This window comes from Aythya fuligula, chromosome Z (assembly GCF_009819795.1).
Source record: "Aythya fuligula isolate bAytFul2 chromosome Z, bAytFul2.pri, whole genome shotgun sequence".
Classification (NCBI taxonomy): Eukaryota; Metazoa; Chordata; class Aves; order Anseriformes; family Anatidae; genus Aythya; species Aythya fuligula.
The window spans coordinates 17,598,615-17,670,703 of NC_045593.1; the positions used below are offsets into that span (position 1 = coordinate 17,598,615).

Below are 72,089 nucleotides of genomic sequence, written 5' to 3' on the forward strand. Positions count from 1 at the left end.
GGAACTTGGAACAAGGTAATTTTTAAGGTCCCTTCCAACCCTAACCATTATGTGATTCTATGATTCTATGATTGGGATATTCTATGTGCACATGTATCCCCATAAACTCTTGACTGCAACTCAAACTGACAGGAACAATATCAGACTGGTAATGTCAGAGTTATGATGACATTCTTTCATTTTAGTCCATTCATTTACATCAAAATACTGAAATTATTTTAATGCTGTTTGTTTATTTAATGAGCTTTAGTTTATGTTTTTCTGTATCATATGAAGTTATTTCTCTTGAAAGAAAAAGCGTTGAACTGGTCCCGTGGCAGAAAGGGTAAAGTCTATCTTGCTTTACTGTGTACTCTTCAACAGAAAGAAAGCCCCTGTTGTACTTCAGTGAACAATGCATTTTGCCTGATTATTAAATTCTATGGACAACAAAATAACAGGGCACTGGATTTCATCAGAGGGCCTTCATTGTCTTATTAAGTCTCAGGATTCTCTTTAAGGAAAAGCAAGCAAGCTGTATTTTTCTGGCAATGTCTACGGTGGATCCATAAGATTTTTATAAAGATTTTTATAAAGGAACTTTCACCAACATCAAGGTGTAATTAGATATTCTTTCTCCCCTCCCCCCCAAAAAATAATAATAAAAAAGATAAATAAAAAAATCTTTACTTGTCAGATTTAAATCTAGTCAAAGTGCTGGGAATGAGCACTCTGAATGTAAAATCTGTAGTTAAATAGTGATATACTTAGTTATGTATATAGATATATATATTACAGACTACACAATAACAATCTAAAACTTGAGAAAACACAAAAAGAAAGAGAAAAAAAAAAAAAAAGTATCCAAAATATCTCCTGAGAAACAGATTGCACAGAATAATGTCTGAGGCTTGAGTTGTTTGGAAGAAAGAGTTGGCAAAAAACTTTCTTTGCTGCTTGCTTTCTCTGAAATACCTTGCTGTTGGCTCAGTTCCTCTTAGTCAAATAATTTCTTACTTCTCCACTCATTCTCTTTTTCCACTTCTGTTTTAAATGTGATTGAATGGTGGAAGATGGAATTTTCTGTCTACTCTTTGAGGCAAGAAGGGCAAAGGGCTGGCAGGGTAGGAAGAAAAAAAATGTTATTCTTGTTATTTCTAATATACTTAATCTAACACATAAGAGAATAAAATATAGTTTATATTTTGAGCAAGCATTTTGGTAGCAGACCTTTTAAAATTATGCAGCTTGTAGAATAATAATTAAAATACTTATCTTTTTCAGGCAAAATCCATATACCAATTAAAAGAATAAATAGTTCTTCTTGTATTTTAGCTACTAGACATTGATCTGATAGCCAAATATTTGCCTTGTGCTGCCATCCAACATAATAGAAAAAAGAAATTAGATTAAAAGTACTAACAGTGTCTATAAACCTTAGGAAACTGTGTTATTTTAGGACATGATCTTGATGCTTTAGGCAAAAATTTTCTTTCAAATTAACTTCTCAATAATTCAGGTGAAGAAGTTGATTACCCAGTCAATTTTACAATCCAGGAAAAAAATATACAGCAGACATGAAGGTGAAAAGTCACTATCAAATCAGGCTAAACAGGCAATGAAATATTAGTGGGAAAACAAACTTTCCTTACTTCTAACTATGCAAACAGCAGTCAATTCAGCAGCTCTGAAAGGGGAATGCTGATGGTAATGACAAAACAACGGAGTCAATTGTTCAGATCAGTACGTAAAGCTTCAAAGTTTACAGATAACATAATCACAACCATTCATAATCCAGTGTTGACTTCTCCTGACATGTGTTTAAACCTTATCTTATAAAATGTATAAAATGTATAATTTTTAAATAATGTAATCACACCTTCTTCAAAAGCATCTTATCTCTTATTAACTTTTCTTTTTTTTTTTTTTTTTTTTTTTAACAAGACTGAACTAACATGATCAGCAGACTATTGAAAGGCTCAGGCTCAGAAACATACTGTTTGCATTACAAGAGAGTGATCACTATAAGAAAATTGTGTTACCTTAAAGTCCAGACAAATAGTACATACAGGATGTTCAGTGACTTTGCTCCTCTGTTCCTTGCCAAATAAATCCATTCCTTATCATCCAGTTTTACACATACTTTTTATGTGAGTCAGGATACTGTATTTTATTAGGATGCATTGGCACTTTTGTAACAGCTAAAGTCTCTATAGGATCTGAAAGACACCTGCACTCCTTTCTGACTTTTCCAGATGTCACATATGCACAGAATTCAGACATAAATATAGAATATTTAGATTTTAATGAAGTTCACAAAAAATCGGCTTGTTCTATGTAGTCTTGTCTCAGAAGAATAAATTTACATTTATGATGTGTTGATTGCATTGTGTGTAATATACAGGACAAATGAGCTTCATAGATGTAAGTGCTTATGGTCCACGTGTACGCTGGCGGTTGAGGAAGTTTAAAAATGGAGAGACTGATGTCTGGGCTGCCACCATCTTCTATCTTTACATTGGATGACTTGCATTGTTATCCTGATGAAATTTCTGCTTTTGTTCTTTGCCCTGGATATGACTCTTAGATCATTGCATGAATGGTTTGCTTTTAAACTACCTCTGGTCATTTGTGTTCAGAAGTTCAGTCCCTTTTCATCAAAATGAATGGCACAACTGCCATTATATTTGGTGTCACAAGACTGTCTGCAGTGAAAACAAAATGGAAAATAAAATAAAATAATAAATAAATAAAATAAAATAAATAAAATATAAAATAAAATAAAATAAAATAAAATAAAATAAAATAAAATAAATAAAATAAAATAAAATAAAATAAAATAAAATAAAATAAAATAAAATAAAATAAAATAAAATTAGATTAGGGTTATGGTTTAGTGGGGACTGTTAGTGTTAGGTCAGAGGTTGGATTCAATGATCTTGAGGTCTCTTCCAACTTAGAAATTCTGTGATTCTGTGATTCTGTAAAATAAAATAAAATAAAATAAAATAAAATAAAATAAAATAAAATAAATATAAAATAGTATGTCAATCTCACTAAACAGTTGTTCTAATTTCACAAGAGTAATTTGGAAGATGCCCGAGATGAGGATTATGAGATTGAGTGTAAATTCTGTTATTTGTAAGGTACTTCACCATTTTTATCTTTTGGCCAGACAAGCTTCTGCTTATTCACAAAGCAGGTTAGAGCACTTAATAGCTAAGTGGTATGTGCACCTCCCTGTACGCTATCACACTGGTTTTCAGTGTCACTTGTAACAACCTTTTAAAGCATTTTCTGAACAAATTTCAAAGAAAAATATATTGTACTTTGATGATGCTCCTCTTCTTTGTTCATTGTAGTTTGGATTTAATTACATAACAATTAGATGTTGTCATGGAACTTCTTCTTGCAAGCACATAGACATCTGCTAATAGATGACCTTTTAAGCTCCAAAATAGACTAGATATGTATATCAGTTATTAACAAGGTAATACATCTGGTTCTGTGGTTTTAGGTTTATATTGTGGTATAATATGGTGCTGAAATCTATACTAAAAACCTAGAAAAATAGAAAAATGTGTTATTTCCTTTTACACATTACTGCAGCTATATTTTTTCTGACTTCCATGCAGTTTCTTCTTCCTTTGGGCTAAGCCATATAAATCCATAGAACATTTATATATATATATATATACACACACACACATACAATGTAGCTGTGAAATCAGTCTGACCTTGACTTTTGTTTCTAAGAACCTATATAACCCTTTTTACGAAACAAGAGTAGAGGAGGCATGCAAGAAAAATCAGACATGGAATGCAGAAAGGTCTTGAATCTAAGTTAACATGATATTCTGACAAGCCAAAAGATTTGATGAGGTAATGCACTCACTCTGTGGTGCTACATGATTGTACTAGTCCATTTGGAAAGCTTACTTATCAAGATCACTTAATGCAGATATATGGACCAATAGCTGTTTATCACTTCAACAGATATTCTCCTCAATTTCTTCAGATTCAGACATCAGTACTACAAGCGGTACTAAGAGGGGTTTTATAGATGATGTAATCTAAGAATGTGAATCAAAAAAGCTGAGATCACTCATTTATTGATTTGACTTTTCATGCTCAAATTATTTAGTTGATGGATGATGTTAGGTGTACAAAGTAATGAAAATATAGGACTAGACTATCTCCATCTTTCTCTTAATGGTCAATCTAGATGTATGGGATGGATTTGTACTCATCTGGGGGCATATTTGCTTCATTTGTTTCCAACATTTGTAAATATCCTAACCACTTCAGTATCTATGAAATCTGAAAGATAAAGCTGAAGTACAAAGGTATTATTACATTATTAATGGGAACCTTCCATTAGTTTTGTCCGTAAAACCAACCAACCAACCAACCAAAACCCAACACATTCAACAGACATTCAGAATACAGTGGATGAGCAAAATGAACATTCCAGAAAATTATAGTGTCCACCTCTAATATTTTTTTTTTGTTGTTGTTGTTATACATCAGTGTACTTTTTTCATGTCATGTTTGCTCTTATTCTTAATATTTTATTCTGTCTTCTTAGAGAACTTTTGAAAGGAGTGTTGCTTTCCACTGTCTCTATAATGTTTATTCCCTTATAATTTATTTTCAGAATTTTTGGCCATCTGCTTCAATTTCATTTAATTTTTTCCACCAGAAAATTTTGTGATTTTGTTTTCTTAAAAACCTCTACCACTTCATCTTTGTAAATTAGAAATGTATGACACAAGTAATAAAGACATAGCTAGGACTGGAGAAAAATATTCTGCTAAGGAAATATCATAAAGTAATGAAGCTAATAAGAATGTAGGGTTATTTTATGTAGTCTTGTGTATCACTTCTTCCCACATAAAATTCTTATTAAGTAATTAACCTTCTTCCAACTGATTGAAAGAGGATCCAAACAGAACTGTACTGGGTGACGATATAATTATATGTCTCTCCAGAATGAGAGTATATCCCAGAAAATGAATGAAAATATTTTCAGCTAATATCTGAATATCACTTAATTAATTTATTACATCTACAAACAAAGAGTAGTGGTGGTAGTATCCTAGTTGATAGTGGTAGTTAGCATCCTAGTAAGTATCCTTAAGAGATTTGAGTTTATGTTTCTCTTTCTACCTCCTATTTGACCTTTTGCAAGTGACATAGCACCAGATTTTCAAATATAAACAGTTAAACATAAAGATGGTTAGTGTCTATTTGTTTCTTTAAGGTCTGAGATACAGAGCTTAAAGACATACAGAATTTCTACACTGCATGATAAAATTTCATTAAGCTAATTCTAGAATTGGCATTACTGGAGAGTGTCTCTGAAACACCTGATTTAGATGCCCCTGAGCAACTCATGTGTAGAAGCAGTGAAGGCATGCTCATGAAATGCTTCATTCAAGGTAATAACTCTTCTTCAAGGATGTTTGAACATGTTACTAGATGAACATTCACATGATTTTTTTAAATTTTATTTTATTTTATTTATTCTGGATCTGGAAAGATGAAACTTCTTCATTCCTGTGAAACTACTTTTTTGTGTTCGGCTACCTTAGGGTCTCTGCACTGTGGCCCACTGGTTGAAGCAGACATGCTCCAGATGTTTAAAAATGTAGTGATTTTCTTCCTGCTACCCAGACATTCCATTTGTGAAGACAGTTTAATAATACTTTCTAGAAATGCCTGAAATGTGTTCAGACACTATTAATGAGAGACAGGTAAGCAGCTTAACATATTACTACATTTTTGAGATCCTATTAAAAGTATGAAGAATTTAGCCTATATAAATAATTCACACCTGATATTCTTTAACAACACTGAAAAATTTTCTAGAACAAAAGCATCTGTCCGAGTCAAACTTGCAACTTGTCACCTTTACTCCAGATGAGTATTATCTCTGTGTGTGAAGTTTTTCAATAATTTAGAGTGCTGATCAAGTGATCAAGTTATAGATCATTAATCCATGGCAGCAGAGATAGCAGAATTTGGCCCTAAAAAGAAAAAAGAAAAAAAAAAAAAAAAAACAAAAAGGACAGTTAAAAAACTATCAAACAGTACTGCCCTCCCCACACGCCAACGTACATACACAAACACATACACACACGTAGATACACACACAGATCTGGAGCCTGCCAGCTTTTTAGTGCCAGTATTTACCACAGTGACTACCGACCCCTGGAGATACGCAAAGCAAAATGTAAGCATAGTTTGGTGATATGGACATTTAAAAGTGCAAACATTCTAAAAGAAAGTCTGCACTTCAAAGGAGTCTGTCACAGTGAAGTCACCAGCAGAATGACTAACAATGTAATTTTTTATAAATGAGTGCCCAGTAAGCTAATATGCTTTTTAAACACAAGTCTTTTGTGCCAACTGATAAAATACAATCATTATCAATCTGGAAGAATGAATGAACTTTCAACAAGAAACCACCATGCACACTATGTACTCACTTTGTCATTTCTACACATGGTACAAAGGTGAGTTATCTGAAATACATCCCTCCTTCCCTCCTGTAAGGGAGGAATAGGAATCAGTAAATATATAATACAGTTATCACACAGGGTTGTAACATTTATGATGTGTTGATTGCATTGTGTGTAATATACAGGACAAATGAGCTTCATAGATGTAAGTGCTTATGGTCCACGTGTACGCTGGCGGTTGAGGAAGTTTAAAAATGGAGAGACTGATGTCTGGGCTGCCACCATCTTCTATCTTTACATTGGATGACTCGCATTGTTATCCTGATGAAATTTCTGCTTTTGTTCTTTGCCCTGGATATGACTCTTAGATCATTGCATGAATGGTTTGCTTTTAAACTACCTCTGGTCATTTGTGTTCAGAAGTTCAGTCCCTTTTCATCAAAATGAATGGCACAACTGCCATTATATTTGGTGTCACAAGACTGTCTGCAGTGAAAACAAAATGGAAAATAAAATAAAATAATAAATAAATAAAATAAAATAAATAAAATATAAAATAAAATAAAATAAAATAAAATAAAATAAAATAAAATAAAATAAAATAAAATAAAATAAAATAAAATAAAATAAAATAAAATAATAATCCTTCAGAAAAATATCCCAAACATTAAGAAATAGGAAAATTATTATAAAAAATCTCTTTGAGATGGATAAGAAAAGATACTCCGTTAATCTTCTACATTTAGAAATGTAGATGTTGGTCTGCAACATTTAATAGCAATAATTTCCATTATGTAATTGTACTCTTTATAAAACTTATTTTCAATAATTTTACAGTGTATTACTTCTTATTATTTCAACTGTAGTGCTGAAAAGTTCTTTTTGTTGCAAACCAGAACATATGGTATATGATCTGAAGTATACCTAACCCAGTCTTCTGACTCCAGCAGGGACTGGAACACAAATTCTCTAAAGGAAATTAAAGATTTCTGCTACAGAAAACAGGCTATGAATAACTATTTTACAAACAAGATACACAGAAAAAAAAAAAAAAAAAAAAAAAAAGAAAGAAAAAGCTAAAAAAAATAATAATAATATTGTCACACCCTCTTACACACTCAATTCAAAGCCCTGGTATTATATCACATTTATACTCTACTGTGTTAAACACCAAGAGTAGCTTCAAGTTACCTTAGATCATGCACTGAAGTTCATTTACTGGACTGTTCCAAATTATTTTTCACTACATTCAAGGACTGCAGTGAAACACTACACAATGAACAAGGAATATGGATTTAAACTAAAAGAGGGTAGATTTAGTTTAGACATTAGGAAGAAATTATTTTGTATGAGGGTGGTGAGGCACTGGAACTGGTTGCCCACAGAAGTTGTGAATGCCCCATCCCTGGAAGTGTTTAAGGACAGATGGAATGCAGCTCTGAGCAACCTGGTCTAGTGGGATGTGTCTCTGCCCATTGTGGTAGGGTTGGAATTGGATGATTTTGGGGTCTCTTCCAACCCAAACCATTCTGTGATTCTATCAGATGATTTGAAGAGTACAAAAAAATGAGGTTCTATTGTATCTGTAGATTGAGTTCTATAAAAGTATAGTAATCTCAACTTCTTTCCATCAGAGTAAATAGGTTACTTATGCAAATATGACTACACAAGTAAGAATCTGTATATAATGCAACAGATAATTATTTCTGTTTATTTGGAATTGTATCTCCTTTTATAACTAATACAAGAAAAACTGGTGATAAAAATAGGATGTTAATATTATAAATATCTATACAAATTAAACAGTTTCTGTTCTTTTTAGGAACTGTAGATGAAGACAAAATTTAGAATCATGAAGAGATGAAAACCAGAGAGATAAATGATCAGATATGTATGGTAATCAGGTGACATTGTGATAAGCACCTCAGAGATATGATAGATAGCCTTTGCAATACACTGTTTTCCTGATAATCTTTCCACATATATGATCATTTTTTCCTATTCAGAAAAATATTCAGTTGCTAATCTCTTTATACTTGTACTTGTTCTTTGCCCTTTTGGTCCCATTCACAGCCATATGAATCATTCCCCTTCCAGCTCACATAGCATTATATGAACATTGCTGATGGTTCAACTAGCACACAAATCACAAGCAATAAATATGTAAATTGTTCATTTTCATGCAAACACAAAGCCATCAATAGGCTTTTCATGCATAAAGAGAGTTGCTGAAAGTTGGAAAGCTTCTGAGAAATGAAGCATGAATCAGAAAAGTTTATTGTGAGAACTAATAAAAATCAATATAAATCAATAAATACACTACTAATGTAGATGCTAGTTTCCAAAGAAAAGTCAGAAACCTGAGTTGGGAAAAAAAAAAATCTGAATACAATTTATTTTTCATAATTTATTTATAATTTATTTTTTCTCTTGGCTATTGTCTTAATATCTTCTTTTCACTCTCTCATCTACCTTATACGAAGGCAATTGTGCAACCACTATGAATAAATTTGTCCTACATTTACCAAAGTAATTGACTTTGCTGATGATATGGACTATGCCAGTATAGAACCCAGGCATAAAAGTGCATTTGTTTCCAAAGATTGTGTAAAAACAAACAAACAAACAAACAATGGAAAAAAAAAAATCACAGTCAGGAGATTGTGTGGTTCTGTTTTTCCAGATTGAGTATCACTTTGTAATCTGTACCATTTACTGTTGTGTTTTACAGCACAGCAAGTTAATAGCATAGGTCCAGTATATACATTTTAATTGTCTATTTAAGAAATCATCACAATGTGCAGTTGTGTTTTCAGTTTATTTTGTATTAGTATTTTCAGTTTATTTTCTTTCTAACCACTTTTGTTAAAACTGCTTTGTTTCTCAGATCTGTGAATATCTATTCTGAAGCATTAAGTAATTGTCAGATGCTCATTAGCCAGCACTCCCACTCTGTCCTGTCTCCTTTTTTGCCTCCTGTCTTTCCAGTCCCTGACTCACCCAGCATGCTTGATTCAATGTTGTGATAAACAGTTTTCTTGATGCAGTGCCGCCTTTCTTGTTCTGCTCTGCAGAGTACTGAATACTATTTTTACTGTACAGCCATGTCCCTGCTTCAGTGATGTCACCTTTACAGAGTTTACTTATAAATTAATGTGTGACTGTACTGGCAAATCTTAAAATAACTATGTTTTACATCTAGATATATAGTTTTTCTCTACTTTTGCAACACTGTTTAATATAGTGTTTGACAAATGCCAATACTATCTGGCAAGTTAATGTTTAGTCAATATGTCAACACAATGAGATTGTTACAGGAATTAAGAATTGTCTCTGTGGATGTTAATTTAATAATATAAACTCATATCTTTGATACAATTTAGTAGCAGATGTTTCACACATCTTTGAAAAAAATCCTTGCCACAGTAAAATTATGTCAATAAGCTCACAAAAGTTTCTTCCTTATTTTTTTCAGTTAGTGCAAAGCTTGTTCCCTGAAGTATAAGGATTTATATTTAGTGCTGGTAACTGTATCGTCTCTGATAAAATCATTATCAAAGTCCAACTTTTTTTTTTTTTTTTTTTTTTTTTTTTTTTTTTTACTGCTTCTAGAGTCTGGCAGTTTAGAGAATTACTTTATATATCTGTTTGGAAGGTTTACATATGGCAGAAATCTGAATTTTGAATGACATTTCAGAGAATGTCTCCTTTAACAGGTCATGTTCTAATTTCTTCATAATTCTAAATGCTAAAATATTTCTCTGAAGTAAAATTTGATTTTTTTTTGGTCTACACTCAGCAGCTGATGCTCTCAGAAAAATGCCACATAGCATAATATTCATCATAAAGGCAATGAGAGATGTCAGCAATGCATTCTTAATCAATATCTCATAACTGTTCTTCCAACCATAAATGGTAGCCGGTATCATGGTTGACATTATGGCAGAAAGCCAAACTACATTTCTGGATGTCATACTGGCAGCAGCAAATGTAAGTAAGCTTTTGGTGCCCGGATGGTGGTGAGAAGAACTGGGGTCCTATGACTGGTAGCAGATCATGATCCGGAGGATATCAGTTCTGACATGTAGAAGACAGAATACTCAGGAAAGTCTCCATACAGACTATTCAGCATAGATGGTTCTTGGTTAATTAGCCTGTCAAGGGAGTTAGCTCTGGCTATACTTTTCTTTTATTATGGAAATTCATTTATATAAATGTCCTCCAATTTGAGTTTATTGACATAATTTTTAGTTTGATTTGTGACACTGAGCATGTTCATTGGTTCCTCACCCCTCATTGTTCCACCTGGAAGCATAAGCATTTTGGCAACTAGTTGTAACACACAAGTCCACTTTGCATTATGCTGCAGAGAGAAATAACTGTCCTATACTGGAGAATAGGAAAGTTTAAGAGATCTTGGCTTCATTCCCAGCTTGTCTGGTGCATGGACACAGAAAAAGCCACTTATGACTCAGATTTTAAAAAGTGACGAGAACCTGTAACTCCCAATGAAAGGTTGTCATTAATCTCTGTGCAACCATTCCTTTTACAAGAAAAATTCAGAATGTATGCAATCATGCTGGCTTAGAGACTAATCTTGACAGAATTTAGCACCTACTGTAAGAGCAGACTATGTACAAGGCACATGGAAGAGGAACACCATAGACACATTTCTGGGTACATGAGGAAGAAGGAAGTGATTGTGAGTGGTTACTATGAATTTAACAAGCCTGAGTCTTGCCTAAATAAACTGATTACTTTTTCTGATGAAATGACTAGATTTGAGGACAAGGAGAGAGTAGTGGGTACCATTTACCTTGATTTCAGCAAGGCTTGTGACATTTATTTTCCACAATATTTTCTACAAGCTGGGACGCAAGAATCTGGATGGAAGGCCAATTAGACAAGCAAAAACCTGGTTGGTTGGGCTCAGGGAATTGAGGTAAATGGGTTGTACTCTGTCTAAAAAACTGCAACACATGCAGTCTATACCATGATTGGTGTTTATCATCTTTCCAAATGACTAGGAGAAGGTAATGGAGTACTTTCTCCTTAGCCTAGCAGGTGACACCAAATAGAGGGGGTGGGGGGTAGTCAATGTGCTTAAAAGCAGAGCTCCCATCCAGATGGAGCTGGGCAAACTGGATAAATACTTGTTATGCAGTTCAGTCCAAAGAAGCGCTAAGCCCTGCACTTGGGAAGGCAGAACCCCAGACTATTGAGACTGGAGACTGGAGGAAAGTCTCCACAGCTCTTCAGGAGAGTGAGGTGCACAGGAGCCGCCCAGGGCTGGCAGCAGCAAAGACCAGCAACACATGACACTGCCGGAGCAGGAACTGCTGAAATATGCATTTTTTTCTCTGATTAGAAGTAAGTTGTTTGCACTGGAATAACTCATTTCTTTACACTTATTTAAATATATATCTATCTCATTTGTTACTCCTTGTTTGAGATTGGAGGAGAAAACAAACAGACAAGCAAACAAACAAAACACACCTATATTCCTGATTTACACAATAGAGTAAAATAGTCCATTGCTGGACTTATCTGACAGACAATGAATGCCTCTTTCCTTACCTATGGCTTTGAAAAGGAGACCTCCAAAACAGGGATCTGAGACCCAAGTTAGGAGGCTCAATAAGACTGCCTCCTGACAAGTAACGTTGCAGGGAGGAGAGCCTGACAGCTGGAACTGCAGTACATTTGGATTGAAGGGAAACAAAAAGTGATGCAGGTGAGATGACAGATAACAAGAGGGATCTCAGTGGGATCTAAAAGCCTGTAATTGACTTCTCACAGAAGAGAAAAGTAGAAGGTTCCTCTTTCCATTCCCTTCCCAGACTGACCACTACCATTTTGAGCAATTTATTTACTTTTATTTTTAAAAAATATATAAAATTTTCCCTTAGTAATTATGAACATTTTTTTATCCCTTTAATTTTATTTAGCTAGTGTCTGTAGTGTTGACTCAGAGTGACTGTAAACTAATTTGTAAGCTTTAATGTTTACACATATAGATAGGCTATATAGTCCAAGAACCTTGGCTAAATACAATTTGGAAAAAAAAAAAAAAAAAAAAAAAGTGAATATTTGAATGTAGATTTAAAAGTCAGACTAAGTCTAGCTTTGAAAAATATCTGAACATTTATGGGATGAATGAAATTCCTTTTCTTGACAACTTGTAAATGTTGTCAAGTTGTCAAGTTGTTTGCTACTTAATTTTGCCAATTAAATAGCAAAGTACTTAATTGATTCTTTCTTAGCTTATTCTCCAACTCAAGAATCAACTGAAGTCAGGAACAAGCTCTGTGAGGAACCTAGTCTTGAACCATATTGAATTGCCTTTCTTGTTTAGTAACTACATGTATTTACATGTAATTAAAAAAATAGAGACTTTTAATTTTGGGAACAATTTAATTTTAGTTTAGTTATTGGAATATAAAATGTCAAAGCAGTGCACGGAAGATCTTTTTAATATATGGTTGCCTAGTGAAAGATATTCTCTCTGGGGACTTTGTCTGGTTTCGAACAGAGATGTGATTGTTGTCAGAATGCAATTTAGGTGTCTGGACAATGGTGAAAAGACTTTCGAGAAGCAGAAAATTGGCAGTTGGGAAAAGCATGGTAGTAATGTAACATTTTCCACAGTAGCCAGCTTTCACATCCAGAGCAGGAAGTTTAAATTAATTCCTATATTTTCATATTACATAGAGATTGGTTATTGTTTTGAGAGCTACTATGTCAGAAATAGCATAGAACAAGAAGACAGTGAAAATTGAGTGCAAATTTGAAGATATGGCATTTCTAAAGACATGAAGTTACTAAATCAGCTACCACACAAGAAAGTGTAAATCTGTGTACCTTAAGCTTTTACTAACAAAGAAGGCTATATTTGGGTCTGTTTAACTAAAAGTCAGCTAAAGCAATTTTGATTAACAAAGGCTGTGAAGTGTCACGAAGTTAATGGCATCCTGAGAGGCAGGGCATATCAGTTAGATTTAACTCCTCTGTGGAAAGTAGTTCATAAATAAATTTTCAAGCTCTCCTGACAAAACATTTGCTGAGAAATGTAAAATTATAGGTGCATGCTTGACAGTAAAATTTATACAACAAGCAGTAAAAAGAACCTTTATTAACATAAACAACTCAAGTATCCTAATCCCCTTCAGAACTACTAAGCTTCTCAATGTGATGAACTCTGGACAAGAAAGTTATCTTGCATGTAATTTAGCATTAAGAGATACCCCTGTCAACATCTTTTTGAGCAATGCTTTCTCTCGGAGGACATTAGAATTGTTTGTAAAACTTCTCCTGATTAACTTAGTGTTTAGTGTAATGTGGTTAGCACAGAAGTTAAAATTGGAAAAGACAATGGAAATGTGCATGGAAAGGGTTATTTATTTTTTTTTTTCTAGGCTAACACAGATCCTCAATTATTTATCACATTTCATGAAATTCAAGGGACATTAAATGAAGGCAGCTGTACTGGCTCCTGTGTCAGGTTACTATCTGACACCCAAATAACACAGGAAAGCCACTTCTTCATGTCTTTGCCATCATGCATTCTACACTTGGTGAAAGCAGTCAGTAACTGTTGTTTCTTTCCTTCCTAAATGCTCATAGGTAACTTCAAACAGTCCTGGTATTACAGTATTGATACCTTAGTGCCGCAGCTGCAGCAAAACTGTTATCATTATTGTGTTTACCCTTGGTTGGGTTACATTTTTTCCTCCCAAATCAACAAAAATTCCAGCAAGCACACACAACATCTCCTTGGCAAGCTTTCTGTCTTTTATAGGCATCAAACATATTTCATACTTTTTTTTTCCCTTATGGGAGGCTGCTATGTCTAAGAAATAAATTGAGGTAAATAGAGGCAAAGAAGAGTAAAAGATTGCCTGGTTTTAATTAAATGACACTAAGACACTGTTTGAAAACACCAGTGAATACTGAATTGGCACTCTGAGCTGCTAACACTGGGAAGAAATAAACTAATAGGAAAAATGGACCATAAAAAAATTTGGGTTTACCATAGCAGTAAACAATGCATCCTTTTCATTATTTTCTTCTCTCAGACAAAGCACACACATGCAATCCTATGTGCAGGATTGCACACATCCTGTGTACAGAAGACAGATCCATAAAAAGGTGTGATTTTGTATAGACACATTTAGACTACCCTTTAATTAATCAAGTGAATGCTTCATTTTTATTTCAACTCATTCACAATTTCTGACTTTGTTGTGTCATTATATATGACATTTCCACATTTGGAAAAAAATGTCAAGCTATAATGTTCACCTACTGCAGTGTACTGCCTCTGCTAAACAGAAATCATGATTGACTGACAGCTTGGATCTCTGAAGGAATAATTTTCAGCAAATAGGAAATACCTAACTTTCATTAGTTGCTTTAAAATATTTGTAAAAAAAAAAAAAAAAAAAAAGCATTCTTTTTTTTCTCTCTTTTCTTTTTTTTTTTTTCTGTTTTATGAACCACTAATCAATCCTCTCTCTTTTACTTTTACCTTTTATTATTATTATTATTTTAACCCATATATGTCACCCTACAGTCACCAAAGGTATAGTGCTTAAATCATTTACTACAAGTTGGCTCAAGTGAAAAAGACATAAGATTTACTATGTAAAGCAACATATATTAATCATAAATCTATTCTTAGAGATCTATTCATATTACACGTTTTGAGCACATATAGCTGATGGGAAGGTGGGGTATAATAATTTTAAAAAATATAGGAAATAATAGAATTTACTAGAGGTACTGTCCCTAGTTCACTACCATTGCAACTCTTTCTGTTGGACTTTAAATCATGACACTTTTAGTGTTTTTTTTTTTTAAATCATTGTTGTTTGATTAATACCTGGAAAGAAAACCTTGAATTGAATACTGGTGGAAGTAATGATTTATATGGTTGATCAGGATCTGAGCTTAGATTGTTCAGGGTCAGGTAACTTTGTTAAGAAAACTAAATCCCTGTTTAATTTCAATAATAAATTAGTCCTCAGAAATTTGGATGCTTACGTGTGAATGCTGCTCTTCCTTTTATAATAGCGTAGGGCCAGGATTAGAGGCCAAGTTCTTCACTAATGAAAACTCCACAAAAGAGAAGAAATTATGCCAACCACATTTTTATTTATTTATTTTTGTGTGTGTGTGTGTGTCCAGAAACAGTGTCTACAAAACCTTTTGAATTCTCAGAGTCTTTTCAGAAGAGACAGAGAGACAGCTAGGAAATGACTGTATTCACTAAAACTGGAATTGAAAGGTCTTTTCTATCCTTGTAAAATCTTTATGATTTTTGAAAACCAGCCTATATGTCAAAAATTTATAAATTTTTTTTGTTGTTGTTGTTGTTGTCATTGTCTTTCTTAATCATTTTTATCAATACTTGAGAGTCACTAGTTATTCTAAAGTTCCTTTTAACATTTTCAAAAAAAAAAAAAAAAAAAAAAAGGCATTTTTATTTCATAATAGAAAACATTGCTTAGAAAACACTATTCAATATCAAGGAGATTTTGTCTTTCATTTTAACTTCAGAAATCTCTCAAATAATTATTTTGCTGTTTTGATAAGTTGATTTTTTTTTTTTAAATAATAAACTAACTAACTAAATAAAGATGTTTCACTGAAAAATTCCTTGTCAGTTCTGTCACTGACACTGCTGCGAATGACTGAATTCATTTCCCTCCATAGAGCTTCCTGCTGTGATCCTCTGAGGGAAGCATGAGCTGATCCACCAAGTAGACGTGCCTTGGTGAGGTGCTGGGGTACATAGCCGTGGCCTTTTCTCCACACAATGCTTCCCTGGCCTTACTAACACAAATGTTATGTTTCATTCACTCCTGTATGTTTTAAAAAGCAGTAGCAGTAAAAGAGGCAGACCTCTAATTCAAGAAAAAGTGACTACTTTGAAAGCCAAGATCACAGATCTGAGCTGGAGGTTAGAAAGTGCAGAAAGATTGCCCAAGGTAGATTAAGGGTGCCTAAGAGAGCAGGATTTCCTCATTGCTTCTGCAGTGCTGCAAATTTAGGGATCAGTGTCCTGTGCTCTCTTTCAGCCCAGAGGGAGGATCCAGTAAGGAATTGAAGTGCTATGTAAACCCTGAGGTGTGTATCTCTCTGCAGGCATTTGCCATGGACTGCTCCCACTTCATGATGTTTCTGAAAAGGAAGAGAACAGGATAAGCCCCTACTTTTATCCTGAGCTATACAGATTGATTAGGAACACGTAACTGATAACTGTGTTTGTGGGGACTTTTTTTTCCCCACGTATTACTGAGTCCTGCCACTACTAATATCTAGTGACATCTTTTGGCACCTGTTCCAAGGCATTCTTAGCAACATCAGAGAGCAAACATAATATTGGCAAGAAATTACATTTTACAGGCAGCCATGAACCATCACTTACACCATTGCAATTATTTGAGTTTATGTCAGGTGTAGCTAAAAGTACATCCTAACTTTACTAGGAATTCAACTTGAGCATCAATTTATTGTTGTGCCTTTTTTTTTTTTTCTAAAACTTGTATTGTGACTAGATGTACACTCATGTCTGCGTTCCCTGTTTCTACTCAACACCATAGGTGTTCTGCATCATCTAATTAAAAAAAAAAAAAAAAAAAAAGATAAAAAAAATAAATTGAATTGTCTTCTGCAATCTGAGTAGAAAATTCCCCATAAAGTTGCAAACAGAAGAAACTCTTGTATATTTCTATTCAGAAAGAAGCCAAGGCATATCCAATATATTATAAGCTTCCTCTGCAATTTACTATGACATTTAGCCAAATTTTACTTATTTGCATGCCTGATTTCAACCTTCTGCACTTAGGAAAATCTGAATTGTCTATGAATTTTTTTCCATATACTGTCTGATAATCTATTTTACTACCTCTGTAGAGGGACTTCTATACTAGTAAACACTCAACTACAATAAATATAACATTTATCATAATATCAGAGAGTAATTCCAGTGGCTGTAGACATGAAGAAATCTATTCTGTTGAAAGGATAAATTGTCAGTGCAGTATGAAAGAAGTTCAGGAAGAGAATGTATGTCATTGTAAACACTGCTTTCTCTGAGATTATGTATTGTGTGATCTTCAGACATGTGAAAGAACAGGAATAAATGCAACCATTATAATCTACTGAATAACATATCTCTCCTAAAAGTTTTGTATAAATCATCCAGTCCTTAGAAATTCTGATAACAATATTTTTCTTTTCCATTATATACATTTTTAAATTAAGTATAGACAAACATTGTTTAGATAGAAACCTTATGTTATTTCTTTGAATTACCTTAAAGAAAAGTAAACTGTAGAAGAATATAATATGAATCTGAAGTTTTTGGTCAATATGACACTTTCCCATATCTCAGTCTTACTGAAGACTGGGCTTTGATATATGCTAAACTTCTGGATTCTGAACAAAAATAGACGTAATCATTTGAAAAAGCAAATATTTAACAGCAAATAATCAAAATCCTACGGGCTAAATAAAAAGCTATGTGTAATCATTACTGCTATTGTACTAGAGATGCATTACATTACCTAGGACATTATAGTACCTAGGTTGCAGTCCTAAACTGGTGAAGATACTATTTAAGTCTACTTTTAAAGATACTACAAAAAGATAAAAGATACTACAAAACTTTGACAATAAAAATGCAGTCACTGACCAGTAGGATTAGCAATGCAACTTTTGAAGGGGTTCGTAGAAATGGTTAAGAAAAGTTTTGCTAATCTTTGGGTAGTAGAACAAATAACTTTCTACATTTCACAAAGTCTTTATGAAATGGACTTATGAAAATGAAAAGTCTTATGAAATGGAGTTTTGTCTCCCTTAGGCTGGTACTGAAAAATGAAGGGGAGGCTAAATTCATCCTCAGCTCTTTAATCCACTATAATTGATCTAATCACTTGTGAGACATGGGTATATTTGTATTTCAGTTTTCCACTGACAAATCAGGATCATAACAGAGATGCGATCAGTCTCTTTCTTCTCTTGGCTGGACCAGTACCATAGAACCAGAGAATCTCAGAATGGTTGAAGATGGAAGAGACCTCTAGAAGAAACTCAGGCTCCCTGCTCAATCATGACCACCTGGAGCAGATTACCTAGGAGCCTTATGATTATCTCTAAGTAGGCAGACATGTCTGAGCAAGATCCATATCATTGTTTGCAGAGTAGTTGTGACTTGTTCTCTGTTTTGTATTCTAATGCTGATACCATTCATAAATTCTGTTTTTGCAGAAAGAAACATTGGCATGATTAGAATGATCTTGCAGTCATTTTGTGTGCATAGATGGGAAGGTGTGTATTTTGGAGTTAGATGCGGCATGGCCTTCCCATCCACAAAGTGATTATTCAGATTTTGAAGTGAAGTAGGAAGAGCAGATAAAATCTAATCTGATATAATCTGATCTAATTTTAGCTCTGGAGTTCTAGAGTATGGTAGGACCATTTTTTTCCCACGTTTCTGTTCCCACTCAACGTAGACATCAACACAGACTACTTCTGCCTCCAGAAATTCAATGCAGCCATGTCCTCCAAGACAAGACTAGAAATAAAAGGTTCTGAGTTTCAAATTTAACATCTTAATCTGTACTTGTCTCACAAAATACATGTATTATTCAAATCATAAATCTGGTGTGGAAAAGTTTCATTATCTGGTCACTATGGCCAAGGGGAAAAATTAAACTCTTTTCTCTGGTGCATGGTCTGTCTTAATAAAATCATAATCTTAATTTCTACTCAGCACATACACTCAGGGAACACTGTAGTAACTGACATAATTTGTAAAAAAAAAATAAATAATAAAAATAAAAATAATAATAAAAAATCCTTTATCTGATATTTGGAATTTTTTTCTTCATGTTTTAAAATAAAAGTAATAGATTTTAAAAAACAGAGATAAATAAAAATAAATAAAATCTATTTTCTGAATAAATTTACTTGTACCTCATGTTCTCCCATCTCAACCTTTCAAGGGATTTTGTTCATTTAGGTAGAAAAGAAGTGCTGGAGAAGCATATAGGGTATACATTTTTTAGAGCTGAAATTCTCCGTGCTGAAAGGATAGTCTAGACTTAAATTGAGGAATTTGTATCTGTTGCAACAGCATCTTTTTTGCAGTTTTGTTTAAAGTTGATACTACCAATGACCTTTCTTAACCTATTATCTTATGACTGTCCAGAATATTTATCTTTTAAAGATGGAGAATTGTCACAAGTATGTTGAAGAACCTGAGTATTTATAGACTTCTTCAACAGTTTTGTCTCTGCCCTTCCATTCAGGAGGAAGTATCTAATAACTCTTACTGTTCCCTGGACCTTATTGATGACTTTCCAAGGAGAAACTGCAATTTCTGGCTCCCTCTGATGGTAAACATTGGAAAGATAGAATTCTAACTTTGCATTCAGAGACAATATTCTACTTGTATTATTATTTTTTTTTCATATGTCAGTCTTGGTTATAAATGTTATTGCTCCGCTCCTCCCCCCACCCTTCACCCCCCCTTTCTTTTTTTAGAGCGAGAGAATGTTTGTGACACACTTTTTCTCTTTAACTTTGGTATATGACTCTAACTAACAGATCTCTAATACTTTATGTTCTTAAAATTGCAAATTAGCATTCTAAGGCTTTCTCTTTCCAGGTTTCCATAGCAACTCTTGTACAGCTTATTCATTAGAAAGAGTTCTGTTTAATTGATCTCCTAATGTATTGCTTAATAGTAACTGTTAAGCAGTCTTTTGTTTCCAGGTCATATTTAGGGTTCACATATTTGCATAAAAGCATTTCATTAGCTGAAACCAATCATTATTAGTAATTTTCTTTTTTTAGTTTAAAATAACTAAACCCTCATTGAGATTTTCTGAATAGCAAATATTTATATCTTGTTGAATGGGTTTTCTCTGTAAGCCAGGGTGCTTTGTTTCTCTGAGCAGCAAGAAAATTACAGAGCTTGAAAATGTTAATCAGAGAAGACAAAAAGAAAGTGGCTTTTTTTCCAATTGAAATGTAAATGCACAGTGACGATAACCATAGGCCACAGGCAATATTTGATGACAAAGTTGTAATGGATAAATATCCTTTAAAAATCACAGTAATGCACTGCACAACATCCCAATGCGTTGGGATTTTTTCTACTATAAATAATAGTGCTTTTCTTACATCTTAGGGTATGGACAAATAAATAAATAAATAAATAAATAAATAAATAAATAAAATTCTTTCTATTTTCACAATATTGTTCTGTCAAAAACTCTTCTCTTTAAAGATAGTCATCTTGGGTGAATATTTTTCTTCTCAAATATTATTAATTTATTTTATTCTGCAAGAGTTAAAAGTAGATTTATTGCTGACTGGGGTACATTTGTCAAAGAAGTCACACAGTCTTACAATGAAGTTTAGTTCTAAAAATAGGAAAAAAGTGTTACTAAGAGCAATAATTTAAAATCTTGCTAAATAAAAATTACTGTGCAAAAATATAGAGAGAGTTTCAAGCATCTTTTCCTTAACCACCTTAAAAAGAGCTAACCCACCAAACTTTCTGAAGGCTGTGTATGACTCAGTATATGTAGTTAGACCCAGGTTGTACATGCTAAGAGTTTGGATCACAAATTCACGTAATTGAGAAAAAATCTGGGTATTCTAAAATAGATTTTCATTGTCGTTTAGTATTCTTTCATTGTTGTTGTTGTTTTGTTTGTTTGTTTGTTTATTTGTTTTGGAGGTTGATAATGTTTAGGGTTGGTTTTCAAGTTTTGTTTGCAAACATGAGAGCTTTAAACCTGATTCTTTTCTTTTATTTTATTTTTTTAATGAAACCTGATATTCTCAAACACAGAACTTTAAGAAAAATCCCTGAGCACAGAAATATGGAATGATTTCTAATGAATTCCCCAAACTTATCAGGAATTATATAATTCTAAAACCAATTAATATATTTCAGATCTCAAAACTTTGAGTAGCAATTGCTCTTCTGAGTACTCCAGTACAGTTTTCATAACTTGAACAAAACCCTCAATATTGGAAGAGAATTGATAGGGTCTACAATGAAAAAGAAATGAAAAGGTTTATTTCCTAAGAAAATAATGGCAAAATTGCTGTTGATATTACTAATATTGAGATATTATGGTGAAGGTATTCAGGAAGAGAAATGACTGTCATTAATATTTATGATAAACCATAAACTGAACATAGCTTACCAGCTCAAAGACGCTAGTTGTTGTCCGTACTTTAGGACTGTACTTCTTGCCCACTTACAATTTTAAAGAGATAAAAAGGATCTCTCAGGGAAAAGTTACTTGATACAAGCTTTTCCCAAGGTCTCAAAAACTGGTTTTATTTTTTATCCTTTATCTGCCATCTGCTGTTCCAAAAATCTTCCCCAAGAAACATGAGGCAGAATAAGTGTAAACTGATATGATTTTACGTATAAATGAAAATAATAATGGAAGATAGTGTTATGGTTACACATTATATGTTTTCATGAAGAGGTAAATTTGCATAGTGAAAACATTTACTATTTTGCATATTCCCTATGATATCTGGGGAAGATGGAGGAACAACTTACTTTAAAGTGAAAAAGGGCATCAAGGAATTATTCTGCAGAAACAAGATCGTTACAGTCAGTTCTGTTACACTGTTATATGTAGAAGAAGAAGAAGGTAATTTCTAAGATTTAGATATTTTGAAATATATGTTTAGTTACATGTAATGTAAAGGTTTTGGGTTTTATCAGCATTGCTGCTGATGATGATATCACTTAAACAGTTTTCTTAGGGGGCAGTATGAATGATGATAGTCCTTTCCATCTCTCTGCCATCCTCTTCCCCCCTAGAAATAAACAAACAAAAAACATTTTTCATTTATACTTCACATTACTCTCCTTCTCTGCCTTTGATCTTTTTTCCTTGCTCTTTGAAAGGCTTTGAGTATAGTGATAGAGTAATAACTTTATAGTCTTCAGTGATGCCCACCTGTTCTTAGTTTTAGAAATCTGTCATGTGAAACGAGCCCTAGCAGTAATATACCAGCTACTACAGGACAATCAAATATATTGAACAAAGCCAGTGGTTTGGAGGCAGTTATACTTGCTTAATCATGTTGTTTTCTCCTACAAAGAGGGAGACAAGAAAGAAATGAAGCACAAAGGAGCTAAAGATGCAGGCTCTTTTAATGCCATTCTCCAAATAGCACTCTTGAACAACTGATACGAGTGTGCTTTAAGATGTCTCAGTAATTTAAAGACTTGGAAACTATATGTTGGATGCATCAAGAAGGAAATAATCTATAGTCTCAACAATTTTCTTGCAATTCCTCTGCTCTGTGAAGTTCAGCAAGCCACTTTTGTTTTATGACACAAAGAGCATGTGAGAGAGGAACAGATTAATAACCTATTAACATAATATTAACATCTACTTAACCATGTCTACTTGTGAAAGTGCAGACAGATATTATTTTGCTTTTCCTATACAACTCTCAGCAGCAGAAGAACATGGAAGGTAGTGCAAAGATCAACTCTAAAAAAACTTCATTTCAGGAGCCACGTAGTTCGAGCTGAAGTAAAGCTAATATGTCATGCTGATTGATATGGATGAAGAGCACAACACTGCACAATGTATCACAATGTCTCTCAAACTGAAACTTACTTTTGTCTGGCCTTTTTAGTTCTCCTAAGCTATTTTCCTACATGTCAGACTCCACAATTAAAATGAGTCCATGTCTCACGTGTAGTATACACAATTATCTTCCATTCTCACTTCATGAAAAATGGGACACCACTGAGCTTTATTGATTGCATTACCCATATATCCCTGACTGAAATAGATTAGGCAATTGTTTCACAAGTAATCTTATACATAAGGAGAACCAAATGCAGGTGAGAGGTGAGTCCCACAGACAATAAATCTTTAGAACAAGAGTTTCACATAGAATTAAAAGTCTTATGCATTATGGACAGTGTCTTGATACTTCCAGTGAAGCTACCCAGGACTTAATTTTCAGGTAATGATTCTCCAATATAGCATCCTTTTTGTGCACTAGAAAGTTGATAAACTTTGAACACTTTTTGTTGTCATCATTTATGCTACTTCTGCGTTTGAGCCCTTGAAGTATGGGATTGAAATTCATCTTCCTATGAACAATTCTCTCTCATCTCACTATATCTTGTACTGTTTTTTCCTCCATTTATTTCCAGGAGCTCATCCTACCATTTTTCCTTCTTTCTGTTTGGCAGTACCAAGGGTACTGCTGTAACAAGGCTTTGTATTAAGAATCCAGATTGATCAAAGACTTAGGGTATTGCTGCTGTCTTAGGTGCCACTTTGATAACGATGTTTGTCATCTGTTTTCGTCTTTTGGAAGGTAAAGATTATTCTTCATGAAAAGGACAGAAAAGAACACCTCAAATATATTCCGTTACAAGCACAATGTTCATTTCTAAGCATTCAAAACATGAAAACACTGTGTATGTATTCTGGAGAACATTAACTCTGTTTAGGCAACTTTGAGATCCTACTATAGTGTGATTAGTGCACCTTCAGACAGAAGCTTCAAAGGAGAAGCATTCAAGTGACGCAAAAGATAGATAATTTAGCCTAAAAGTAGAAAATATCTGTCAACATATATGAGAGTAATATTTGCTGTAAGTTTGGCCAGACAGCAAATCAAACATTTCTTCTACTGTCTTTTCTTTGACACACACACACACACGCACACAAACAAAAAAAAAAAAAAAAAAAAAAAAAGGAGTGAGTGGAAATCATGAAAGTGCAACAAAATAACTGCTACATTTTATAATTTTTCTCTCTTATAAAAAAAGCTAAATTTATGAAGTGTGATTATCTTCCAGAACTGTTTTCTAATAATTATCTCAATTGCATTGCTAGCAGAGCATGCAGTTTTCATTTATCAATAAGACAATGATCCTCAAAACCAGATTATACAAACAACCAATAATCATTATCTCCTCATCAATCTCTAATTTGTTTTTCCCATTTTAAAAATCCGCAGTAGACCGTAGATTCCTCAAGAATATATTACAACTACCTTATATCTTAGAACGTAACCTTTTCCTCTGTGTATTGTGGTTTAATTTCAGGACTAGTTATATCACTCTGTGGTGTGCTCAGTGTGGAAGATATAATAAGTCATAACAGCAGCATCCACTATTCCTTTTAAATAGGTTTCCCAGCAAAGGTTATAGATGTTAAAGCTGCATGTACCACTAATACTAGGCCCCTGCCTAGATGAAGAAGAGGAAGATGGCTGATGTTTTCCATTCAAACTGTCTGTAGCTGAATTGGTTTGACCTAGTGCAGGTGTCTTCACCTACAGAGAATTTTCCAGAAGGCCAGGTTGTGTTTGTTCATACAACAGCAATGTGGCAGGGACTGTAGGATTTTAGTTTATCAGAACTGGATATCTCTGCCCAGCCCCATAAGTGCTGTATATTCTGGACCTGTGAGGGTTGTTGTGATATGTGGGAGCTAGTGGAGGGGCTAACCCTGCAGTCTACTTGCTGGGACTACCATATTGATCCCTGACCTTGTCTCCTTGGCTTTGCCATGTCTTCCATGGAGCAGGGTCATGTGGCTCTTTAACATCAAATATATTCGTGACTTTGCTCTGTTGTGCTTTGACATCCAAGTTGATTTAATAATACACCACCATTTAGTTCTCAAACCATGACAGTCTCCCATCTGAAGCTTATCAAGAAGGCCATCTTATTTTCAAAGACAAAAGAGATCACAATGCAATAGGTACTCATCTAAGTGAAACATATTGAAAGTATATCTTTTTCTTGTACTTCCTGTATTTAACCAGAATAACACAGCATCCCACTAAAACTTGTTTATGATGATTCTGTAAAGGTAATCAAAGAGATAAGAACCCTCTGGGAGGGAGAAATGTGGCCTCCTGTCCAAGGTGAATACCTCTTTGTATATGACTACCTTCTAGGAAAAACAAGCCAGTACTAAATTGGAGATTTCTTGCTCTCCCATATTTCTCATTGTGTGCTACCATGAAACTTTTAAACCAAAGCTTAGTTAAAAGATACAAGACTTAAAAAGATACAGATGTAGCTTATGATTCAGTTGAGGGTATTCAGATAGACTTTCAAAATATAAACCTATATTTTAAATGAGGCTGATAACACAGATATTTCCAAGAAAGACAAAAATTAATAATCAAAAATAGATATGCAAATACTGTCTTCCAATCCAGCATATTAAATTAGCCAATGGCTTCTCTCTGGTTATTTTGCTTCTTCTTTAAATAAGAAAAAATAAATAAATAAAGGAACCTAAAGCAAGAATTAATTAACTGTAATACTGTTTTAAATTCTGTAATATAACAGAATCACAGAATTTCTAGGTTGGAAGAGACCTCAAGATCATCGAGTCCAACCTCTGACCTAACACTACCAAGTCCTCCACTAAACCATATCACTAAGCTCTACATCTAAATGTCTTTTAAAGACCTTCAGGGATGGTGACTCAACCTCTTCCCTGGGCAGCCCGTTCCAATGCCTAACAACCCTTTCAGTAAAGAAGTTCCTCCTAACATCCAAACTAAAACTCCTCTGGCACAACTTTAGCCCATTCCACTTTGTCCTATCACCAGGCACGTGGGAGAACAGGCCAACCCCCACCTCGCTACAGCCTCCTTTAAGGTACCTGTAGAGAGCGATAAGGTCGCCCCTGAGCCTCCTCTTCTCCAGGCTGAACAAGCCCAGCTCCCTCAGCCACTCCTCGTAAGACTTGTTCTCCAGACCCCTCACCAGCTTGGTCTTCCTTCTCTGGACTCTCTCGTGCACCTCCATGTCCTTCTTGTAGCAAGGGGCTCAAAACTGAACACAGTACTAGAGGTGCGGCCTCACCAGAGCAGAGTACAGGGGGACAATCACTTCCATAGCCCTGCTGGCCACACTGCTTCTTATACAAGCCAGGATGCCGTTGGCCTTCTTGGCCACCTGAGCACACTGCTGGCTTATATACTGTGATCAGTATAACAGTGGTATTACCAAACATTACAGAGAAATAAAAACCAATGCTGCAAATATTGAATATGGGTAACTCTGCAGCAACTCCTACCCCTATATCCCCCCCCCCCTCTTTTTTCCTAGGCAAAGGAATTTCTCTAGGTTACTCTAGACAAAGCAATTCATACTAGAAATGATTACCATAACCAAATCTTCTGTCATTCCTTAAATAACATCGTTACCTCTTAAAAGCCCGAATAAATCCAGAAAGAATAACTAACTTATCTCATTTAAGCTTTCATGTGTATTGCTACTTTTTTCCTCTCAACTGCCTATTTATTGGCTTTAGCCTTTCTCATTTTAAATCTAAGATAAACACGATCAGCTTACTCACAGTCATTCAGTATCAGAATTAGAAAAGCTTTTTTTTACACCTTCTCAGGTTTTTCATCCTCTTCCATAGTCAATTAAATGTTTATTATTTTATATATGCTAATCTATGGCCATTTGGGATCCTTTCCTGATTTATTATTTATAGTCTGCATATTTCAGACTGTGAAATATAAGAATATTCATTCAGGTAAACAACCAGGATAATCCCTTTCTTGCTCAATTCAAGGAGAATTAGTGGCTGTTTGTGCTGCCCTGAAATTATCCCTGACCTTGTGCAATGATCTTGACAGGAAAACACCATACCTCAAGGAATCACTAGTCCACAAAACACTCAACTGAAACAGGTCCAGGCTGTCTTGTGTTACAGAAATCTCTTGGCTGCAGGATAATCTTAGTTAGCTACCTGAAATGGAGAAGCTAACAGCAATTACACCACCTTGCCTTTATCCAACAGTACACAAAGTTCTTATGTGGCCATCATTTCTCTTTGACTGTTGTCAAACCTCTCTTTCCACATAAGAAAATCATATAATAGGTTGTGAGATGTAAAGGGAATCTGTGCTGCGGACAACATCTGCATACTATACTGTACATAGGTTGGAATGTGGTTTGATGCTACACTACCTGAGGCTCCCACCATCTAAAGGTGTTTGCGGTTATCTGTGTTATTCTTATCTTACAATGTTAGCTCTAATAAATAAATTTTTAAATACTACTTTACAAAGCCTCAATGTCTTTCTTACTTGCATCATGATGGACTAATACTTCCTGGGGCAAAACACCTTGTATATCAAGTAGAGAAATAAAGACAATAATTCATATTGAAAAAAACAGGGTCAGAAAAGATTTGAATCCTTAGTGTTCAGAAAAAGGTTTCTGTCTGTCTTTCAGGGAGAAAACTTGTACCCTTACTCAAGACACTTCAGAGGTTTGAAGTGTCTTGGATAAATAACTGAAATGCTCATATATTAGTAGAAAAGATGATAGCACCTTTAGAAATAGACCCATTTAAAATCACTATCCCTCATATTTCAAGATTTCTTACACCTAATATCTGTGTTTCAGAACATGTGGAATGCAACTTCTGATCAAAGATGGTGCTTAAATAAAGAATCTTCTGATGACTACCAGTAACAAACCAGCGATGGAAATCAATCCCTGCAAAAGCTACATACATTTGCTGTGGTGATATGTCACCAAAGTAATGGGACCAACTTAAAAAAGCAGAGGTAAAGGTCATGTGGTAAATAAAGGGAGAAGGAAACATGGAGACACAACTCCTTGCACCTAAATGATATGCTAGCGACATTTTTGGTTGGTTTAAAATAAAGATGTGACTGCAATAAGTAATATCATCTTAAAAGCAGAAAACAGAGATATATTTGATTTTTGACCTTACCATTTGAAACACCACTCCTCTAGACATATGCTGTTAGAATTCATCCAAGGGAAAGAAAAAAAAAAATAAAATAAAAAAAAAAAAAGACATTAAAATAAGCATACATTTTTCTAAGTGCAAATGAGTTTGGAGCTAGCTGTTCAATGTATAAATAGTGCCAAAAGGCTCCCTTAATGGGTAGGTACTATAACATCTATGAAGAAGATTTCTACTTTGATAATTCTATAATAATTGATAATTGAATAATAATTGAATAATTCTTTGATAATTCCGGTATAAGTAATTTAACTGAATTTTCTGAGATTGGACCCTGATCTGCTCCAGGTGAGAGTATTTCCAGGTGAAAACATTTCCTTTTCTTTAGTGATGGATTTCTGGCCAGTGAGGTCATGTCATCAGCTTAACTCGACAAAGTCCATGTACTGGCCATCTAAAGAAAGATGAGAGTTCTGTCAGGAAGACATAAACAAAACCTGAAGCTCTTTCAAAGCCTTGGGAAGTCTGATATAATACTGAGGAAAGACAGAGAAATCGTGTAATAATTCAGGATTAGGTAGGATGAAGCCTTTCTTTCCTAGCAAAACTAACAATTTTTCAAATGTGATTAGAATAAATTCTTTCATTTCAAGCTTTAACCTACAGATAGTGTAGGTTTTTCCTTCAGAAGTCCATTGACTAAATATGTTTGATTTGATTGTAGGAGCACAGATTGATGATGGAAAGCCATACATAAAATTTAATAGAAATAAACATTGAAGGTAAAGATACCAAGTGTTTATAGATAGCCAAATGTATCCTGGAAGATGTCATTCATATGGACTGTTCTCTCTTATCTCTATTTTTCAATAAAGGTTATATCAAGTTTAGTTAACATTTTCTTTCCAATAAATGTCTTGGGATCATTTCATGTTGGTTTATCTCCTCCTTTTATAAACAAGTAAAAATCAGAAAACAAGTTGAATAAACTAAATGTTTGTCTAAAAGCTGTAAAGAGAATACTGCAAAAGTAATATACAGCAAAAACAAAAGTAGAAAGTACAATTGGATTACAATACATAACATACTGTTTTGGTTATTTGCACGAATTGCTTACATATTTTATGTGGTACAAATGCTGATTTTTCTATTAATTTTTACTAATCTGTGTTTATAAAATGTATTTTGGATGGTCTTGGAATGTCAGCTACATTTTTGGAAATGATAAAGTCCTGAAGATATACTGATTTGGTCTTAGACAACTCTGGGAGGAAAAAGAAAGTTTGAAAGGTCCTGAATTATTTGCTCAGGATATCATATTAAATCTACTTCCTGATGCTGTTATTTGGAATTTAATCCTGATCTTCTAATTATTTGACATTCATAATACAGAAGCACCTAGTCGTCAATTATACGGAGATACACATAGGAAAAGCCTTGGGCTTATTCCATGAATTGAAGATATTTGGGGTGCAGACATACTCAATACAAAAATCTAAAATGATATAGTATATAAGACAATACAAAAATAATTCATGGTTTATGGGCACTTATGTAGATAACATTAGAGTGGCCTTCTAAAGAAATATTTGTCATCTTGCCTATTTCATTCAAAAGATGTGTATATCCCACAACAACTATGTAAGGAGGGGAGGGAAGAGAAGGGGGAGGCAAAGGGAGGGGGGCAAAGGGAGGGAGAGAAGGGGGAGGGGGGAAGGGGAGAGGGAGAGGGGAAATATCCTTTCTACCTGAATGTATTCTTATGACAATTTGTATAGAAAAAATTGTTCTCATCAGATATTTTTCTTCTTACAGTGCAACATTAATACCTCTTAATGTTAACACTGATATCTACATAATGATGAAATAGTTAAAGTGAAAAGTTTTATCCACTTTGCCTCTTCATAATTCATGACATTGTTAGAAAAAAATACATATATTTTTCATGAAGTAATGCATTTAAGACATAGATTGTTTGCATAGTAAGTGCTCAAGAGTGACATGATCTGATAAAAGGGTTTAAAAATGTCTGGTCTTGTAGTAATTTATTCCTGTTACTCCATAAGGTGGACTAAGACAAGAAAAGATTATTATAAGAGTGAGCAAGAATTATTTGACAGATAAGATGATTGTGTCGCTAAACATTAAAATATTAATAGGAGTAACCATCAGGAGAGTGCAAGTTCCTATACTGCAGATAACATCAAAAACATATCTAAAGTAATTCAGAGATTTGGCAGGAACAAATTGACATGCTGTATTTTAGTTAAAGAAATCAAGATTGGGGCCATATTCAAGGATGTATTATTATACAGCCATGTGCAGAAACATGCAGACATACCTGAAATTAAGGTTGGTCTCCCTGAGTCTTCTACAGGTCATGACCAGTGGAGGATACTGAAGAAATAAATAATAACAGGGCAAGAAAATAACAAAAATCTTCTTTCTACGACTGCTGGGTCCAGTCCTGTTCAACATCTTCATCGACGACCTTGATGAGGGAATAGTGTCCACCCTCAGCAAGTATGCCAATGACACAAAGCTGGGAGGAGTGGCTGACACACCAGAAGGCTGTGCTGCCATTCACTGAGACCTGGACCGGCTGGAGAGATGGGCAGGAGAAAAACAAATGAGATTTAATAAGAGCAAGTGTAGAGTCCTGCACCTGGGAAGGAACAACCACACGTATCAGTACAGGCTGGGGGACGACCTGCTGGAGACGAGCTCTGTGGAGAAGGACCTCAGGGTCCTGGTAGATGACACGTTGACCATGAGCCAGCAGTGTTCCCTGATGGCCAAGAGGGCCAATGGGATCCTGGCATGCATTAAAAGGAGAGTGGCCAGCAGGTTAAGGGAGGTGATCCTCCCCCTCTGCTCTGCTCTGGTCAGGCCTCACCTGGAGTACTGTGTCCAGTTCTGGGCTCCCTGGTACAAAAAAAAAGCCAGGGATCTCCTGGAAAGAATCCAGCGGAGGGCCACAAAGATGATACAGGGCCTGGAGCATCTTCCCTATGAGGAAAGGCTGAGAGACCTACAGCCTGGTTCAGCCTGGAGAAGAGAAGACTGAGAGGGGATCTCCTCAGCATATATAAACATCTGAGGGGTGGAGGACAGAAGGATGTAGCCAACCTCTTCTCAGTGGTTTGTGGGTGTAGGACAAGGGGCAATGGCTGCAAGTTAGAGCATAGGAAGTTCCGCACAGACATGCGAAAGAACTTCACGGTGAGGGTGACGGAGCAGTGGAACAGGCTGCCTAGGGAGGTTGTGGAGTCTTCTTCTCTGGAGATATTCAAGGCCTGTCTGGATGCCTACCTGGGCAGCCTGCTCTGAGGAACCTGCTTTGGCAGAGGGGTTGGACCCGATGATCTTTCGAGGTCCCTTCCAACCCCTACAGTTCTGTGATTCTGTGATTCTGTGTGATTTCAGGAAAACAGCTTTGAAATGAGCAATAGAAAAAAAGTCAAGTTAACCTGTTTCTCATATGATCATACCATTACACTCTATCTAGCCCTCATGACTGATGTGAAAGTCTGTTAAATCAGGAGTCTCATGAGTCACCTTAAATCTCTGTCATCTAATTTTATAATAGTTTTCTGACTTACGAAACATACGTAACCTAGTTCATCTGCATTCTTATTCTCCAAAAGATTACATTTATTCCTTTATTTACTTATTTATGTATTTTAAAATGTATTTATATTTTAGTTGTCTTGGTTTCAGTTAGAACAGAGTTAATTTTCCTCTTAGTAACTGGTAGGATGCTATGCTTTGGATTAGGATTAGAAGAGTGCTGATAATGTGCTGCTGTTTTAATTATTGCAGAGCAGTGCTTACACCAAGCAAAGGACTTTTCAGCTCCTCACTCTGTCCTGCCAGCAGGCAGGCTAGGGGCAGAGGTTGTGGAGTCTTCTTCTCTGGAGATACTCAAGGCCTGTCTGGATGCCTACCTGGGCAGCCTGCTCTGAGGAACCTGCTTAGGCAGAGGGCTTGGACCCGATGATCTTTCGAGGTCCCTTCCAACCCCTACAATTCTGTGATTCTGATATTCTCTGATTCTGAATTTTATTACCATCCCAGCTTCTTCCAACAGAGAAAGAATCTCTATCGTCATATTTATCAAGTTTTCATGTACCTTTCATCTGTTACCTTGTCCACTTACCTATTATATTCATTTATACAAATTTCTGGTATGCAATGCAATCTATGTCAATAAATTCTGTGATACGAATTTTCAGAGTATGAAAAAATTTTCTTTTAATTCATTTTTAACCTGTTTGCCTGGCAATTTCAATAGGCATCCCTGTTTATGCAGAACGGAAAATATAATTTAATTATTCTCAGATAATCATCTTCTTTCATTCTATAAATCTCTGTCCTATCATCACTCAGTCCTGATTTTTCCCAGTTTGAAGAGTCTTACATTTCCACATCTAGAAGTTACCACTTACCTCTTATAGTCTAGTCATCCTTCATTGTGACATTTTCTGGATTTACCACGTTGTTTTGAGATCATGAGACAAGAACTACATGAGATCATCAGTACATTGTAGAAAGTTATTCATTTGTTTTTACTTTATAATCAGACCTAGTCAGTCTAGTAGATTTGTGTAGGATATTTTTTTTTCTCTACAAAAGCTTTGTTTTCCCTTTCAATAATAGTCATTATAGAATTCCCACTTGACATTACAAAATTTGTGTATGCATTTATTAACATTATTTTTATGCAATTCCTGTTAATGTGACTTGTATAGCATCCATAAATTCTATTCTGAATATCTTAAACTCTGCCCTAAATTCCTTCTCCAAAATGTGCACCACAGTGAATATTTATCTTGTCAATCTAAGCAATTCAAAGAAATAATTTGAAATCCATAAGCAATATTTTATAAAATTCATGGTTGAGTATTTGTCATTTTTCATTTCAAGAGTTTGTTTTCAAAATAACACTTCAACTACTGGCAGTTAGATTCATAAGACTCCTTAAGAAATAACTTCCTTAAACTAGTAGTGAATTCATTTAGATTCCTATGAAAGATACATATGTTTGTTGTTGTTGGTGGTGGTGGTGGTTGTTTGTTTTGTTTTGTTTTGTTTTGTTTTCTGCATGCAAATCCACCCACATACTCATCGCCCTTGATCAGCTGTGTGCCCCATACAAGACACAAAGCAGAAGAGAGTTTTGGAATGTGTTACAAATATCCTCATGTTCAGATGACAAATTAATAGAGTCTTCTCAGGGAGGCAAATAATGCAGGTTCACAGAAGAATTTTATAACATTGAGAAGGGAAAAAGGTCAGGAAACTAGCAGCACAAGAAAAGGGAGAAAGATATTTTTTTTTTCTTTTCCCTCCTCAATGGAAAAATCAGTTCAGTGAAGAAAGCTGGGAAATGTTACTTTTCCATATACTTGATAATAATGGGAAAAGTTTGTGTTATCAGTGTTGAGAGCAGTTCACCTTATGTTAAAAAATTGCCTGCTTTGTTCTGTCAAATATCATATCTATGGAGATTATCTGATAACAATCCTGAGAGTGAGAAAAGTGTTTTTAACCAGGTTGTGTAGAAGAATGTGGAACCAAAATAAAGGCTTAAAAGCAAGTTTTAAGAATAAAAAATAAAATTATTGCATTGTCTTCAGTACTGTACAGTCTTTGACAATGTATATCATTTCCATTGACAAAATATCATTTCCATTTTAAATAGCCATGCTAGTAAATTAAATTGTCCAAAGGCACACAGCATGTCAGTAGCAAACATAGTAATAGCATCTCACAACTTCCTATATAAATTAAAAAGTTGGGTTTTTTTGTTTGTTTGTTTGTTTGTTTTTAAGTAATAGGAAGAAAAACATCATGAGACTACAGATAAGCATCTGTATGAAGCTTGTAGAAATGAAGATAGGAATTGGTTGTATATACCGTCTATTTTGTCTGTGTGTGTATTATGAAAGCCAATTAACATTCCATTCTACTGTGATTTCAATTGTCTGCTACCACTGGTGGGGTACTACAGTGTTCAACATAAACAGGGCTCATAATTTTTCTCTAAATATTAACTAATGTACTCTTAAATATGAAATAATAACTGTTTTTTTTTTGTTTTTTTTTTTTTTTTTTTTACATAGATATATATTCATGAAAAAAAATTGCATGTATTTCTAAGTCTTTCTACCTCAAAAGTATATCTCATTCCCTCTATATTAATTAAATGAGAATGCAAACTCTCTCAGTAACTTAAACTTTAAAACACATCTCTTCAGCTTACAGAGAGTAATTTGCATCCATAGATCCTGGTAAAATATCTGGTTGGATATGATAATCTGTTGGGAAACTTGTGATAACCAAGTAGCAATCTATTCCCTCTAAGATCTAAGACCTTGGTTGGCCCAAAATATTGAAATGGTGCTAACAAAAATCTTTAATGGCAGTGTTAGCCTTTATTTTGCTTGGATTTATCTGCATGATAAATGTAACTTAATTGCTTTTCAGTGTTTGTTTGTTTGTTTTTGTCTTTTTTTTTCTTCTTTTTTTAATACTCATGAATTATGACAGAAAAGAAATACTGTGCCTTTTTTGTTCTGTCATTTTGCTATGGATCTTCACTAGACTAAAGCAGTTATACTCTTTCTCGGTAAAAATACTGATACAGTAAAATTTAGTCCTTTGATTATTATTTCTATGTATTTTGAATAGAATATAAAGCTTAACATTATTTATTTTACCAAGCAAATGAGTTCTTTTTAAAATAGTGGGGATTTTGTTGTTGTTTGTTTTTACTTGCATCGTTTTTTCCATTACCCTCACAGGCAATATTAAAGATGTGTTTCATCTTAAACGTATTATCCTTGTAATTGTCCTATTTTTGCCCAATTCAGTACCTTGGAAGAATGACCTGAAGGTGGCTGACAGGATTTTAAGCAGGTATTTGTGTCATGGAAGTTACTAGTCTTTAGAGGATAAAAGAAGAACTCACCATTTCACCTTACTGCTCTGTAGCCCTCTGAGATAAAAGTGGCAGTTCAGACACTGGTATCCAGCCCGAAATAGCTTTTTCCCTCCACTGCTTGATCATATTCAGAGATCTAAACAAGCCAGTTAAGTGTTTTCTTGCTGTAACAGTCTTTCAATAACAAGCTGAAAGTCCATGCCATCCTAGTTTTCATTTTTGCCTCTATTTCACTGTGCCTAGATTTAACCATCTAGCAAGTCACCTCTGACCATTTGTTTGACTTTCACATAACAGACAGCTTTTGATGCAGCATCTTTGAAAGGACTAGTGATCCTAATATAACATTAAATACTACTAACAAAGAGAACATAGGCCATACATCCATGGGAATATCAAGAGTGTCTTCATAGACACAACGGAGCTAACATTACAGAGACATGGCAGTAAAAGCGTTATGCAATACATAAAATTTATTTCAGTGTTTACAGCTTAGCCAGCTGTGCAGCAGCAAACCAAAGCCTTCCACTTTCATGTACAACTTTTTATGTTGGTGTGCAATGAACCTGGCTGAAACAAATTAGGTGTATTCTGTTTTGTTGTTGTTGTTTCTTTTTTGTTTCTTTCTTTCTTTTTTCCTTTTTTTTTTTTTTTATATATATATGTTTTTGTCTGATCTCCTCAGTGTGCATCAGCTAGCTACATTACCTATTTTATGCTGTACATAAACTCCCAGTTTATGCTGTACAGCACCATCTTGGGTACCTTGTCTTGCAAAAAGCCTGAAGTAAGTGACAGCTCTTGGATTGAGGCATAGCAACACACTGACAAGAGTCAAGAGATTCTTGGTCAGGTAAATGTCTTGAACTCCTGCTTCTTCTCTCCTTCTCTTTCTCTGATTCTCTTAGTTTAACATACAGCAGCTGGTACCTTTCATTCTACAGCTGTTACCAAATATTTAATGATTTTGCAGTCTATCAATTTTGGAGTGAGTCATTTTGCCTGACAGTTTTATTTAATTTTCAAAACCTCTCCATGCTACCATGTGACTATGGGGCCAGACGAAATCTATCTGCCAACAGGTATAAAACTAACACAGAAATATATTTTAAATGTCTATAGATGTAATGATTTAAGGATCAAATCAAATCCTGTTGTAGAAGCATATTGACCACCAACCACACTGAGAATCTCATCTGTTTGTGACCGAGCTGGATTGTCTTGCTTTACTATCTGTGCAACTTTGAAATTAAAGTCTACAAAGGCTGAGACCAAATATAGCTAAATGGCCATTCTTTAATTATTAACTCTGATAACAATGACTCTTTCTTTCCTATGAGAATATGGTCACATGAGATATTAATTCATGATCTTCAGACTGGATTATGGAGTGGTCATGTGTTCTGGATTTGAGCAGCAGCCTCTATTCATCCTCAGATACGATGATGGTACCTCAATTTCAATTTTTATTTTTTTTTCTTGTTCCAGCCCTCAGTTTAGTTCATCATGTCAGTCTAAGATGAATGACTCTTTTATCAGATTTCATTAGCCACCACAGGACAATGACTACATCTCCACCCTCAGCAAAAAACATAGGTTACTGAGGCCAGGACTACATAGGAGAACAAAATAAAATAAAGTAGTCTTCCTTTAAGAACTAGTCTTCCAACTTCGACCTCTTCCAGGACCTGCTTGGGAGCGTCTCATGGGATAGGTCGCTAGAAGGCAAGGGTGCTTGTGAGAGCTGGGCTGCATTTAATCAGCACTTCTTCCATGCATCCTGGTGCATCCCGAGGAATAGGAAATCGGGGAAGGGGGGCAGAAAACCTGCATGGATGAGCAAGGAGCTCATCAATAAGATCAAAAGCAAGAGGATGGTCTATGAAATGTGGAAAAAGGGCCTGTCCTCTTTGGAGGAGTATAGATGTGTTGTCAGGGCATGCAGGGACGTGATAAGGAAGGCTAAAGCCCACCTAGAGATGAGGCTTGCAAAAGAGATAAAGGATAATAAGATGAGTTTTTTCAAGTATGTAAACAGGAAGAGGAAGACTAGGGATAATGTGGGTCCCTTGCTGAATGAGGGGCCTGTCCTAGTCACAGGAGATGCTGAAAAGGCAGAGATACTGAATGTTTTCTTTGCTTCAGTCTTTGCTCCAAGGATACTCCCCCAGGACTCCTCACCCCTGACAACAGGACAAAGGGTCTGGGAAATGGAGGGCTCCCCCCTATTGAACGTGGGAGTGGTTCAGGAGCGTCTGAGTGGGCTCAATGCACACAAATCCATGGGTCCCGATGGGATACATCTGCGTGTGCTAAGGGAGCTGGCAGATGTGATCGCTGAACCTCTCTCTATAATCTTTGAAAGGCCCTGGAGAACGGGTGAGGTGCCTGAAGACTGGAGGATAGCCAATGTCACTCCGGTCTTCAAGAAGGGCAGGAAGATCTGGGAAACTACAGGACAGTCAGTCTCACCTCTGTCCCTGGAAAGGTATTGGAGCAGCTTGTTCTGGAAGCAATCTCCAAGCAATTGGAAGAGAAGAAGGTTATGAGGAGTAGTCAGCATGGATTCACCAAGGGGAAGTCATGCTCGACCAACCTCGTTGCCTTATATGATGGCATCACCAGCTGGGTAGATGGGGGGAGAGCAGTGGATGTCATCTACCTTGACTTCAGCAAGGCTTTCAATACTGTCTCCCATGACATCCTACTAGCAAAGCTGAGAAAGTGTGGGATAGATGAGTGGACGGCAAGGTGGGTTGAGAACTGGCTGTCTGGCCAAGCTCAGAGGGTGGTGATCGGTGGAGCAGAGTCTGGTTGGAGGCCTGTGACTCAGGGGCCGGTGCTGGGTCCAGTCCTGTTCAACATCTTCATCGACGACCTTGATGAGGGAATAGTGTCCACCCTCAGCAAGTATGCCAATGACACAAAGCTGGGAGGAGTGGCTGACACACCAGAAGGCTGTGCTGCCATTCACTGAGACCTGGACCGGCTGGAGAGATGGGCAGGAGAAAAACAAATGAGATTTAATAAGAGCAAGTGTAGAGTCCTGCACCTGGGAAGGAACAACCACACGTATCAGTACAGGCTGGGGGACGACCTGCTGGAGACGAGCTCTGTGGAGAAGGACCTCAGGGTCCTGGTAGATGACACGTTGACCATGAGCCAGCAGTGTTCCCTGATGGCCAAGAGGGCCAATGGGATCCTGGCATGCATTAAAAGGAGAGTGGCCAGCAGGTTAAGGGAGGTGATCCTCCCCCTCTGCTCTGCTCTGGTCAGGCCTCACCTGGAGTACTGTGTCCAGTTCTGGGCTCCCTGGTACAAAAAAAAAGCCAGGGATCTCCTGGAAAGAATCCAGCGGAGGGCCACAAAGATGATACAGGGCCTGGAGCATCTTCCCTATGAGGAAAGGCTGAGAGACCTACAGCCTGGTTCAGCCTGGAGAAGAGAAGACTGAGAGGGGATCTCCTCAGCATATATAAACATCTGAGGGGTGGAGGACAGAAGGATGTAGCCAACCTCTTCTCAGTGGTTTGTGGGTGTAGGACAAGGGGCAATGGCTGCAAGTTAGAGCATAGGAAGTTCCGCACAGACATGCGAAAGAACTTCACGGTGAGGGTGACGGAGCAGTGGAACAGGCTGCCTAGGGAGGTTGTGGAGTCTTCTTCTCTGGAGATATTCAAGGCCTGTCTGGATGCCTACCTGGGCAGCCTGCTCTGAGGAACCTGCTTTGGCAGAGGGGTTGGACCCGATGATCTTTCGAGGTCCCTTCCAACCCCTACAGTTCTGTGATTCTGTGATTCTGTGTGATTTCAGGAAAACAGCTTTGAAATGAGCAATAGAAAAAAAGTCAAGTTAACCTGTTTCTCATATGATCATACCAATACACTCTATCTAGCCCTCATGACTGATGTGAAAGTCTGTTAAATCAGGAGTCTCATGAGTCACCTTAAATCTCTGTCATCTAATTTTATAATAGTTTTCTGACTTACGAAACATACGTAACCTAGTTCATCTGCATTCTTATTCTCCAAAAGATTACATTTATTCCTTTATTTACTTATTTATGTATTTTAAAATGTATTTATATTTTAGTTGTCTTGGTTTCAGTTAGAACAGAGTTAATTTTCCTCTTAGTAACTGGTAGGATGCTATGCTTTGGATTAGGATTAGAAGAGTGCTGATAATGTGCTGCTGTTTTAATTATTGCAGAGCAGTGCTTACACCAAGCAAAGGACTTTTCAGCTCCTCACTCTGTCCTGCCAGCAGGCAGGCTAGGGGTGCAGCAAGAGTAGGGATGGGACAGACCCAGGACAGCTGACCCAAACTGGCCAAAGGAGTATTCCATATCATCTGATGTCATGCTAAACAATATATAGGGGTGGCTAGCCAGGATGAGGGGGCCAGTCAGCAGGTGGTGAACAATTGCATTGTGCATCACTTGTTTTGTACACATAATTATTATTAGTACTATTATTATTGTTGTTGTAGTTGTTGTTTTTATTTTTCTGTCTTAATAAACTGCCTTTATCTCAACTCACAGGCTTCACTTTCCCGTTTCTCTCCCCCATCCCAGAAAGGGAGGGGGGAGGGTGAGAGAACATCTGTGTGGTGTTTCGCTGCCAGGCAGGTTAAACCACAACAAATTACAGTTATTTAAAAAACAAAATATTGAGAAAGAAGGGAGAGAATACAGGATTTCACTTCCCACTGTATAAAAACTGTTTTTTAATTTATTTAAAAAAATAAATCTTCACCTTTTTCCTTCCTTTATCTTTTAGGACTGCTGACTTAATAATTCATGGTAGTTTCAAGGCAGTTCTTTACAGAAAATCTGTTGTGTAAAAACATTTTTTTAGCTATTCTCAATTACTGAAAAATAATCTAGTCATTTTAAAATGTAATTATTTTACATTTCCTCCCTGTTCCCGTCAATTATATTTTTCATACTAGAGGTAGGCTCAGTTGGAACTGCTTCTGGTGTGGTTCTGCTAGCAAAGTAATAGAACAAACTTCATATTATGGGACATATTTTGATTTTCAGAACTTCTAAATGCATGAACTTTTACATTTGGTTAGAGGCCAGTAAAAGACTTCATATACTATGTTTATGTATATGTGACTGAATGCAAATATATATCAAAGCATGTTTATCTATGTGTGCATGCAAACACACAGGCATGTCTGTCTGCACCTTTGCTGCTCATTCTAGCAGATTGACAGGACTAGTCACAGGGTGTGACTAACCTAATTCTAACAAAAAAAGGTTTGTTGCAAGCCAGTGTAAAGTTAAGAAGAATGTTATAGCCTAGAAAATATATACATACGTGTAGCAGAGTATCCGTATCTCTCTCTGAGTCTGGCTCCAGTTTCTTCTATTTAGTTTTCTTACCTTACATAATATCAGATCCACAGAAAACACCCATTCTACTTAGCACAGATCTTATTTAGAGAGATTTGATCTCTGCTTTAGCTTGGATGCTGTAATAGGAACACTGGGATGAGCTAAGGTCTGATATTCACCTTAGTTTACTGCTTTAGTGTTTTAACCTTTCCTTTTCCAAAGTGATTTTCTCAAATGTATGAGACGACTAATGAGAGCAGATTTTTCTGTATTCAACAGTCATGTGTGTTTCCTACTCATCTGTCCTTGCATAATTATTTCTTTGTTGCTCATGCCAATGTTTAGGGTTGTATCATCACTTCCATTAAAACCCCCAATCTTCAGCAGTTTGCAGTAAGGCTCATGCACTTGGCATTTGGCCAAAACTGAGAACTGAAAATCACTACTCAGAGCTCTAAATCCATAGCATGAGAGGTGATGTTTTGGGCCGGTCTCCGTATTTGGAAAGAGTGGCTGACAGCAGGCATAAGTAAAGTAACTGAGATCCAAGTAACTGAGATGTCTGATAGTATGGCTGAGCTTTACGTAATGTCAGACAACAGTACAAGAGCAGGTTCAGCTGAAGTGAGAGTCTCTCACAAGGCAGCCAGTAATGTTTCATGTTTTGGAAGGAGGCCAATATGGAGAAATAAAAATAGAAGGACCCATAGCAAGGCTGAGCTGTAGCTCTCTCAGTGCCAACTCATTTATTCAGGAAGAAATCTCCAACAGAGCAACAACTACCTATAGTTCTGTAACAGAAGACAAATTAGTGGGTCATTTAAATAAAAATTAGTATATTGTCAACAGTGGCTGGTGATTCTGTGAGTGGAGTCTCATAGAGCGGATTCATTTTGATTTTTTTTGCTGTGTGTTTAGATCTTTCTAAGATCCTTTGCACAGCTAGAGTTTGTCTCTCAGACAGCACTCTGACTCTAATAACTGAAATCCAAATAACCCCCAGAGTTAAAGATAACTCTTGATTACCCCACAGAGAGAAAAAAGATAGCTAGGAAATATAGCTAGGAAAAACAAACAAACAAACAAACAAACAAACAAAAAATATATAGCTAATACAAAACATATGTAAATGGAGTTTTAGAAATAAAACGTGATTCATTATTTTTTACCTTCAAAGAGGAAGATATGACATAGAACTAGTCAAAGACAAAGGAAAAAAAAAAAGATGCCTTTGACTAGTTCTGAAAAAACTCTTGGAGTTAACTTATAATATAACTCTTGGAGTTAATTTATAATTCCAAGTGCTTACCGAAATATTGTACTATTTTTTTTTTTTTTCATAGATTCACATGGTCATAGGTTTGGCTTTGCTCAGAGTAATTAAATATTGTGCAAATTTTTGACTTCTTGGCAGGGTTGAGGACTAGTTAAATGTATTTTTATCCTGTGAGAAAAGACAGCACAACCCTAAGACAGCACTTTTCATTTGCTAATATATACCCCATATTCTCTCTCTCTTTTTTTTTTTTAGCCATGACATTATTGGGAAATCTGAGAGTTAACTACCCAGTTTAACATACAAATAAAGCAAATTTAGATATATGAACAAGTTAACACTATAAAATATGGCTTGAGGTTTTCATATTTTAGCTGTTAAAATGGCATTTACTTATGTTACTATTCTTACCTTTATTTTTCAAGTATCTGCTTGCCTGAGATAGAAGCAAATGCTCAAGCAGTTGCTGTAATCATCTGTACTGTCCAACTGTCTGCATCTGTTTCTCCATAAATCTATCCTTTTATTGATTCTCATGCAGCACATGGACCATAGACCAAAATATTCTTTGAGATTTGAGCAGCTGAAGTGCAGTCTTTCTCCAATGAATGTTTACTTCTACTAAAAGAATGGCTTCCTTCTATAATTTCAAGACCAATAATATTTTCTAAATTTGCAAATTTCCTTGTTTTTCAGAGTGATGTGAAAAAATTTTACTGCATAACTGCATGGTCACTTTGCTGGAAATGGATGGCAGTGCTCATTCAAAACATAATCAAACTGCAGCCTGTTGGCAGAATGAATCGGAATATATATTTAATGACATAATTTGGGCTGACTTCTCATTATTGTATACATTATGCACCATGTCAATATGCAAACTCTTTCATAATCACAAAGGATCAAGATGAAGTACTAGTACATAGCATTTCATCTCAGAGTTGTGAATACTTCCCTGTTTGTATGTGCTTTTCTTATGAGTGATCTGTGTGCAGCAGGTAGAAAGTCTAAAGTCCAGACTGTGTTGGAGACATAGTGTCCTATTTTGGGGGGTATCAGAGAAGCAGGCAGCATTATAAACTGAGAGTTTCATTTCTCCTGTCATTACCTGTCAATAGCAGTGCTTTTTGGTAACCACCTCATCTTTCCTCTGGACATTTACATTGTTTGGTGAGGAGCCATAGCCTGTACTCAGTCCCCTTCCTTCTTAGAAATGTTTTCTAAGGAACTTACCTGTTCTAAGGAGCTGATATGTCTAAAATATGAAACAGGGAAATGGAAGCACTTGTTGCAATACCTGTTAAATTGCAATGAAGAAGTATAGGAGACCAGTCTTAAGAAAATGAACTAACTTTTTTATTCCCTTCCCGATCTGCATGGTATTGCAGTAAATAATATATTTTACTATCAATCAGATTACTTTGTCATGTTGCTATATATTTTATTCCATTAATACGTAGTAGGTGCAGTCTGAAAGGTACTTTATTAAACCAATGGAATAAACAGAATTGAAAATGCCAATTTGCTATTCCAATATGCCAATGAATTACAATTTTGTCAAAGAGTTATAATTTAATTATTTATTTTTATTTGGTTTGTAGGTATTTTTTTTCTCATCCCTCTTAATTGGAAAATACACATTTGCTGAGTAACACTCTGTTTAACAAAAATGCATGGCTCAAACCAGACTTTGACATAATAAAATAAAAATAAAAATAAAAATAAATGAAATGAAATTAAAATAAAATAAAATAAAATAAAATAAAATAAAATAAATAAAATAAAATAAAATAAAATAAAATAAAATAAAATAAAATAAAATAAAATAAAATAAATAAAAAAATACATTGAGAATTCATTATTGTAGACTGTCATATGTTAAAAATAAAAAATATACATTCTAATTAAAATTACTATTGTGATTATAAATTATTTTATTTTCATCGCTTTGGCCATGATGAAGCACTTTTACTAAAACTAACTTTTCTAAAAACAAGCACTTTACTAAAACAAACAAAAGAACAACAACAACAACAAATCCAGGACTTTCCACAATACCTCACATTTTGGTTACTGTGCCATTTTAATTATTTTGCAAAATCCTTTGGAATAACAATACTATCTAGGTAAACTGTTGCTATACTATCTGAGAAAGTCATCTGATGTTAACAAACTAATAAAACTAACTTCTATATTTTGGGATGTCTCTCTGGATATGTCATGATAATAATCAATTCTTCTAGCACAATATGTATCCCCTGTTTTTTTATCACCTCTGTTTAGGTTTCAAATCAGTGAATGCCTAATGCCTTTTAAAGTGCTGTACAAGAAGCCAGCATTGCCAGGGGCAGTCAACTCCATCCCTTGAGACTGCCTCCACAAAGAAGGAAAGGTCTGCATCTAGGTCTGGAGCCCCCAGCACAAGAAGGATGTGGAGCTGTTAGAGTGGGTCCGGAGGAGGACCACAACGATGATCAAGGGGATAGACACCTACAAAGATAGGCCTAGAGAGCTGGCACTGCTCAGCCTACAGAAGAGAAGGCTCCAGGGTGACCTCACTGCAGCCTTTCATTATTTAAAAAGGGCTCATAGAATCATAGAGTAATAGAATGGCCTGGGTTGAAAAGGACCTTAAAAATAATTTCAATCCCCTGCTCTGGGCAGGGTTGCCAACCACTAGAGCAGGCTGACCAGAGCCGCATCCAGCCTGGGCTTGAATTCCTCCAGGGATGGGGCATCCACAACCTCTCTGGGCAACCTGTTCCAGTGCCTCACCACCCTCTGAGTGAAAAGCTTTCTCCTAATTTCTAATCTAAATCTCACCTGTCTTAGTTTAAAACCAGTCCCCCCTTGTCCTATCACCACCAACACATGTAAACAGGAGTTCCCCCTCCTGTTTATATGCTCCCTTCAAGTACTGGAAGGCTACAATGAGGTCTCCCCAGAGCTTTCTCTTCTCCAAACTAGACAAGCCCTGTTCCATCAACCTCTCTGCACAGGAGAGGTACTCCAGCCCTCTGATCATCTTAGTGGCCCTCCTCTGGACCCATTCCAAGAGCTCCATATGCTTCTTGTGCTGGAGGACCCAGGCTTACACACAGTATTCCAGGTGGGGTCTCACAAGAGCAGAGCAGTGGAGGACAATCACCACCTCCCTCTCCCTGATGACCACCCCTTTTTTAATGAACCCCAGGACATAGTGTGTCCTTCTGGGATGCAGGCACACACTGAAATCTCATGTCCAGCCTCTTGTCCATCAGGACGACCAAGACCTTCTCTGCAGGACTACTCTCAAGTTCTTCTTTGCCCACTCATTATAAATACCTGGGATTGCCCCAGCCCAAGTGCAACACCTTGCACTTGTCCTTGTTGAACCTTACTAGGTTCTTATGGGCCTACTTCTGCAGCCTGTCCAGGTGCTCCTGGATGGCATCCCGTCCCTCTATTGTGTTGACTATACTGCTCAGCTTGGTGTCATTTGCAAACTTTCTGAGGGTACAATTGATTCCATCGTCTATGTAATTGATAAGGATGTTGAAGAGCACCAACATCTTTTCTAAGTTACACCTATGATTATCCTGCAAAGAAAGACAGCACATCTACAATTATATAATAATTACATATAATTTAACTGTAGCAGATACAGAGGAAAGATTCATCTTTTCTCTGGCAAGTACTCTGCTTTAGATGGAAATAAATGTGAAATGAAATAGTTAAAGGCATTTTTGTTGTTGTTGTTTGCTTTTCATACACTAATGTACTTCAGATCTATTAAGACACATTTTGCTATTAGTCATATACACTAGGTCCAAAGAAAAACCTGACAGTTATAGTTATTGTAGAATTATAGAACATCTTGGATAGGAAGGGACCTTAAAGATCACCTAACTCCAACCTCCCTGTCGTAGGCAGGGATACCCCCTACTAGATCAGGTTGGCCAAGGCACCATCCAACCTGGATTTGAACACCTCCAGAGATGGGGTATCCACAACTTCTCTGGGCAATCTGTTCCAATGCTTCACTGCCCTTACAGTGAAGATTTTCCCCCTACTGCCTAGTCTAAATCTATCCTCTTTTAATTTAAGACCATTCCTCCTCATCCTACCATTACCTACCTGAGTAAAGAGTCCTTCTCCATCCTTTTTACAAAAACCCTTTAAGTATTGAAAGGTTGCAATGAGGTCTCCACGGAGCCGTCTCTTCACCAGGTTGAACATTCCCAGCTCTCTCAGCCTTTCTTCACAGGAGAGGTGCTCCAGCCCTCTGATCATCTTTGTGGACTCGCTCTAATAGGTCCACATCTTTCTTGTGCTGGGGACCCCAAATCTGGACTCCAAGTCTAGACTCCAAGTACTTGTAATCCAACTATTATGACTGGAGCCTCTGAAGGGCAGAGCAGAGGGGCACAATCACCTCCCTCCACCTGCTGGTCACTCCTCTGTTGATGCAGCCCAGGACGCAGTTGGCCTTCTGGGCTGCAAGCGCATGCTGCTGGCTCGCATTGTTCTCCTGCCTGGAATTGCCCGGACCCAGGTGCAACATTTTGCACTTGGACTTCCTGAACCTCATTAGGTTCATATGGGCCCACTTCTCAAGCTTGACCAGGTCCCTCTGAATGGCGTCTCTTCCTTCTGTTGTATCAACTGCTCCACTTAGCTTGGTGTCATCTGCAAACATGCTGAGGGTGCACTCGATTCCTTTGTCTGTCATTGATAAAGAAGTTGAAGAGCACCAGTCCCAAGACCAAACCTTGAGGGATACAACTTGTGACCAGTCTCCACGAGACGTAGCACCATTGATGACAACCCTTTGGCAGCGACCACAACTATTGAGGATAAAGAATAGGATGATATTCTCAATACCTTCTTTACATTTCTCTTTAATGATCAGACCAGTTATCCTTTGGATATTCAGCCTCCTGGCCTGGAATTCTGGGATGGGGAGAAGAATAAATCCCTCACAATTCAGTTGGAAGCAGTTAGAGACCTGCTTCTCCACCTGGACTGTCACAAGTCCATGGGTCCAGATGGGATCCAGTGGAGAGCTGAGAGAGCTGTCAGATGTGATTGCCAAGCCACTTTCCATCATCTGTCAATGGTCATGGTCAACCAGAGAAGTCCAATGTGACTGGAGACTTGCTAACATGACACCCATCTATAAGAAGGGTCATAAAGAGGATCCAGGGAACTACAGACCTACCAGCCTGATCTCAGTGCCAGGGAAGGTTATGGAACAAACCATCTTGAGTCCAATCACACAACATGTGCAAGACAACCAGGGGATCAGGCCCAGTCAGCATGGACATGTAGGACATGGACATGAGATCCTCATGAAGGACAGGTCCTGTCTGACCAGCTCATCTCCTTCAATGACCAGGTGACCCACACAGTGGTGGAGAGAAAGGCTGTTGTAGCCTACCTTGACTTCAGCAAAACCTTTGATATGGTCTCCCCCTGTATTCTCCTGGAAAAGCTGGCAGCACAACAAAGGTACACTCTTTGTTATGAAAAACAACAACAACAAAAGATGGACAGGCCCAGAGACTGGTGGTGAATGGAGGTAAATCCATCTGGTGACCAGTCACAAGTGGTCCCCCAGGGAGCAGTAATGAGGCCCATCCTGTTTAATATCTTTATTGAGTATTTGGATGAGGGAACTGAGTGCACCCTCAGTAGGTTTGTAGGTGACATCAAACTGGGTGGAAGTGTCGATCTGCCAGAGGGTAGAAAGACCCTGCAGAGTGACCTGGACAGGTTGGGTTGATGGGCAAAGACCAAAGTGATAATGTTCAACTTGGCTAAGTGACAGGTCCTGCACTTTGGCCACAACAACCCCATGCAGCAGTACAGGCAGACTGGCTCAAAAGCTGTCCAGAGGAAAGGGGGTCTGGAAGTGTTGGTCAACACTCACCTGAGCATGAACCTGCAGTCTGCCCAGGTGGCCAAGAAGGTCAACAGCATCATGGTTTGCATCAGAAACAGTGTAGCCAGCAGGACCCTTGTATGATCCCCTTGTACCAGATACCAGATCTGTCCCTTTGTACCAGAGTAGGGCTCTGGTGAGGCTGCACATCACGTATTGTGCTCAGTTTTGGGTCCCTCCCTTCAAGAAAGGCATTGAGGCCCTAAAGCTTGTCCAGAGAAGGGCTACAAATATGCTGAAGAATCTGGAACACAAGTCTTATGGTTGAGGGAACCAGTATTGTTCAGTCTGGAAAAGAGGAGGCTTGGGGGACACCTTATTGCTTTCTACAACCCAAGGAAGTGGTGGAGTCACCATCCCTGTTTTTTTTTTTGTTGTTGTTGTTTTGTTTTTTTTTTTAAGGAAAGGTTGGTCGTGGTACTGTACTGGGTTTGTCTGGGATGTTAACTTTCCCTGCAGCAGCCCACACAGTGCTGTGCTCTGCACTTGCAGCTAGAACAGCAGTGGTATCACACCAGTGTTGTGTTTGCTGCTGAGCAGTGCTGGCACAGCATCAGGACTCTCTCTAACCCTCCTAAGGGGTGGGCAAAAAAGTGAGAAAAGAAACAGTACCAGAGCAGCTGACCTAAACCAACCAAAGGGATATTCCATACCATGTGATATCACAATCAGCAATAAAAGGTGGAAACAGCAAGAAGAGGGGAGGGGTGGGCTCTCGTTGGGAAAACGTCAGTCCTCCTCTTGAACACCTGCTATGTGCGTTGAGGCCCTGCTTCAAGGACGTGGTCAGTCATCGCTCATTTGTGGGAAGTAGAGAGTAATTTCTTTCCTCTGCACTTCCACATAGCCTTTTTTTTTTTTCCTTTCCCCTTCTCTTTTCCCTTTTCCCTTTTTTTTTCCCTTTAGTTAAATTGTTTAGTTAATAATAATCTTTCCTAATAATAATTATTATTATTTCCCTTTAATTAAATCATCCTTATCTCAACAGGTGACTTGTTCTTTATTTCACTTCTTCCCCTCCTCATCTAAGGAGGGGGAGTGTGAAAGAGGTTGTGGTTTTTAGCTGCCTAGCACGGTAAAACCACAACCAGTACTTAGGGACATGGTTTAGTGGGTGATGTTGGTGGCAGGTGGACAATTAGACCAGATGATCTTGGAGGTCTTTTCCCACTTTAATAATTCTATGATTCTAATTGTCTATGCACTGAGAAGCTGTTACAACACCCAGAATACATTTACTGACATTTGCAGCGTGACTGAGGATTCACTCCAATTTGAAGTGTTGCTTTCCTGTTTACACTGAAGAATATCAGAATATCCTCTTTTGGGATTTTTTGTATGTTTGTTTGTTTTTGATTTTGTTTTTGTTTTTCAGAATATTTGCTGTCTCCTGCCACAGTCACTATTTCAGTGCCAAACAGGCAACCTTATAAAGGTTCTTTCTGTTAGTCTGGAATTAAGTATTTTAAGTATTTATTTTTATTCTTCGGCTTTCTTTTGTCTTTAGGGTCAGTTTACATTGCTGGAAATAGTGTCTTGTCTGGATACCTGAGAGCACATGCATAAGATGACAAATGAGACAGTGTCACAAACACATGCACACAGATTCTTTTGTTACAATACTTCATTTAATGTGTTTGATTGCTTAGTTAGAAATTTAATGACCTTGTTTTCAGAGCACTGGCGACAAAATAATAGTCTTAGTATATGATCTCTAATGTTTTGCTAAATATTCAAATTGATATAAATCACAAAAATGCAGGTATTTTTCCAGTAGTGCTTTGACTGCAGCTTAAAAACAGTCTTTATTGCTGCTGCTGAATAGCTGAAATCCTACTACAAAGATTGGTTCACAGTAGAAAAACTTCTTGTAGTCCTGTTTCTTTATAACACCTGCTGCCATGTATGCCTTGTGCCACTGGAAAATACAACCCGTGTAACAGCTACCCAGTGTCCACTAATGAACTATTTGAGGAACAATAGAGTAAATGGAACAAACGGGAAAAACAAACAGTTGATGCTTAAAGTAGCAATAGATACATGTACAAGCCACATTTGCACTGATTTCATATAGAGTGTTAGAGTTCTTAGAAAGAAGTTTCATTCTTTTTATCTGAAAACCTGTGGAGAGCTATTAAAGTGTATTTTAACAGAAAATAAAATTTTGACAAGAAAAAACACTAGTTTATACTATCTGTTTAGCCTTAGTTGACCTTACAATTATCAATCTTGCTTTTGTAATGTGGGCCCTACGAAGAAAAGAAATCACAGTGGTACTGAAAAACAGCTAATTACTTTATCTGTAATTTTTACCTGTTTAACCAATTTTAACCAATTTGTGATTGGTTATGCTGCAGATTCTTTGGTGTCTAATTTTGTTGCTTATAATGGTGACAGGGTGTAACTGAAAGGACTTCTCATTTGAGCCAGGAGAGTCCATTATTCTTCCACCTTCAGAAGTATTGTATCAGGCCACGTTTGCTATTTGGTTCTTCAATCAGTCAGAAAAGCTGAACCACCATTATATGAAATTAAATGAAATGTTAAAAGTTTCTGTTAGGGCTATTCTGGTCATTTCAGTTTTAATAGCTACAGGATACTGGCAAGAATCAGTAGTATGCCTTCAGGGACTCATGGTGGATGGACTCTAATAATAAAGAGGGATTCAGCTTGACAGCAAGAATATAGCTGCTCAAAACTAAATGATCTTTATAGACCATTACTGAAAATAACCTGATTCTATTTTACTAGCTGCTGTAAATATTTACTCTGACAACCCACTTTATCGAACTATAAGGATACAGTTTTGTGTATGATAAGACTGAAGGTCAATGCTTGTTTAATAAACTCTAAATAAAGAATGATGTGATACGTTGTACACATTTCACATTCAGTGATGTATTAATGTATCATTGCTCTCTGTATAATCAGCTCAAATGACTTCCTTTAAGGAGACAGGGATTGTTTCACTTGCATCTTTTTTTTTTTTTTCTTTTTTAACAATTTAAATGCAATTTAAATTTAAATTGGTCATATGCCAGTAATCCAGCTAACATTTAAGGTAAATATTATATTAGACTTATTGAATTCTGTAATTTTCAATGTCTTAGGGACAAATAAGATATAAACAAGTTCAGTTTGTATTGCAACAGAGTTTTAAAATAATTACCTGTTGATATTGCAGTCAAATCTAATGCCAGAATTGTCAAAGGCTCATACTTGGAGTGCTGATATAGCTTTAGAGCTTTTCAGTACATAAGTTTCACTATAACTCTGCTGTTGTGGTTTTTTTTTTTTTTTTTTTCTTTTTCTTTATTTATCCTGCTTAACAATACTAAATGTGGACCATGTTACTGGAGAGTGCAAAATGAATAAATAAATAGAAATATGTAAAATCCACTAAAACAACAAAAACAACAACAAACTTAGATAGAGATTTTTAAGTTGGATAGGAAATACAGTGCTTTGCACTGTAAGTATATGGTTCCTAAAACAGTATGCGAATTTTGAAAATCTTGCTGGAACTATTTTATCCTTCACTGTGTCCAGATCCTTGACCATTTCTGCATTTTTATCTCCTGTTTTAAGGAACTGCGATAGTTGTTTTTTTGTTTGTTTGTTTGTTTGTTTTCCATATGTTGAGACCTTTCTTTTTCTTATTTGTTTTAATATATATATATATTTCCAATTATTGATCATAAACTTTGTTGTGATGAGTCAGCACAGGAAAGGAATTTTACTTGCTTTACTGTGAATTCATAGGGAAAATGTATGCACAAGTGAAAGTGTGATTGTGATGTTGATGGGGTAAGATAAAGTTGTTTTTTGTTGTTGTTGATGTTGTTCTTGGAATACATTTTATTTTTATTTCAATAAAATAGAGATTATGTTCTCTGTGTATGTGTGTGATTCCAATTATTCTCCCATACTATTATTAAATCATTTTTTTTCAACTCATCTAAACTTGCAGAAAGACTGCTGAGGAGGAAGAGGGTCACAATAATTATGAAAACATAGAAATATTCAGGGCTGTAGCTTCAGATGTTCCCCTTTACTGGAACGCCCTTCTTATTTCAACAGAAATTTAGGCTTGTTGACATTGGAGACAGGATGTGGTTTTTGTTGTTGTTGTTGTTGTTTTGATACACCCAAGCTAGCTGGACACTAGGCAGTTTAGATAACTGAGATTAAGTAGGTGTAGCATAGAGATACAGAAAGGTTGGTCATCTAAGGGTACTGAATACTTGTGTGGGATGGTTTATGGCCTGTGCTGTAGTGTGTCCAGTTCCCCAGCTAACTAATTTGGCTATACTTGTAGAGGTTGATTTGAAATTACCCAGTTGCGGTATACTTCCCAGGTGTTGCAGTTTAACCTGTCAGGTTAAACAGCACCACACAGCTGTTTGCTTGTTCCCTCTCTTTGGGATTTTGGGTAAAACTGGAAAAAAATAAAACTCATGGATTGAGATAAAGACAGTTTAATAAGTTAATAACAACAAGTGAAAGAGAATATACAAAACAAGTGATTCACAGTGCAGTTACTCACCATACACAGACTGATGCCCACACAGTCCCTATGCAGCAGCAGCCCTCCTGGCCAACTCCCCAAGTTCTATTGTTAAGTATGATATCATATGGTGTGGGACATCCCTTTGGCCAGCTTGGGTCAGCTGTCTTGGCTGTGTCCTCTTCCATCTCCTTGTGCATCACCAGCCTCCTCTCTGGCAGGGCAAAACATGAAGCTGAAACATCTTGCGGTTAGTGTAAACACTGCTCATTGGTGTGTTATCAACATTATTTTTCTCCTAAATCCAAAACACAGCACCATACCAGAGAGTATGAAGAAAATTAACTCAATCTCATCTGAAACCAGGACACCAGGAGACAGCTTTATCTTTTTCCCGCCACCTTCAAGATTTCTGTGTTCTATTTTCTCAGTCTTCTGAAAGTCTTCTGAAATTATCCAGTCTTCTCTAAATTATTAGTTTCTCAGTGGCAAGCAGGTGTTAAAGTGGTGCGTTTTTCTTTGCAATTTGCAAGACTTAAAGCCGCATGGATATGCAACTATTATAGCCCAACTTGTTAAGGAAGTGTCTGCATGTTGCAGTACCTCAGTCACTTCATCATACATTTACATACCTATCTCAAGTAGGAAAACAGAATCATAGAAATGTTTGTGCTGGAAGGGATCTTAAAGATCATCTATTTCCAGCCACACTGCCACGGGAGCAGATACTTTCCACGAGGCCAGGTTGCTCAAAGCCCCCTCCAGGCTGGCCTTGAACACTTCTAAAGAAGGGGCATCCACAACTTCTCTGGGCAACCTGCTCCAATGCCTCACCACCCTCTTAGTAAAGAATTGATTCCTTATGTTAAATTCCTTAAGCTAAATCTACCCTCTTTGTTATAACTCTGTGGCCTGGAAAACTGCCTAAATTTATGCTACTTGAGGACTGGCCAGCTAGATTTGCCATGTGGTATCAAGCACATGGTAACAAAATCAAAAATTTAATTTTTGTAAATTTCTTGTATTTTCTTGAAAACCCCAACTTAGTAGAAATCAATAATGGGATATGAACCCATGTATGCAATGTTGTTTGTAATATGTCATGGTGATGCTTTTTTAGTGTAAATTATTGTAACTGTGTATGTTCAAGGTGACCACTAAACAAGAGAAAATATGTAGTTAGATGTGGTATCATTATCTTAAAACAATTTTCTTGCAGCCACAGGAGGGACAGGGGTAAAAGAGCATCATCATCAGAATTTAATATCTTCCAAGAAAAGTAAGTATATTCCTCCCCTCTGTCTTTCAAAGGATGGCAAGGCAGAGTGCATTTCACAGAAGCTTAAAAAAAAAAAAAAAAAAAAGAACAAATACAACTTTTCTGTAAGAAGTCTGAAGCACTTACAGCTAACCTAACTGTTCATGGGAGAACAGTTGAACAAATGCAGTAGATGCTGAATACTTTGTGATGCTGCATGAAGGGAGGGCCTCTTCAGTCTATTCACCTCTGCCTCTGCAGCTATTCTTTGGCCTTGAGGTCTCTAGAATCCATGTATACCTTTTTTTTTTTGGCTGTATATGTGTGTGTGTGTGTGTGTGCACGCATACGTGTGTTTCTGTGGCTCATTGACTGTTTACTATAGTGCTGATGCAGCCTGAAGAGATGCAGGGCCTGAGATGTTTTATCTCTTGTCAGAGCTCGCTTCAATTAAATTAATGGATCCATTCAACTCACTCTTTCCTCTTTCAGCTGCATCACTACTGAATACATTAAAAAGATCTTAAGTCTCAAGATGGTACATCATGGCATTAGCTAGGGCACTCATTTCCCTCTGTCTTCTTTTTCTGTAAATCAAATAATTAATGAGATCTCTACCTCAATAGAGCACTTCATCAATATTTTGTAGCAATAGAAAAAAAAAAAAAAAAAAAAAGATGCGCTTTTTGCTCTTGGAGGAGCTTTTATCTTCATCTGAGTAAGATTTGGTGGGCAAATGTTTTAAGTCTAAAATGACAAAATATTGACTATTTTTTTTCAGTTTGCTCTTAATTTCTGAGAAAAAAAAAAAAAAAGTTCTAAAGGCTTTGGTACTGACCACTATATAAGTGTCATACTTGTCTCTGTTATAAAGATGGGTGCTGTTTGAAGTTTAGACTTGGAATAAAATTTAATTGAAATTCAGTTCTTTGTAGAATATGTAATTACAAAGGATTATATAGCTAAGAATCACAGTTTAATGTTCACTGTTTCAATTAACAGAAAATAATTATTCTGCAGATAATGTCAGCTACTTTGTTTCCTGTTAACTCCTGCATGGTAAAAAGAAACAACAAAAAAAAAAAAAAAAAAAAAGGAAGAAAAAAAAACACATTTCATATTTAAGATCTTCAAACTTACAATACATCAGACAATCAGACAATATATTTATTACAGACATAGGTACAGAATATTCTCATAATTTTCTTAAGTTTAAGTAGCAGGCTTGCAGCAGATATAGGTGTTATCTTTAAGTTCTACAGTTCCAGTCATAATCATTTTGTTCTTATCTTAAAGAAATTTTAGTTCAAAATAAAAACTTAACAGCTTTTGTAATTCTGTTGTTGAAGTGACATTGATTATTTAGTTGAATACCAAGCCACTTACTGAGAATCATGCACTGATTTGTACTTTTTTTTTTTTTTTTTTTTTTGCCTTAGGTTATGAAAAATGAATATAGTAATTTTAATTTAATGATTTGGCTGCAAACTGCATGTGGGTGAATAGGGAACATTTGACTACAATAATAGGGGAAGAGTCAAATATAGACTATCTGAATTCTTAAGATATAATAGCAACTTTCACTGAAATGAAAATTTCATTACATTATAATTAGGAAAATATCCTTTAATGAAACGTATAAACATGCAGTACTGGCCTTCAGAAAATTTCCATTAAATACCACTACATTGCTGAGATAAAAATAGTCCACTCCTGCAAGATAGATATAACTGAAAGCTCTAAAATTGTAAATGCACATAAATGCAAATAATGTCTATCTGCATGAGGTCCCTTGCAGGAAGAGAGATCTTAGAGACATGGACTGTAAGCTACACAGTAATAGATCTCTACAGAACATTAGCAGCCCTGTGTTTCCAGACATTCATTTTTAATTATATGACAACTTTGGCAGTGTGTACACTAGTATACACATCCTTCTCAGGGAATGATTTCTGGCCCCCAAAACAGGTGTAGCTCTGCTGTAGTCTGCTCATGACTGCTCAAGTAGACTGCCAAATCCATGTAGCAGCTGACCTGGATCTTCCATGATTTTGTGAGTCAATGGAGTGCATGTGCATGCACAAGCATGTATATTTTTTATGTTTAAACTGAGTGAAATTATATGACAAGACTCAGCACAACCTGTTACAATGGTGTGTTTTGTTTTGTTTTGTTTTGTTTTGTTTTGTTTTGTTTTGTTTTGTTTTGTTCTGTTGCAACAGAAAATAGAGATTTCACATTCTGCAGCATGACAAGATGAAGGTGAGGTGCTTATGAGGGCAAGGATTTTGGAGATGGCTTTGATGAACTGCAAGAGTGAAAGGGGCCAAACCTGATGTAGTTTTGTCTGCACTATGTAATCCACAAATCAAATTACTCTGGATACTTACTGAAAGCTTACCTCAGGGAGATGAAAAGAGAATCCAGAGAGGAAATAGCATGAGTACAATATGGTCAGAAGCACACAGGACAGTGGAGAAATGCACCGCATGTCTAAAATAAAGATCATCAACTTATAACAAAAATATAAGTTGATTTGGATGTTACTTATCATCCTGTTACTGTTTCCCTTTCTTTCTACATGCTCAGTTCAACTCCACACCTAGCTCTGAATCTCACACTGAAACAAAATTTAGTTCAATTTTAATATGAAACTAGTCATTTGTGTTTTAGTTAGTTTGTTGTTGTTGCTGTTATTATTATTATTTTATTATTATTATTTGTTTTTTTTTTTTGTTGTTTGTTTGTTGCTTGTTGTAGTGCACAGACTCTTCTGCCTTTATAGGTCAAAAATCCTTATAATCCTTATAATCTGATTCAAATGATTCCATAGACAAAACTGGTGTTTGTACTTTAAGCTTGGTGCAGCTCCTAGAGAATCATGCTAAATGATTAAAACTGTGAAAAAAAGTATTGTATCTAATAGTGAGGATAAGGTTTATTTCTGGCAAGAATTTTTAGCACAAGCTGTCTTTTCTTTGGAGTCAAAACCTTCTGACCTAGACATAAAGTCCTTCCAGAAAACTTTTTTTTTTTTTTTAATAAAATTTGATTTTTATTTTCCAGAACCAAAATCACCTCTGATTTCCACCTTGTCATCAGTGTAAATAGTGGATATTGCATACTCATTAGAATTATAGGGATAAACATAAAAATCTTCCCAATGACTTAAAAATACAGACAGCAGTTAAAAGATGCTTTTTATTTTTTTTATTTATTTATTTTAAATCTGCATTATGATTTCATTGTTTTTGAATGCTCTTTGTGTGTGTGTGTGTTTATTTTAACATGTCTAGATTTTTCCAGCTTTTACAAAATCCAGGTGTTCTCCATACCATCAGTACTAGGTCCATCACACATGAGGCCATTGATCAGTGACTTTAAATAGCACAATGACAGTACTTACCATTTCACACAGGATGTGCTAGTAACTTTAACTGGAACATTAAATCCAGGACTGTGTGGCTTGGGCTAAATTTTCCTGAGGCGATCGGCTCCGGGGCAGACGTGTTCTGCAGCGGAGCAGGGGACCGAGGCGGGCAGGGCTTTTTGTCCGGCATCGAGGCCACTCAGGGGAGCCGCCGGGACCCGGCAGTCCTCGCGAGGGAGGCTGATGAGGCGCGGGCGGAGCCAGCAACGCCCCCTCCCAGGCTGTTTAAAAGTTGCCCCTAGGGAGCGCGAGCGACCAGGAGCATGGCGAACAGGACAGGCAAACAGGGCGTGGCACATCGAAGGGCGTGGCGCGGCAGTTCGCGCGGGCAGGGAGAGCGGGGGGCCCATCGTCGCTCTGTTGCAGCTGCCTCTCCCTTCGGTGCTTGTAACCTGCTTGCGTAGAACCTGACCATGGTATCAACCAGGCAGAAAACCATGGCCTCCGCATCTCGTGCGGCATCTCCAGCCACGGTCACCAGTGTGGCTACTCAGACGGAGGGCTCGGGGAAGCACGCAGCCGTCCAGGTCCTGGGCTGCAGAGTGTGCCCCAGCCTTCTGTCGGTCTCCAACAGCAGTGCTGGGTATGCCTGTGGGAGGTGTGCCCAGGTTGAAGAACTGCTCAGCCAGGTAGCGGAGCTCTGGGAGGAGGTGAACAGGCTCAGGAGCATCAGGGAATCAGAGAGGGAAATTGACTGGTGGAGGTGCACTCTACCCTCTCTGAGGCAGGCTCACGAGCCTGCCACAGCACAGGCGTCTCCTGTTATGCAGAAGACGGAGACTCCCTCCTCCTGCCAGGCAGCGGGAGGAGACCTAGATCAAGGGGGGGAATGGAGGCAGGTGCCTATTCGGGGTGGTAGGCGAGCCCTCTCTCTGCCCACCTCACCTTCTCATCTACCCTTAAATAATCAATATGAAGGACTAGAACAAGACAATCTAAATGACAAAGTAGATAAAAACCCGTCCCAGTTGGAGGGGGCGCCTAAGACAAGGCGACCTACACATCGCATTGCCACATCATCCTTCAAAAAAGAAAGAAGGGCTATTGTTATAGGGGGCTCCCTCCTGAAAGGGACAGAGGGACCAATATGCCGACTGGACCCAACCCACAGAGAAGTCTGTTGCCTCCCTGGGGCTCGGGTGAGAGACTTTGCCAAGAAAGTCAAGCGCCTGGTACGGCCCACTGACTACTACCCGCTACTGGTCTTTCAGGCTGGTAGCGATGAAGTAACAACGAGAAGTCCGAAGGCGATCAAAAGAGACTTTAGGGATATGGGGCGACTACTTAGAGGATCAGGGGCGCAGGTTGTGTTTGCCTCTGTCCTTCTGATAGGGGGGATCGAAGCTGAAAGGCGTGCTGTTCACATAAACTCGTGGCTTCGAGACTGGTGTGACCGGCAGAATTTTGGGTTCTTTGATCACGGGAAGGTCTACGCTACACCGGGCCTGATGGCACCGGATGGGATGCGCCTCTCTCGGAGAGGGGTAAGGATCTTTGGTCAGGAGTTGGCAGGGCTGGTAGATAGGGCTTTAAACTAGAGTCGAAGGGGGAAGGGGCTAAAACCAGGCGCGCTGGTGAAGACCTAAGGGATGGTACGCTAGAATCAGAGGGGCTGTGTGCCAGTGAGGTCCTTCGGTCAGATCCACAAGGTGCTGAGTGTAAGGAGACACACCTGAAGTGCTTTTACACGAACGCACGCAGTATGAGGAATAAAATGGATGAGCTAGAAGTCCTGGCCCAGTCCCGCAACTACGACATCATCGGCATAAGCGAAACCTGGTGGGATGAGTCCTGTGACTGGGGTGTTGCGATAGATGGTTACAGGCTCTTCAGGAGGGACAGGCAGGGTAGGCGAGGTGGTGGGGTGGCAATGTATGTAAAGCAGAGGCTGGACTGTGTGGAACTTCAGGTCGGCAATGGCAAAGTTGAGAGCCTCTGGGTAAGGATCAAGGGACGAACGAATAAAGGGGATGTCGTTGTGGGAGTCTATTACAGACCGCCTGGCCAGGACGATAGCACCGATAAATTATTCTTTACAGAACTAAGAGAGTGCCACATGGATGACACGAGCAAGTCCAGGAGGTTCATGAAGCACCTAGACGATAACTTCTTGGTGCAGGTGCTAACGGAGCCAACTAGGAAAGGTGCCCTCCTAGACCTGTTGCTAGAAAACAGAGAGGGTCTGGTGGGAGATGTGGTGATTGGTGGCCGCCTCGGTCATAGCGACCATGAAGTGGTTGAGTTCAAAATTTATGGAGACAGAAGGAAAAGTGCCACCAAAACCTCATCCCTAGATATGGGGAAAGCGGACTTCAGGTTGCTCAGGGAACTAGTCAGCAAGGTCCCCTGGGAAACTGCTCTTGAAGGCCTTGATGTCCGCCAGTGCTGGTCATTCTTTAAGCGATGCCTCCTAGAAGCACAAGATCAGGCAATTCCTAAATATCGTAAGTCAGGCAGGCGGGGCAGGAGGCCGGCGTGGCTGACCAGGAACGTTCTAATGGAGATTAGGCGGAAACAGAGAGTGTTTCGCTACTGGAAGGAGGGCCAGGCGTCATGGAAAGAATACAGGGATGCTGTTCGTGTTTGTAGGGAGAAAGTTCGTGTGGCCAAAGCACACCTAGAGTTGAAGCTGGCTGTGTCTGTGAGAGAAAATAGAAAGGGTTTTTTTAGATATGTGAATGGAAAAAGGAGAACTAAAGAATACATAGGGCCGCTCCTTGATAGGGAAGGTCTCCTCACAGACAATGACATAGGCAAAGCAGAGACGCTTAACGCCTTCTTTGCCTCTGTCTTCAATGCTGATGATGGGCTTCGGGACCCAGGGTGCCCTGAGCTGGAGGACCGGGACGGTGGGGATGACAAACTCCCAACCGACCCTGAACGTGTGCGGGATTTGCTACTCCACCTGGATCCCTACAAGTCCATGGGTCCGGATGGGATTCATCCCCGGGTGCTGAAAGAGCTGGCGGACGTCATCGCGGAACCTCTCTCAATTATTTTTCAACGATCCTGGGAATTTGGAGAGGTCCCGGTAGACTGGAAGCTGGCAAATGTTGTGCCGATTTTCAAGAAGGGTCAGAAAGAAGACCCTAGCAATTACAGGCCTGTCAGTCTCACGTCAGTGCCTGGTAAAATCATGGAGAAGATGGTTCTCGAACTTATTGAGGCGCACCTGGGGGACAAAGCAGTCATTGGTCCCAGCCAGCATGGGTTTGTGAAGGGTAGGTCCTGCCTAACTAACCTGATTTCCTTTTATGATAAGATCACCCGTATGGTGGACCAAGGGAAACCAGCTGATGTGATTTTTTTGGACTTCAGCAAGGCTTTTGACACGGTTTCCCATAGGATCCTACTGGACAAAATGTCCACCATACAGCTAAATAAAAACATCATACGATGGGTGAGCAATTGGCTAACGGGCAGGGCCCAAAGGGTTATGGTAAATGGGGCTGCGTCAGGCTGGCGGGCGGTCACCAGTGGGGTCCCTCAAGGCTCCATTTTAGGGCCGGTACTTTTCAATATTTTTATAAACGATCTGGATGTAGGAATAGAAGGTATTTTGAGCAAGTTTGCTGATGACACCAAAGTTGGAGGAGTTGTGGACTCGAATGAGGGTGGAAAGGCCTTGCAGAGGGATCTGGATAGGTTGGAGAGCTGGGCGATCACCAACCGCATGAAGTTCAATAAGAGCAAGTGCCGGGTCCTGCACCTGGGACGGGGAAACCCTGGCTGCACGTACAGACTGGGCGATGAGACGCTGGAGAGCAGCCTAGAAGAGAGGGATCTGGGGGTCGTGGTAGACAGCAAGTTGAATATAGTTGAAGGTAGACAGCAGTGTGCCCTGGCAGCCAGGAGGGCCAATCGTGTCCTGGGGTGCATCAAGCACGGCGTCGCTAGTAGGTCAAGGGAGGTGATTGTCCCGCTCTACTCTGCGCTGGTGCGGCCTCACCTCGAGTACTGTGTGCAGTTCTGGGCACCACAGTATAAAAAGGACATGAAACTGTTGGAGAGTGTCCAGAGGAGGGCTACGAAGATGGTGAAAGGCCTGGAGGGGAAGACGTACGAAGAACGGCTGAGGTCACTGGGCCTGTTCAGCCTGGAGAAGAGGAGGCTGAGGGGAGACCTCATCACAGTCTACAACTTCCTCGTAAGGGGGTGTCGAGAGGCAGGAGACCTTTTCTCCATTAACACCAGTGACAGGACCCGTGGGAACGGCGTTAAGCTGAGGCAGGGGAAATTTAGGCTTGACGTCAGGAGGGGGTTCTTCACAGAGAGGGTGGTTGCACACTGGAACAGGCTCCCCAGGGAAGTGGTCACTGCACTGAGCCTGTCTGAATTTAAGAAGAGATTGGACTGTGCACTTAGTCACATGGTCTGAACTTTTGGGTAGACCTGTGCGGTGTCAAGAGTTGGACTTGATGATCCTTAAGGGTCCCTTCCAACTCAGGATATTCTATGATTCTATGATTCTATGAAAAAAAAGTTAATGAAATCTTAGAAACAAAAGTTTCTAACATGTCAAAATGCAAGATTTTTGAAGATTTTTTTGTTGAAGTCCCTCAAATAATTTTAGGGACTTACTTTGCAGTGATTAAGTACCCAGGATTCAGATGTCAAATACTTTTTATTACTAGTAGACTCTTATTAGGTTTCTAATTCAATTCTACATATATCAGGCTTCTAAATATATAGGCTCATATAGACTCCTTATTAGTTTTCATGAGAGAACAAACAAAACACACCAACAACAAACAAACAAAAAAATCATATTTTTAATGTAGGTTGTTTTGTTATTCATTTCTTCTTCTTCTTCATAAAAAAAAATACATTTTATACAGAGACAGACAAGTTTTAACATACTCTCTGGATTTGTGACAGTTCAAATGCACAAACAGAAACAAACAAACTAACAAAAAACAGATTTATATATTTATTTTTTTTAGAAGGAAACAATGTATTTTGTGTTATACCATTTTTTTTGCAAACATTGAAAACTGAACTCCAAAAGCCTGACTCTGACAGCAACACTTTTTGCCAGCTGACTGAAATTAACATTTTCTTTTACTTGTTCTAATGAAGACCAAAGGGAATTGTGGAATTTGTAAAAGATGTCTCAAATTGTTCTGTTGTTTAAGTGTTTGTGATATCATCTTCTACTTTATTCAAGTTTAGTCTAACTTGAGAACAACTCCTTTCTTAATATGCTCTTTCAAGAATTGCTTGTACTGATAACTTCTCTGAGAGCATCTTAATAGAAAGCACTGCAATTAGCAATAAAAAAGGAAATAATTTATGATGAAAGATTAATACATAGTGGGAGCAACCCTGACAATATGAATACAGAGGTGTTGTCACCAAGCAATCAGTGACTAAACATTCTTAGATGTTACTGTTTGTGTGAAATAATGACTGCATTTTTCTACCAGGAAAGGGACAGATCTTGAACATACCTAACATAATGACAAGATTTACATCATTTGGCCCTACAGGGACAATCTGTAGTTTATAGGCAGGATGCCTGGAGACTGAAATGCATTAGAAAGAAGCTCACAAATGATGCAAGGAGGATCCTGGTTGCAGTTGCAGAAGTCCCATGTGTGAGAGATGTCTGGGTCACCACACACTCCAGGACTTGACACTATTTTCAGCAGAGCAATGCCCTGCTTCTTCCTGAGGACTAACACTTTCTCAAGAGCACAGTTCGCAGGGCTTGGCTTGTTGAATAATCTGGAATTTCATGAATCTCTGAAGATGTTTAAGCTTTCATCTACCATTAAACTACTGTAATCACCAGGCAGGTTGCAACAAGGCAAATAACAAGTCATGTTTGCTGAATATATATCATTATATGTATGCAAAGGATTGAGGAATACTAGCATATGGTGAAAATCCACAGTACTGTGAATTGCAATGTATCCTGGAGCTCTGGTCTGCTGATTCTCCAGGTCAGGGCCTTGACTATATTTTGACATGAGCTGTTCTTCACTAAACCCTCATAGGTGAGGTCTGGAAAGTGAGCAAATACTTCAATATCCTAGAGCTAAACTTTGCCAAGGTTATTACGTATGATGCCTCTGCTGCATAACTGTAATTTTATGGCTATTATACATGACAGTTCTTCCATACTCAGTTTAATCTAGTTATTAGATATGTGCCCATAAATTTCAAACTTTCTTTTTAAACGGATTGCAAACACATTAGGAAGATATAAATTAAATGCTACTATGTTTAAGAGAAAAGTTTAGTATTGAAGTTTCATTGTAAAGTATTTAAAACCTCTTAATTTTAGCTTCAGTGCTGTGAATCAAATGGTTGAAGAATCATAGGTCACCTGAAATGTTCTTTTATATGGTGCCATTCAGAAAAGTGATATATGACTTGACTTTCATTGAAGAAAGAAAGAAAAAACAAAACAAACAAACAAACAAACAAACTCAAAATAGAAGTTACATAGTTTTGTTTGTTTGTTTGTTTGTTTTTCCCTTGGGGGATTAATGGGCTGTCTAACTGAAAGATGTGTGTGTGTGGCATTTCATCTTTGTTAATGTAAGTATTGCAGAGAAAAAGAATATAGACATTTAGAAAGAGAAAATTTTGTTGTGTGTCAAATGTGCTTGCAGCAGCAAGGAATTTGACTCAGTTTTTAATGTACTGGGGCAGCTTGAATATGGATTGATTTTAATATACTTGCTCATGGTTTACTATACTGTGATTAACACAAACTATGTTGTTGGGCAAATGCATTCTTAGAATATTTCACTTGTTATTTGCTCTTGTTTTAGCTGAGACTATACAGAGGGGTGGTTTATGATGATTCCCAAGCTTTTTAAATTTATTAGAGCAGGCAGACAGGGAGATACTACAGCAAGGTGATGGAAAATATAAGCTGCCAGCACAGCAGCAGAGGAATAGGTATGGAGAGAGAGGAAATGTAGCTAGATATCCTCATCTCTAGGTTTAGAACAACGACCCTACTAGGAATGACAATGAAAAGTTAATTGATTCCTACCTGTGATTAATCTTCCTAATTATATGTTTATAGTAATAAAATGAAGTGCCTGTAATGCTTTGGTTTTGATATCAGCTGGTCATGGTTGATTTTACAGAAGCCACTTAGAACTTGTTTGTCATGTCAAAAGATACCCTATCTTCATAAACATTAGAAATATATAAAGTGTATTATGTATATATAATATATATATTATATATATATTATATATATTATATATATTAGAAATATATATAGTATATTATAGCAATATAGTTATTACTTCATTTTACCTCATTTTTGACTGCTTCCCAATAGGTAAGCTCCGCTTTCTGCTTTTCTACCCAAACTTTCAGTGTGAGTAAGACATTGCCCAAATGAAAACCTTCAGAACAGAGGCCTTTTATCTAGCACATGATTCCCAGAAGAGGTCACTTCTGCCTCCAGTCAACCCCTGTGTTTGTACTTTCGTGTTTGTGAGTCATAATAGGCATTCTTTTCCTGAAGTGAGAGGATAAGAAGTGGACACACAGAGGCACTAACTGTAGGAAGGTAATGTGTATATACATGTGTTGCATATATCAAAACTGCTGTTTAAAGAGCAAGCTGAATTAACATGTAAAAAACTTCCTTAGGCAATATGGCCAAAGGTATCCTAAAGAAACAAAACACTCCAAGGTACAAGCTTATTAATACTGAAAATCTCCAGACGTACTGTTCCTGTCACATTTAATTTAACTAATAGCATAAACACTAACACAGTCTTACATGATGGTGATGATGATGATGATTTATTTATGAACAAAAATTATTTCCGTCATACTCTGTAGAAGTTTCAATTGCCTTGTAGTGAAATGCACTTTTAAAGTCCTAGAAAGAACCTTATTTTAATTATTTAGACATGTAGGAAGATTAGACCTCTTAAAATATAGGTTCTTTTCAAATGATACAGTTTTAATTTGAATCTATTTTCTCATATTGTTTCTTTCTATTGTCAGATTTTTTTTTTCAGTTATATTTTTATACTTTTCTTCATTATCATTAACTTCATAGTAGGCATTAATAACTCCTTGTAATTAAATGAATATACATGAAAGCACTTAATGTAAACTCTCAAAAGAAAGACTTTTCTCAAATACATCATAGTCCTTTCACCTCCCCAATGGAAAATGAATTCTCCAATATTTTCACAAACTTAGTTATATAAAACTGTCTTATTCTTCCAAACAATTGAATAATTCATAGCAGTTTTTAAAGTTCTTGCATTTAGCAAGAATAGATAACAACCATATATTCACTATATTGGTTTGGAAATCATCTGACACTTTCCCCATCTCTTGTGAAAATGTTAATTGATCAAACTGAAATAGTTCATGGTGATGAGTGTATTTTATTGACTGTTCACTTAAAACTATTTCAGAATGGCTTTCACATTTACTAACCTAAGAAGTTTTCTTGCCCTAGTTCAAAACAGCTCTTTTGTTAAGCAATTTTAACAAACTTTACAGGGAGGGGATTGGGGGGGGGAGGGTGGGAAGAAGAGGAGAAGGGAGTAAAGAAATCAAGCCATTCTAAATGCTATGAATTAATAAAACAATATTATGAAATGAATTGAAATATAGTGATAATATTATGATCTTTTTTAAAATATATATATAATTATTATTTTTTAAATACTGAGATTGAATTTTATTTATATTCAAGATAAAATAGAATGTTTATAATTTTAATATTTTCCATAGAATGAGGACATTATTTCCAGAAAACTCTATCAAATATAAATTATACTAAGGATTTAAAATAGTTTTTTGTTGTTGCTGTTGTTTGTTTTGGTTTGGTTTGGTTTGTTTTTTTTTTTGAAAGGCTGGTGTTCAGATGCTGTTTTTTCTGATCTTGATTGAGAGTTGGGTCTTATGTAACCCATGGTGTGTCTTGACAACTTCTCAGTCTATCAGTGCCTCTGGCTTTTCACATGGTATTTTAAAAAGCCTTGACTATGTCCTGATTATTTTCATAATATTTTTTTTTTTTTTTTTTTTTTTAACCAACAATATATAACTGATGATGACTGTATTCATTTATTCTGTGAGACAGTCAGCACTCTGCAGATTCCTGCTCATTTGGAAAGGGCTACAGGATTTGAGAAGCTGATCTACAAAAAAATTAGGGACCTGCTTTTCTTGCACATACTTTCATACTAAAGTATGGATGGTGATTTTTCTTCCCAGGTTGAACGACTGTCATGAGGTGACCCCCGCATGAGATGAAATGGCCCTGCTTCAAATTCCGGTACCAGAATCAGGAGTCAAGAGCTTGATTTCAGTCAGTTTCCCTAATTGTTGTATTGATATGATTTCAAGATGTCTACATAAACACTCGGTATTACATGTGCAAAGTTAAGCCAAACACACACAGAAAGTTAGAAAGAGAGAGAGAGAGAGGAGAGAGAGAGAGAGAGACAGAAAGACAGAAAGAAAGAAAGAAAGAAAGAAAGAAAGAAAGAAAGAAAGAAAGAAAGAAAGAAAGAAAGAAAGAAAGAGAGAAAGAAAGAAAAAGGAAGAAAGAGAGAAAGAAAGAAAGAAAAAACATCTGAAAAAATATTTTCTGATTTAATTTTTTTGTTGTTGTCTTTTGGAGACTAGCAACATGCTGCAGATCAGTCAAATGGTGCCATTGGACAGTTAGCATTGTTCCTTCAAAATTTAATGCAAAAAGACCACAGATTTAATATTATGTATCTTCATTTTTATTTACTATGTCTGAGATTTTTGTAGTGACAAACTACTGAAATATGTTTAAGGAAATTTTAATATGCAAGGTGAATAACAAGATGAATAGTAATATAGATATTTATGGATCCTTTCCTACAGATCCTGTGAGCTAGCATTGTTACTGTATCAGGCAATAGGCTTTGCTTGATCTGTGGCTGGATCTTTTCCTCACAATTTTCAATCTTATCTGCTAAAATATTTTGATCTTTAGTTCATGCTGTGGGGAGAGTCTGAAATGCTTAAATATGGTCCAGGCAACAAGTACAGAGAAAGAACAGACACAACCTAAGGAGCTTCTCTTTTCCTTCTGTTTCTGATATAGGTTCTAGAAGCAGCATAGTAAAACTTCTTTACTGTTCCCTCAGTTCTCCATCTCCTCCTAAAAAAGAAAAATGTCTGTATTTTTGTCCCTGGGACTTCCTGGGGAAATGATTTCCATCTCTGCTTCTTTTGCTCCCCATTCATCTTGTATGATGCCCAGCTCTATGTTCACATACAGGTCTTCTTCCTGTATCCAGATACAGCTTCAACCTTCTCTTCATATCTTCTAGATTAGTCTAGACTTCCCCAATTTTGAAGGCAACACTATCAAACTTTACAGGGTTTGAGCACAGGTTATTACTGGATACAGTTTATGCACTAATTTCCTCTGAAAGAGAAGTGCATTTCTGATTCTGGGAAGGTTTGTGGGAATTCTCCAGAGTGACTAAAGAAAGACTGCACTAGCACCAAATAACACAAGTCCAAGATTAATTATGGGACCAATATTTAGATTGCACATCTTATCAAAGACAGCATGCCACAACATGTAAAAATGTTATTTACATTTTTAGTATCTGCATATCTCCTTTTATATGTTGTAACTCTCTTGTTCCTACCGTTGGGTAAAAAAAAAAAAAAAAAAAAAAAAAAGGCAAAAGAATTAACTATGAGTCATTCCAAATACAATATGCTTAATACTTATCAGAATCACTTTTGATGTTTATTCTTCTATTAACATTTTAGTGAATCTTATTTAAGAAACACCAGGCCACTAAGAGTGCTGCTTTTGAGCCATTCACTTCATTTGTCATTACTTGAAATACTAATTGACACATTGATTTATGCAGGCTTAGGAGATGAAGTATGGGGGAAAAAGGTATTTTAGAAAATATTAGACAATGTAATAAAGATTTGGAGGATATCAAGGTCTACTTATCAGAAAAAATAAATAAATAAATAAATAAAAGCTGGTTTATTCCTAGGATTGAAGGTCCAAGTTTTTTTTGTTCATTAACTGAAAGGAATCGGATACATTCCAGTGAACTTCCTTGCCATGATAACTAAGAGATAACAGGTTGTCCCTGTGCTAGGTTAAGTGACATGAAACATTGAAGAGGGGTTAAAATAAAGACAAACTGCAGAACTGTCATACAATTAATGCTTGCTAACATAAAAATATTTTTGTTTGTTTTTCCATGTTTTGTTGTAGTTTGCTTTTTTGTTTCCCCATTAAACAAGACCTGTCAAGCAAACATGATACCTTTTTTTTTATAAGAATTCAGTTAGGTTAATAAAGATAACCAAAGGGATGTAATAAGTCTGGACTTTTACCACCGTTTGTGGTAACTATTTCAGAAACTAGTACTATACAGTATTAATAAAATACATAGAATCATAGAATCATGAAGGTTGGAAAATACCTCCAAGATCACCTGGTCCAACCTTACCACCCTTACCACCAATATCACCCACTAAACCACGTCCCTAAGCACCATATCCAACCTTTCCTTAAATGTCCCCAGGGATGGTGACTCCACCACTTCCCTGGCCAACCCATTCCAATGCCTGACTACGCTTTCTGAGAAGAAATTTTGTCTAAACAAAAGACAGAAATAAAGAGAAGGCTGAAATGAAAGTTTAGTGCATAAAGCTCACAAACATCAGAGCCCAGAATGTAACGGACACTTACATTCATACCTGCCTATCAGAGAATCCTTAATAAAGCCACAGGAATATGTTGCCTTTTACACATAGAGCTGCTTCCCTCTCCCCCCTGTGTCACTCCTGATCTTCCCTTTCTTGTCAGAGGCACAGTGACAACATCAGGAAATAATCAGAGAAATGGTAGCAGAGGCAGGACCAAAAAAATTTCAGAGTGTAAGAAAAGTCTTCAGTTTAAAACATCTGCTCTCCATTTTTAAAAATAATAATATATAATAATAATAAAAAAAAAAAGTGAAAAAGTCAAAATATAATGCACTTAATTATGGATACTAATGGAAAAAGTTACAGTTAAAAAGTTACAATCATCCATTTTTCAGACCTCCTACTGCTAATGAAGTTTGAACTACTGGATTCTCAACAGCAGCCTTTACCAATACTCCCAATGCCAATTTTCAGAAGTGAGCACCAACTAAACACTGAAGGTATCTACCCATTTCTTTTCACTCAGTTAATACATTTAGTACATAATAACTGATGAGGAAGTAGAGCACAGCTGAGATTCAGAACACTAACTGCTGAGTGACAGATGAAGGAACGCATGCCCATCACTTCAGATGGAACTGGTAGTGAAAGCCATAAGGTCTGCACCTGTCAGCACTGCACTGAGATTAGTTACTCAGTGTGTGAAAACAGGCCAGTGCAGAATGCTGTTTCACAGCAGGCAATCTAAATACATGCTTTCTTTAGAAAATATAATGTTTCTGTTGGCAATTACCTTTGCATTTAGTCCCATACTCTTCCCCTCCTTTGGATTCATTAAGTTACAACAGCATAAGATGTCCATTTTCATCCAAATTTTCTAGTGTTCTAAAAGGAATTTTGTAACAGGATCCAGGAGGAAAGCCAAGGCACTGACAGAACTAAACATGGTGAGGGATGCAAAAACAAAACAAAACAAAACAAAACAAAAATGAAACAAAGCAAACAAACAAAAAAACAAGAGGGGGTTCTACACTCTACAGGTACATTAGCTACAAAAATAAATAAATAAATAAGTATAAAAGGCTAGGGAGAGTGTAGCACCTCTGACAAATTAAAACAGAGAAATGGTAACAACAGATGTCGATAAGTCAGAGGTACTAAACAACTTACTTGTCTTGGTTTTCAATACTGGTCAGGCTTTCCACCTCTCTTGAGACCCTGAACATCTAGATGGCATCTGGGAGAGTGCACCCTCAGCATGTTTGCAGATGACACCAAGTTAAGTGGAGCAGTTGATACAACAGAAGGAAGAGACGCCATTCAGAGGGACCTGGTCAAGCTTGAGAAGTGGGCCCATATGAACCTAATGAGGTTCAGGAAGTCCAAGTGCAAAATGTTGCACCTGGGTCCGGGCAATTCCAGGCAGGAGAACAATGCGAGCCAGCAGCATGCGCTTGCAGCCCAGAAGGCCAACTGCGTCCTGGGCTGCATCAACAGAGGAGTGACCAGCAGGTGGAGGGAGGTGATTGTGCCCCTCTGCTCTGCCCTTCAGAGGCTCCAGTCATAATAGTTGGATTACAAGTACTTGGAGTCTAGACTTGGAGTCCAGATTTGGGGTCCCCAGCACAAGAAAGATGTGGACCTATTAGAGCGAGTCCACAAAGATGATCAGAGGGCTGGAGCACCTCTCCTGTGAAGAAAGGCTGAGAGAGCTGGGAATGTTCAACCTGGTGAAGAGACGGCTCCGTGGAGACCTCATTGCAACCTTTCAATACTTAAAGGGTTTTTGTAAAAAGGATGGAGAAGGACTCTTTACTCAGGTAGGTAATGGTAGGATGAGGAGGAATGGTCTTAAATTAAAAGAGGATAGATTTAGACTAGGCAGTAGGGGGAAAATCTTCACTGTAAGGGCAGTGAAGCATTGGAACAGATTGCCCAGAGAAGTTGTGGATACCCCATCTCTGGAGGTGTTCAAATCCAGGTTGGATGGTGCCTTGGCCAACCTGATCTAGTAGGGGGTATCCCTGCCTACGACAGGGAGGTTGGAGTTAGGTGATCTTTAAGGTCCCTTCCTATCCAAGATGTTCTATAATTCTACAATAACTATAACTGTCAGGTTTTTCTTTGGACCTAGTGTATATGACTAATAGCAAAATGTGTCTTAATAGATCTGAAGTACATTAGTGTATGAAAAGCAAACAACAACAACAAAAATGCCTTTAACTATTTCATTTCACATTTATTTCCATCTAAAGCAGAGTACTTGCCAGAGAAAAGATGAATCTTTCCTCTGTATCTGCTACAGTTAAATTATATGTAATTATTATATAATTGTAGATGTGCTGTCTTTCTTTGCAGGATAATCATAGGTGTAGCTTAAAAAAGCTGCAGGTATTTAGGTTAAACAGCCTGGCAGGTCAAGTGCTCAGAGTACCACAAGAAATTATCCTGCATATGTGCTGAAGATCCTCATTAGCATTTAACATGACAGCTGTATCTCCAAAGAGAGGAAATAAAGATCTCTCTGCATAAAGATGTCTATTAACATGTGATGAGAGAGAGAAAGAGAGAGAGACAGAGAGAGAGAGTTTTTGGTTAAAGCTTAACTGCTAAGGATCTGTTGCAACTGTTAGGGTTACATTATTCACGTTTCCTCACTCTGAGATGCGTCCACCAGTACGGTTATTGGGTTTAACAGGGCTAGTCACTACATCTGGAATCCATAGCAGATGGATTGCAGAAAGAAGTTAGGCATCTCTGAGAATAATGTCCTGATATCTAAAATGCCAAGTAGCAATCCAAAACTGAACCTCTGATACCAAAACTCCTGACTTAATAAATTTGATTTCATATATATTGTGTGGGGATAATTAATTTCCTTGCTAGGCTTAAATTTCCATTCACCAAATATTTAATATAATTCTAGCCTAGCTTTTACCTTTCTGTGGCAGTACTAAGCTACTTAGCTTATACTAAGTAGTCACACATTTTGAAGAAAAAGGCAGGAAAAGAGCTTTTACTATTGCTCTTGATCAAGATTTCTGTGTAACCACTACCAGTCCAATAAGTAGCTGCTACCAGCCATGAGCAGCCTGTCCTGAAGGTGATGTATGTTTGTATATTGCCTGATTTTGCTACAGCTCTTTCTAAATTCACTTGCCACTGCAGCCACTGCAGGACTGTCAGAATTTGAATAGCCTCCTCCAGGTCTTTTTTCTTTTGCCTGTATTTCATGCACAATACACTTCTCTTTGTATCATGCTTGATATATGCTTTATATTCTTCTCCCTGAAAGGTCCAGCTTCATATTAAATGAATTCCTAACAATTAAATAGAATTCCTAACATTGTAAGACTACCCAGTCCTTAGTGGAAAAAATGAATCAAGAAAACATCCACAATTTGATGAAAATTTATCAGCAAGCTACTTGAATAAAGCGGACAAACAAAAAGACAGTATATAATTTATATATTTATATTTATATTTATATTTATATTTATATTTATATTTATATTTAAC

General features: G+C 37.1%; 1 long non-coding RNA gene across 1 annotated transcript; it reads right to left on the reverse strand.

Annotated features, from left to right (window-relative positions):
* Window positions 1-4,659: 4,659 nt before the first annotated feature.
* On the reverse strand, window positions 4,660-42,333 carry LOC116501141. Its single transcript, XR_004254372.1, has 4 exons — window positions 42,197-42,333; window positions 30,564-30,619; window positions 6,471-6,530; window positions 4,660-6,008 (listed from the first exon to the last, which is right to left on the reverse strand). It is a non-coding gene; the product is annotated as an uncharacterized LOC116501141 (long non-coding RNA).
* Between the last annotated feature and the right edge of the window lie 29,756 nt (window positions 42,334-72,089).